General features: G+C 41.4%; 1 protein-coding gene across 3 annotated transcripts; it reads left to right on the forward strand.

Annotated features, from left to right (window-relative positions):
* The first annotated feature begins 3562 nt into the window (after nucleotides 1-3562).
* GIMAP8 (GTPase, IMAP family member 8) lies at nucleotides 3563-34358 on the forward strand. 3 transcript variants are annotated; one of them, XM_030931902.1, is made up of 6 exons: nucleotides 3564-4104; nucleotides 5008-5083; nucleotides 16122-16785; nucleotides 26207-26252; nucleotides 29390-30016; nucleotides 32062-34358. In XM_030931902.1, the coding sequence occupies exons 3-6, from the start codon at nucleotides 16150-16152 to the stop codon at nucleotides 32748-32750; spliced, it is 1998 nt and encodes a 665-aa protein (XP_030787762.1). In that variant the 5' UTR covers nucleotides 3564-4104; nucleotides 5008-5083; nucleotides 16122-16149; the 3' UTR covers nucleotides 32751-34358. The 3 variants fall into 3 exon arrangements, with proteins under 3 accessions (XP_030787761.1, XP_030787762.1, XP_010378030.1); XM_030931901.1 differs by lacking the exon at nucleotides 5008-5083 and having other exon boundaries at nucleotides 3563-4104; XM_010379728.2 differs by lacking the exon at nucleotides 3564-4104 and having other exon boundaries at nucleotides 4141-5083.
* Nucleotides 34359-71822: the final 37464 nt, after the last annotated feature.

Below are 71822 nucleotides of genomic sequence, written 5' to 3' on the forward strand. Positions count from 1 at the left end.
CCATGCCTGGCTAATGTTTGTATTTTATTAGAGACGGAGTTTCCCTATGTTGGCCAGGCTGGTCTCAAACTCCTGATCTCAAGTGATCCACCTGATTCGACCTCCCAAAGTGCTGGGATTACAGGAGAAGTTAAAAGTTTTAAAATAGGGCCGGGCACGGTGGCTCAAGCCTGTAATCCCAGCACTTTGGGATACCGAGATGGGCGGATCACGAGGTCAGGAGATCGAGACCATCCTGGCTAACACTGTGAAACCTCGTCTCTACTAAAAATACAAAAACTAGCCGGACGAGGTGGCGGGCGCCTGTAGTCCCAGCTACTCGGGAGGCTGAGGCAGGAGAATGGCGTAAATCCAGGAGGTGGAGCTTGCAGTGAGCTGAGATCCGGCTCCGCCTCAAAAAAAAAAAAAAAAAGTTTTAAAATAAGTATAATATTTCTTAATTACTATAACAGACATGGACTCCATTTGAACAAGATACTTAATTCCATCAAAACATTGTCAAAACATACAAATTTAGTCACAAGACACTTTACTACCATCTGCCAAAGCTGTAGGAAACACACACATTTTCCATCTTTGAAATGAAACAACATATAATAATGTTTTCCAAAACAACAAAGATGTCTGTGCAGTGAATAGCACTCCCTTTGATGTGGCAACTGGTCCAATCGTGTTAACAACTGTGAATTCATCTTTTTTTTAAAAATTCTTTTACTGTTTCTCTTCTTTTCTCTCCTCTTTTCTGTTCTTTTCTTTTCTTTTCTTTTCTTTTCTTTTTTCTTGTTCCGAGACAGTCTCACTCGTGTTGCCTGGGCTGGAGTGCAGTGGCGCGATCTTGCCTCACTGCAGCCTCCCAGGTTCAAGCAATTCTCATGCCTTAGCCTCCCAAGTAGCTAGGATTACAGGCACGGGCCACCACACCCAGCTAATTTTTTGTATTTTTAGTAGAGACGGGGTTTAACCATGTTGGTCAGGGTGGTCTCGAATTCCTGACCTCAGTTGATCTGCCGACCTTGGCCTCCCAACGTGCTGGGATTACAGGCATGAGCCACCAGGCCCGGCCTTACTGTTTCTATTTTCTAAATTTGTAATAAATCTGTTCCCCTTGCTGCTGTCTCTGTGTTAGTTCTCCTCATTTCTAGCTTGGGCGCTGCAGCAGCCTCCGGCTGGTCCTTCCAGGTCCTTCCCTCCAGCCTGACTGCCTTTTCCCGCACCTGCCGGGCTGTCTTAGGGCCCCGATGGCGGTGGCGTTTGCCATTCTCCTTCTGCCTCAGGCGTCCTCTCTCCGTCATCTGACAGGCAAATGTTTACAGCTCTTCAAGACTTAGGCATTACCTTTCCCGCGCGGCCTTCCCTCCACTGTGCCTTGCAGTCTTCTCCATGGCAGTACCTGCCACAGGAAATGGCGGGTTTACTGATTTGTTTGTAAGTTTATTTCCCCAGTTGGTTGTTTTTCCATCTTGTGGGGTTTACATCGTCTCCTCTTCACTTGCATGGCAGCCTGGACGCATCTCTGTCACAGCATATTACCTCGTTTCGTGACCACAGCGTAGTCTTTTCCCCATCCTCAGACTGAGTTAGGGCCCCTCGAGTCAGGAATTTGCCTTGCTAATCTTTATGCCCTCTGTGTCTAATACGGTGCGTGGTCCTGGTAGATTTCTCCTTGCTTGCGTAACATGTGTCTTCCTGGCTTATTCGATTTCCGGAAGTCCAGTCCTTCTCCCCACTGTTTCACCTGCCTGCTGAGTCGGGGCTCTCAGCCCTCTGGGGAGCGTTTAGCTGCACTTGTCAGTAACCACAAAGCCACTAGAGGGCAGGGAGCCCTCATCCTTCCTCAGATCGGCGCCAAACCAGAACCCGGCAACCTTCTTTCTGCACGGAAATCAATTCTCTTAAGAGCTGATTTGTTGAAAGATCATGTTGCAAAATGGTCAACTCAGCAAATAATCGACTTCCTGAATCTTTGAGGAGTTATTTGCAGCTTCAGTCTTACTCAGAGCAATCCCTGGATGCTTAATATTTCATTTAAGAATGAGTGAGCCTTTTCTTCTCTATTTTAGGGAAACAGTTTCTTGCTGAGCCTGTTAGTACCGCAGCGGGCATGAACTGCAGTACCTGGCTTAGGGTTTTTGTCTTACCATTTTAATGAGTTGGTTTTATGTGCATTGACCTACTGCAAAGGAAGGGTGGGGGTTCTTTTAATGAGCAGGCAGGTGGAGTGGGACATGGGAGGAGGGGCTTTGTTAGTTTTCCCCATCAAGATGTGTCCTGTGTGTCCCCAAACCTCTTCTTGGGCCATCCCGGCATAACCAGGGTTTCCTTCAGGTTCATAACAAGGTAGAGCAGCCCTCAAGGCTGGCGCATGAAGACCAGTCCACAGAGAGGGTGGACCCCTCGTGATGTGATAGGCTGACAGCAGCACCCCAAAGCCTGTGGTTTTGACTACTGTAGAGACTTCATATTTGAAGCATGCCCCTCTACTTCAGCCACCCCCACTGCTCCTCCTTCTGTGGGGTCCCTTTGGAAAGCTCAGCACCACCTCAGACATTTGGAAAACTGCAGTGAGCTCCAGTCCCTCGAGACCCCAGCCTCTGCATTCCGTGAAGACAGCCCTGCTGTGCAGAGTGCAGAGGTTTCCGCACTCACTTGGACGAACCTCGAGGGCATTCTGCTCAGTCTCAGAAGGACAGACATTGTGGGACTCCACTCACATGAGTATCTGATGTTGCCAAAAATCATAGAAACAGGCCGGGCTGTTACAGGTGGTGGCTCACACCTGTAATCCCAGCACTTTGGGAGGCCGAGGCAGGTGGATCACTTGAGGTTAGGAGTTCAAGACCAGCCTGGCCAACATGGCAAAACCCCATTTCTACTAAAAATATAAATATTAGCCGTGTATGGTGGCGGATGCCTAATCCCAGCTACTCGGGAGGCTGAGGCAGGAGAATAGCTTGAACTTGGGAGGTGGAGGTTGTAGTGAGCCGAGATCTCACCATTGCTCTCCAGCGTGGGGAACAGAGCAAGACTCTGTCTCAAAAAAAAAAAAAAAAAAAAAAAATCATAGAAATGGAAAGTAGAATGGTGGTTACCTGGGCTGGGGTTTGGGGAGGGGAGTTGGGGTGTAATGGGGAGAGTCTGGGTGCTGCAGGATGAAAAGTCCTGCAGATCTGGCACACAACAATGTGAATGTACTTTCTACCATGGTTAAGATGGTTAAGATGGTACATTTAATGTTACATCATTTTTACCCCAGTAAAGGTTTTTAAAGAAGTCTTCCTCCGTGTTTGACTTCCTTATGAAGTAGAGACCAGGGATTTGGGACACTATGTTCTCTCACAAAAGGGGTTTCATTTTGTGAAATATTTGAAAGCAACGAAGCATAGCATTTCACATGTTTTGCAAGCTGGGGAAAAGCAGTCATTCCCTGAGAAGCAGCACTGGTCTGTCAGGCTCGGAGTTCCCTGGGTTGTGGGTTTTAGGGAAGGCAAGGGAAGCGAGGAAGGACTTGTTAGAGGAAGTCCTAAAGGCCACTTCAGAGCACACAGAGGCCAGGAGCTGGCTTTGCTCTCGGAGCCTGTAGCGGAGCCACAATCTCTGTCCTCTCAGGAACAGGAACCGGCTTGACATCCTTCTCCTGCCCTATCCAAGCCCCTGTTCTTGCAGCCCTTCTGAAGCTCAGCCTGGCACCCATCCTGGTGCCCCAGCCCCTGGCCAAGTCTCTGCTGTCATTTCTCCTCCCTCCTCTCAGTCTACAGCTGCGGGAGAGGCCGGGCTCCTCAGTTTCTGCTGTGTTGTGACTCCACAAGGCACTCAGCACCCAGGGAAGGTGCGTGTGTCCCCGATGCTGGCTCCTCCCTGAGACCCGATGGCTCTTGACATGCTGAGCCTGTGGCCTGCACACGGAACTTCCTCTCCAACTGCATTTATGCTTCTGTGATTGTGAAGGCTGTTTCTAGAAATCTCTTCCTTTGCAGAAACACCTGAAACCCTCCTGCCAGGAGGACCAGGGCCTGGGAAGAGGGTCGCTCTCCGGTGTTCTCCCCTCACCCTCCTCGCCCTCCTCACATCCTGTGCCCTGGGGGACCAGCAGCTGCTTCCACCCAGGTGAGAGATGGAGGGATGGAGCCATGTGGATTGCAGAGCCTGGAGACTGGGACACCATGGGACAGGACTGCAGTGCATGTGTGACGTGTGCACACGTGTGTAGATGTGTGTGCGCTGGTGCAGTGGGGGAGGATGGGCTTGGCACCGGGAAGGTCGCCTGTTCAGCCATGGGAGAAGAGGCTGCTTGTGGGGCTGGATCGCAGGGACCCTGGAAAGCTTTCCTCCTGGTCCAAAGCGTGTCTCCCTAGCCTGGTGGGGAACAGATTCGGCAGGATGGGGACAGAGGCACATTCCCAGACAACTGTGAGAGTGGCTGTCCTGAGAGAAGTCGTGTTGGGGAGTGGGTGTGAGCCCTGAAGAGGAGGAGGGCTGAGGCTGGCAGAAGGGAGGAAGAAGCAGGCGGAAGGAGCCTGTCAGAAGCCCCATGAAGCTAGATGGTGCTGCAGAGCAGCCCCCAGGAGGAAGCCAGCAGAGCTCCTAAAGCAGGGGGTGGGGGGTTGCTGATTTTTCCATGTCTACTTTTCTGGTATTTCCTGCCCCTTGCAGTTAGGATTCTGTGACCTGGGCATTGGAGGGGTCAATACCTTACCAAAAACAGTATTTCTGATTTCATCTACATTTCAGCCAACCTGGCCCTCAGCAGTTAACCCCTTCCCTTCCTCTTGATGGTTGCCCTGCTGAGCTGGGCCTAAGGTCTCCCCCAGGCTGGGCTCTGGAGGCATCTCCGACCACCCTGCTCTGTAAGTGGGAACTGCGACTAGATGTGGGATGAATCCTCGCATGGCCGGATGCTGTGCTCAGATGCCTGAGTCCACGTTTGCCTTGGGCTGTTTCCTGAGGAGGCGGAGGCTGCCTTTACAGTCTTCAGTGAATTACAGGAAGAACGCTCTCTTTTTCTCTCAGTTGCTCAGCTGGGGCCTCCAGAGTGGCCTGGGAGATTGAGCAGAGGGAAACGTGGGCTGGCAGAGCGCGAGGGAGGGTGAGTTTGGGTTTCTTTTTGTCCTTAAGTGCACTTTCTACATGCTGGGGTGAAGTGCTACCGACTGGGAAGCTGTATGTGTGGTAGGAGTGTGCATGTGTGCGTGCATGTGTGTGTGTGTGTGGGTGGGTGTGTAGGTCCTGACATCATGTGGAGCTGCAGGCAGGAGTCCAGCAAAGACTCATCGGTTTGGTCATACTCTGCTGGGGAACCATGCAAGGCTGTGTCGTCTAATTGGGAAAGAAATTTCTTTCTTCTTCAGGCCTGTGGGAGGCCTCTGCTTCCTTCAGCTTGCTGTTTACTCACTAGTGTGTTTTTTTCTTAAATTAATTTGCAGAGACATCTCACTTCACTTGCATATATATATATATACACACACACACAATTTAAGTCACTTCCCTTTTACTATTCAAAGTAACATCTTTTTCATCTGCTTCTCAGTTCTTTTTTTTTGCATCGAGACGGAGTCTCGCTCTGTCGCTCAGGGTGGAGTGCAGTGGTGTGATCTCGGCTCACTGCAACCTCCACCTTCCAGAATTCAAGCAATTCTCCTGCTTCAGCCTCCTGAGTAGCTGGAACTACAGGCACCCACCACCATGCCTGACTAATTTTTGTACTTTTAATAAAGATGGCGTTTCATCATGTTGACTAGGCTGGTCTCAAATTCCTGATCTCAAGGGATCTGCCCGCCTTGGCCTCCAAAAGTGTTGGGATTACAGGAGTGAGACACTGTGCTCGGCCTCCCTCTCAGTTCTAAAAACCGTTTTTCTTCTTTTCTTCACATTTCTGTCTCTCCTGTGATCATTCATTCATTTAACACCACGTATTGAGCATATGCTACATGCCAGGCACAATGTTAGGGCCTGGGGACACAGAACAAAACAGGCGTGTTTGGAGTTTTGGCATATGCCGTTATGGAACTTTGTACCAAGGGTAGTACAGAGAAAATTTAGAAATTTAAAAATAAAATTAACAAATAATTATAAAATAATAAATAATATCAGATAGAATCAGTGTTATTTAGAAAATTGAGGAGAGACAGGAGATAGGGCATTAGCGTGAAAGCTTCTCTCCATAGGGTGTATCTGGGTGAAAGATGATCTTAGAAGACCCCTGGTGCTGATTAAGTTTGAACCCACCAGAAATATTTTCCCTGGTGGACGGTTCTGCGGTTCTGAGGTGTTTGAGGCTGTGGTGGGCTCTGCCTTGTGCCGTGCAGCCATCCAGATGATTCCAGAGAGAGGCCTCTGTCAAGGCCCTCATGGGCTTTGCCTTGCCCTTTTCGAAAGTGAGCTGTGCCACTGCCTTCACTACCTCCCTGGGCCATTCCCTGCAGTGCCGCCTCTCCCCTGAGTGCCACAGACCCCATTTTTTGAAAACGTATGAACCACCAAATCGCTGCACAGAAAAAAGCTAAAGGGCTTTCCCATTCTTCACTGTCTTTGGCGTATCTGCTGCATTTTGCTTGTTTTTCAAGTCAATAACCATCAACTCGGAAACAAGTATTTATCAGATACTTTCTCTATGTTGTAGATATGGTGGTGAGAAAAACAGAGCAAGTTCTTATTCTCACGGAACTCACCTCTAGTGGTGGGAGACTAAAAAGCATTAAGCAAGTAAATGCAGATGTGAAGGGTGGCAGTAGTGGGTGCTGGGTATGGGGCAGGGGTGCAGCTGAGGCACAGAGGAGTCGCAACTCTTATGGTGGCAGTAGTGGGTGCTGGGTATGGGGAGGGTACCAGTGGGGCACAGAGGGGTGGACGGCTCTTAGGGTGGCAGTGGTGGGTGATGGGTATGGGGCGGGGGTGTCAGTGGGGCACAGAGGCACAGACAGCTCTTAGGGTGGCAGTGGTGGGTGCTGGGTATGTGGAGGAGGTACCAGTGGGGCACAGTGGTGGGAGAGGAATGAAGACACAGACACAGAAATAGAGTGCAGAGTGGGATCAGGGGGCTGGCAGCCTTCACTGCTGAGAGCCTCAAACAGTGAGGCTCACCCACCTATTTACTGACAGTAAGCCCGTTGTTTCTGCAGTTTATAGATTAGCTAAAAGTATTCTTTATGGAGAACAAAGGGACAGGCTCTGGCTTGTTATCTGCAGCAGGAACATGTCCTTAAGGCACAGATCGCTCATGCCATTGTTTGTGGTTTAGGAATGCCTTGATTTTCTGCCCTGGGTGGGCCAGGTGTTCCTTGCCCTCATTCTGGTAAACAAGCAACCTCTAGCATGTGCGTCATAGTCATCATGAGCATCTCACAGTGCTGCATAGATCTTGTTTGTGGCCAGTTTCTCATGGCCTATTTATGGCTAGGCTTGGGGCCTGTTCCCAGCAACAATGCTTAAATTATGAAACAAAGGCTTGATAAGAGTAGATTAAAATTTAGTGCTTTTGTGTGTATGACAAAAGACATATTTAGAAACCTAAAAATAGGCCACAGACTGTGAAAAGATCTATGAAATGTGTAGAATCAACAAAGGTTTAGTAACTAGAACATATACATCATTTCTACAAATCGATAAATTACATATAAAAGACGGAACGCTAGCTGCTTCTTTAGCTACCTTATCAGCATAAGCATTGCCCTGAGTGATGGGATCTGATGCCTTTTGATGGCCCTTGCAGTGAGTGACTACAGCTTCCTTTGGAAGTAAAGTGGACTTGAGAAGAGTTTTTATTAAAGAGGCATTAATGATGGAGGACCCTTGTGTAGTGAGGAAACCTCTTTCTGCCCATATAACAGCATGGTAGTGCAGGATATGGAAGGCATATTTACAGTCAGTATAAATATTGATGCGTAGTCCTTTTGCAAGAGTGAGGGCTTGAGTTAAGGCAATGAGTTTGGCTTGCTGAGAGGTAGTGGGTGGGGGGCAGAGCAGTAGCCTCAATGATAGGTGTGCAAGATACTATAGCATAGCCTGCCTTTGCTGGTGAATGGCAATTAGGCCTGGTGGAACTGCCATCAATAAAACCAAGTATGATCAGGGTGAGGAACAGGAAAGAAGGAAATATGGTGAAATCAAGTGAATGCCAGGTGGATTAGAGAGATACAGTCAGGGGGGTGGAGGCCAGCCTAAAGCAGTAAGGTCAAGTTGTTTGGACAGAAAGGCTATAGGGTGTGGTCCTGACTCTTGTGTAAGAATTTTGACCACAGAGCCCTGCACTTTGGCTGTGTGTAATGAAAAAGTTGGGATGAGTTAGGGAGAGTTCGTGTGGGAGCAGCTTTTAGGGCTGTTTTTTAAGGAATGGAAAGGGGAGTGGGGAAAGGATTTAGGATTTATGGGGTCAGCTAGGTTTGCTTTTGTGAGTTTACATAATGGTTTAGTCAGGATGGTAAAACTAGGTATCCAAAGGCGGAAGTACCTAACCATGCCTAGGAAGGAAAGGAGTCATTATTTTGTAGAAGGGTTTGGGGTTTGGGAGATTAGCTGGACATGATCAGCAGGGAGAGCATATGTGTTTTCATGAAGAATTATGCTGAGATAGGTAACAGAAGGGGAAGAAATTTGGGCTTGACTGAAGTAATGGGTGCTATCCACAAAGCCTTGCTGCAGTGCAGCCTAGGTAAGTTGCTGAGCCTGATGGGTGTCAGGGTCAGTCCAAGTGAAAGAGAAGAGAGGCTGGGATGAAGGATGCAAAGGAATAGTAAAGAAAGTATGTTTGAGATCCAGAACAGAATAATGGGTTGTGGAGGGGTTGTGGAGGGAGGTATTGAGGATAGGAAAGTATATGGGTTTGGCACTTTGGGGTGGATAGGCAAGACAATTTGGTTGATAAGGTGCAGATCCTGAACTAACTTGTAAGATTTGTCTGGTTTTTGTACAGGTAAAATGGGGGAATTGTAAGAGTTTATAGGCTTTAAAAGACCGTGCTGTAACAGGTGAGTGATAACAGGCTTTAATCCTTTTAAAGCCTGCTGTGGGATGGGATATTGGCATTGAGTCAGGTAAGGGTGATTAGGTTTTACTGAGATAGTAATGGGCATGTGATCAGTTGCCAGGGAGGGAGTAGAGGTGTCCTATACTTGTGGGTTAAGATGTGGGAATAGGAGAGGAAGATGCGAAGGAGGCTTTGAACTGGGGAAAAGGGTGGCAATGAGATGTGGCTGTAGCCTAGGAATAGTCAGGGAAGCAGATAATTTAGTTAAAATGCCTCAACCTAATAAGGGAACTGGGCAGGTGAGGATAACTAAAAATGAGTGCTTAAAAGAGTATTGTCCAAGTTGGCACCAGAGTTGGGAGTTTTAAGAGGTTTAGAAGCCTGGCCATCAACACCCACAACAGTTATGGAGGCAAGGGAAACAGGCCTTTGAAAAGAGGTAATGTGGAGTGGGCAGCCCCCGTATTGATTAAGAAGGGGATGAACTTACCCTCCGCTGTAAGAGTTACCTGAAGCTTGGCGTCTGTGATGGTCCAGGGGGCTTCCAAGGTGATCAGGCAGAGTCAGTCTTCAGCTGCTAAGCTGAGGAGATTTGGGAAGGAGTCAGCCAAGGAACATTGGGTTTGGGCTCCAGGGGTTTAGGAGCAGTGGCGATGTGAGTTGGACAGTCAGACCTCCAGTGGGGGCCTGCACAGACAAGGCAAGGCTTAGGAGGAATCCCAGGCTGTGGGTATTCTGAGGCCCAGTGACCAGGCTTTTGGCATGTGAAGCAAGGTCCATGAGAATGTTTTGAAGGAGCCCCTGGGAGCTGTGGCTTGGATGTTTTCAAGTTTTTGTATGCTAGAGACGTGGTTGTGGGTTGTCTTACAGTGGAGGCAAGTAGCTGTAACTCAGAAATACATTGCTACTTGGCTGCCTCTACTCCATTATTATACACCTTGAAGGCAAGGTTAATTAGGTCCTGTTGTGGGGTTTGAGGGCCGGAATCTAATTTTTGGAACTTTTTCTAATGTAAGGAGTGGATTGGGTAATAAATGCATATTGAGAATAAGACAGCCTTCCTCTGGGGTGTAGGACAGTAAAATATCTAAGGGTTGTTGCCAAATGGGCAATGAACTGGGCTGGGTTTTTATATTTGATGAAAAAGAGCCTATTTGCTAACTGATTTGGGAGAGGTTGGATAAAGAAAAAAGGAGCATTAACTTTGACTATGCCTTTAGCTCCAGCCACCTCTTTAAGAGTAAATTGTTGGGCAGGTGGGGGAGGGCTAGTTGCGGAACGAAACTGTAAGCCAGACTGGGTGTGAGGAGGGGAGGAGATAGAAGGATTATAGGGTGGGGGAGCAGAGGCTGAGGAAGAATTGGGACTTGGCTCAGCCTGGCAAGGAGCAGCCTGGGGAGAAGGGGAGAGGTCAGATGAGTCCATAGAAAAGAAGGATTCAAAGGACTCAGAACTTGGAGTGGAGACTGAAGGAACAGACAGGAGAGAAAGACGAAAGACTTGGGACGAGTCACATTGGGAGCAGAGACTAGGGAGGGACTAATGTGTAAAAGAATGCCTGGATGTCAGGCACCTCAGACCATTTGCCCATTTTTTGACAAAAATTATCTAGGTCTTACAGGATGGAGAAATCAAAAGTGCCATTTTTTGGCCATTTAGAACCATTGTCAAGTTTGTATTGGAGTCAAGCAGTGTTGCAGAAGAAAATGAGATGCTTAGATTTTAGGTCAGGTGAGACTTGAAGAGATTTTAAATTCTTGAGAACACAGGCTAAGGGAGAAGAAGGGGGAATGGAGGGCGGAAGGTTGTCCATAGTGAAGGAGGTAAGTTTAAAGAGAAAAGTAGCGACAAGGAGAAGGGGGTGGGGAGCAGCCCTGGGCTGCAATGTGGGTGAGGAGCCAAAGCAGGCATCCCCGCAATTGACTTGCCACCAAGGGAATGTGGGTGAATGACCAAAGCAGGTGTCCCCTTGGTGATCAGACACCCATGGAGTGTGGGTGAATAATCAGGCAGGTGTACCCGCAGTGATTAAACACCAAAGGAAGACTGTCTTCCCGAGTCCATGACTGGTGCCAGAGTTTTGGGTCCATGGATAGAATGTGTCTCCTTTGTCTCTACTAGAGAGGAAAAGGAACTGGAATTGGAAGGACAGGGAGATTGAAGGGTAGCGAGAGGATCTGGAGAAGAGAGTGAAAAGATCACATACCCGATTTGAAATTGGTGAGATGTTCCTTGGGTGGTTGGTCTGAGGACCTGAGGTTGTAGGTGGATCTCTTCACGGAGTGAGGATGAGGACAGGGGACTGGTCTCCTGAAGGAGTCCCTCTGACCCAGGTCTTCAGCACCAAATGTCTCACGCGTCCATGTGAAGAGAGTCCACCAACAGGCTTTGTGTGAGCAACAAAGCTGTTTATTTCACCTGAGTGCAGGCAGACTGAGTCCGAAAAAGGAGTCAGCAAAGGGTGGTGGGATTATCATTAGTTCTTATAGGTTTTGGGATAGGCAGTGGAGTTAGGAGCAATGTTTTGCAGGCGGGGGTGGATCTCACAATGTACATTCTCAAGGGTGGGGAGAATTACAAAGAACCTTCTTAAGGGTGGGGGAGACTATAAGGAACCTTCTTAAGGGTGGGGGAGATTACAAAGTACATTGATCAGTTATAATGGAGCAGAAACAAATCACAATGGTGGAATGTCATCAGTTAAGGCTATTTTCACTTCTTTTGTGGATTTTCAGTTACTCCAGGCCATCTGGATGTATATGTGCAGGTCACAGGGGATATGATGGCTTAGCTTGGGCTCAGAGGCCTGACACATTGTTCCTTTATTTTACTCTTATTGTTTATCCTTGAAATTTGGTGGTTTTCTATAGTAATAACATTTGATTCCTTTCTTGTTCTCATTTGTATATCTGCTCTACCAATGAGTTTTATACTTTGTGCATTTTCATGGTGGTAGATACTGTCCTTTCACTTTCAGAAGTAGGACTCCATTAAGCATTTCTTATAGGGTTGGTCCAGTGGTAATAGATTACCTTAGTTTTGGCTTGTATGGGAAAGGCTTTATTTCTCTCTTATTTCTGAAGGATAGTGTTGCTGGGTATAGTATTCTTGGCCAAAAAAATTTTTTTTTCCAGCACTTTGAATGTGTCATCCCATTCTCTCCTGACCTGCAAGGTTTCTGCTAATAAAACATGGTGTTAGTCTGATGGAGATTCCCTTAAATGTGACTTGACACTTTTCTCTTGCTGTTTTTAGAATTCTCTCTTTGTCTTTGACTTTTGACAATTTGACTACAATATGCTTCAGAGAAGATGTTGTTGGATTGAATCTATTTGAGAATCTTGAGTTTCCTGTATCTGAATGTCTATATCTCTCACAGTACTTTGGAAGTTTCCAGCTATTATTTATTACATAGATTTTCTATGACTTTTCCCAACTTGTCTCTTTCTGGAACTCTCAAAATTCAAGTATTTGTTTACTTTATGGTGTCCCATGTGTCACATAGGCTTTCTTTATTCTTAAGAGAGTTTTTTTTTCAGACTGAATTATTTTAAAAGACCTGCCTTAAAGTTCAGAAATTCTTTCTTCTGCTTTATCTAGTCTCTTTTTGAAGCTCTTGGTTATATATTTTGTTCATTGAATTATTCAGGTCCAGGATTTCCATTTGGTTCTTCTCTTTTTTTTTTTTTTTCAAAATAGTATCTATCTCTTTATTGAATTTCTCATTCAGATCATGAATTTTTTTTTTCTGATTGCTTTGTATTGTCAATCTGTGTTCTCTTTTATATTGTTGATATTCCTTAAGATCATTATTTTGAATACCTCTTTAAGCATGCCAAGATTTTCTTTTTTTTGGGACTTGTTACTAGAGAATTACTGCGTTCCTTTGGAGATATTATGTTCCCTTGCTTTTTAATGTTTCTTGAGTTTTTGCAGTCTGTGTATCTGGTGTAACAGTTGCTTCTTTCAATTTTATGCATTGGCTTTCATAGGGAAAGACTTTTTTCTGTACATGTATCTCTAGTGTTGATTGGGTAGGTTGCTTTGGCTTTGATTTTGGGTAGGTGCAGGAGTGTGGTCTTCATATGATTTCTCTGACTGTAATCAATGTCAGTGATGTCTGCAAGTTCCTCAGTGGTTTAGCCTGTGGTTGTTAGTGAAGGCCATGGTAAAGTTTTCCTGGGGACAGAGATACCAAGTGGGCTCATCCTTGGACCGTGGATGATGCACATGGGTACCAGTATTGGTGGCTATGGGCTATGTGGGTCAGTACTCAGTCCTCTGGGTGGCATATACAAACACTGATAGTGGCAGGTGGAGGACCCACGTAGGCCAGTATTGGGGCTCTCAGGTGGTGTGTGTTGGCCACAGCAGCAGATTTGGTGGGTCAGTCCTTGGGCCCCTGGATGATGTATGTGGCATTGGCAGTGCCAGTAGCAGTGGTGGGCCAGCCCTTAGACCCCTAAGTGGCATGCATGGGCCCTGGTGGTGACAGTAGTGGGCTGGGCTGACTGGAACCTGGGCCCCTGGGCAGTGTGTATGGGTGTCGGTGGCAGCAGTGATAGGCAGGGTAAAGTAGATTATTTTACTACTACTTGTTATTTTCAATATTTAGAGAATTTCTAGGGTAAACTTTCCTCATACAGAGTTTACATTAGCTTCAGATGAACACATATATATAAGTATGATACAATGGAAAAAAACCTAAAATGCTCATTTACATGTAATAAAAACACTACAAATTGATATGATTCTTTGCAGATGGCAGATCACTTTTCAATCATCATTTTGTTTATTTTCCAACTTATTTTAAGGAATATGTTATTCTTATTTAATGAAAATATATTTTACAAGAGAAGTTATTGCTAGATGATGCAAATATATGTGTGTATGAGGAAATTATGGGCTGAACATGGTGGCTCATGTCTGTAATCCCAACACTTTGTGAGGCCAAAGCTGGAGGATTGCTTGAGGTCAGGAGTTTGAGACCCACCTGGGCAACATAGGGAGACCCCATCTCTACAAAATATTTTTAAAAAGTAGTTAGGCATGGTGGTATGTGCCTGTAGTTCTAGATAATCTGGAGGTTGAGGCAGGAGATGACATGAACCCAGAAGGTTGAGGATACAGTGAGCTGTGATCCCACCACTGCACAACAGCCTGGGCAACAGAGAGAGACCTTGTCTCTAAAACAGAAAAAAAAAAGAAAAGAAATTATATGCATATTTTAACAAACGCTACTTATGTATAATGGAGCCATAGATGGAGCCAGATTTTTTTCTTTAAAATTTTCAGAATATACCAAATTTTTTAGAATAAACACCAAACCTCATAATCAGAAAAATACAAAGAATGAAGAAGTTATGGTGCAGAGCACTCAGATAATGAGTATAAGCACATCGTGAATTGGCCGCTAAGGGATCTTTGCCCTCTGCTGGAGCAGTTTTTATGGAGTGGTACCAATCTGTCCCCAGTGACTGACTCCTCCCTGGGTTCCCACAACATTGTCCTCATGTATGTCACATTTTTCTTATCTGCTTGCTGCATCTCTGTGTTTTCTTTGTTGTTGTTCAGTCTTTTCATACAAGTGAAGAAAGGATGCTGGAGCAGGCTTGGTGGGAAGAGGAAGGAACCCATCAAGGGGCAGAGACACTGCCCAAGGGTGTGAAATAACATGAAGAACTTTCTGACTTCACCATGGACCCTGCAGGGGTGGCCATCCAGGAGGGTGCTGTACGAAGGTTTCATAGGGAGAGTCACTCTCTTGCAGATCTGCATAGGTAAACCCCCACAAGGGAGGGCATCATGGCCAGGTTTGCAGTCTTGGAAACTAAGTTTTTAAGGAGAGGAACACAGGATCCCAGGTGTAACCCTGTGTGGGAATCACAGCTAATTGCTGATGTGCCCTAAAGGGAAAACCTGTGATTATGGTAGAGGGGAGTTGTTTCCTCGCAGCAGCAGTTTTGCCATGCATTTCCAGGCCTCACTTGATTTCAGGTCAGTGGCTCTTGGGCAATCCAGAAGAAATTGTGCAAGGCAGGATGATTGAACAGTTACAGCAAATCAGCTCAAAACATATGTCAAACAAGGTGGGGCCTGAATACATAAATACAGATGAATAGTTCACTTGACTGGAGCATACAGTGCGTTGAGGAGAGTGGCTACAAGTAGAGCTGAATCTGTGGGCTGGAAACAGACGGAAAGAGCTTGGCACATTAGCTCAAAGGTTTTGGACTTGACTTGCCTGGCAGGTGGAAGCCTTTGCAGGGAGAAAATTAAATCTAAGCAGCACTATCTATATACTGAAATAGTACCACTTTGCATTTAGGTAATATGTAGAAACTTGCAAGGTACTTTCTCATGTGTCATCTCATTTGAGTTTTATAAAAATATCCTTGAAGTAGGTGATACCACTTCTATCTTATGGATTAGGACACTGAGTCTCAGAATGGTTAAGTGGCCTCTACAGATCAGCTAATGGGTGCAGAGCAGAAGGTGAACCAGGTCAGAGTTCAAGACCATGGTCATACCCACCACATCATGCTTCTCTGTTAACTTCACCAGGCACTGGGTGCATCATGAGTCCCACAAACGAAGTTTTCTAGTTTGTCTTCTGTGATATTACTTTCAAAGTACCATGTATACCATACATTATATTTGCTTGTATGCTCCAGACATTTCTACTTCGTTGCATTTTATAGGGCAATGCTTCCCAAACTTGGCTACTCATTAGAATTACTGTGACATTTGATGAATACAGATTTCTAAGCTCCATCCTTTGAGATTCTGATTTAATAGGTCTAGGTTGGGTCCCAGAGATCTGTATTTTTTAAACATCTGACCATTACTATTAATTATGAGATTTCCTTCAACTTTGAAACATGCTTATTTACTATGGTTTCTAACATATCTGACTCCTTGTGGTTCCCAATGGTAAAAAAAAATTCAAGGAACTAAAAGACGTCTCTAGGTTTGTCTCAGAGATGGAACAGGAAGATCCTGGGAAAGCATTCCTTGTTCTAATCTAGTCTGGGTCTAGCACTTCAGTAGCTCAAATTCATTGGCGGCAATTTGAGTCAAAAAGAGAATGTCTTTTCTTGCTGTTCTCCTGTCCACTCTGTGTGGGAGTTGAACATTAATGTGTTGCTTTCTGTCCCAACAGAACCAGTGGGAGCCTGTGTCAGGAAAGCATGTCAGAGCAGAGCTGCCAGATGTCCGAATTGCGGCTCCTCCTCCTGGGGAAATGCCGCTCGGGAAAAAGTGCCACAGGAAATGCCATTCTGGGCAAGGATGTGTTCAAGTCCAAGTTCAGTGATCAGATAGTGACCAAAATGTGCCAGAGAGAGAGTCAGGTCCTGAGAGAAAGGAAGGTTGTGGTCATTGACACCCCTGACCTTTTCTCCTCAGTAGCTTGCGCTGAAGACAAGCAACGCAACATCCAACGCTGCTTGGAGCTCTCTGCCCCCAGCCTCCATGCTCTGCTCTTGGTAATTGCCATCGGCCATTTCACAAGGGAGGATGAGGAAACAGTCACGGGCATCCAACAAGTGTTTGGAGCTGAAGCCAGGAGGCACATCATTATTGTCTTCACCCGGAAGGATGATTTGGGGGATGACTTGCTGCAAGATTTCATTGAAAACAACAAATCTCTCAAGCAGTTGGTTCAAGACTATGAGGGCCGATACTGCATTTTCAACAACAAGGCTGATAGTAAGGATGAGCGGATCACCCAGGTGTCGGAACTCTTTTGTAAGGTTGAGTGTTTGGTGAATATGAACGGAGGACCCTATCATGTGAACTTCAAAACTGAAGGCAGCAGGTTTCAAGTAAGAATTTTGTTAATATCTTGAAAGATTCCTATGTTGCTGAAGCTAGTGGGATGAATATGGCTACAAATAAATGAAATATTGTATTGTGTGATGGAACATGGGTTTTGTTGAATAAGGTGTTTATACATAATTTGCAGGATTAAGAGGTATCAGATTGTAGGGTACTTTAAGTATCAGCCTGAGGACTTTAGGCTTTATTAGCAAATTAATGGACAAATTTAAGCCTTTATCTTACTTGTTCCCTCATATTATTCAACACAATGATTTGTTAGACTCTCCCTTCCCCTGACTTCAATATAATTGCCCTCTCCTTGTTTGTTTGTTTGTTTTTCCCTCTTTTTCTGGCTATTCCAAAGATCGCTGAGTCCTTCTCTTATCTCTGACTTCTAAAAATGGACATCCTCAGGGCTTGGTTCTGGCCTTCCTCAATTCTTTTTACTCTCTTCTCAGATGATCCCACACTTTTATGGCATTGAGATTCATCTACTACTAACAGTTTTCAAATGAGTAGTAACTGTAGTCCAAATCTGTCTCTAAGTTCTTCCTCCTTTACACAATTGCTGCTGGGGATCTCCACTTGTCTTATACTTTCTCACACTTAACATGTCCACATTTTTGATTTTCTCTCTTAAATCTATAAGATTTCTCCTTCATACTTCGGAAAAGGGCTGTAATGTTCACCATGCGCTTTGGTAGCTCTCCTTGGAGAGCCAAGAAATCATCAGGTCTTGCGGGATCAATATACCCAGAATCCACCTGCTTCTCTCCATCCCACTCCCACCACCTGGTCCAAGCCTACATCATTTCTTGCCTATACTATTTTAACGTAATGATTTTCTCCTCTTGTATTCTTGGGCTTTATCCCGCAATCCATCTCACACATTACAACCAGGGTGAGATTTTATTTAAGCTTTTGATGTGAAAGGAAAATGTATTTGTAACTAAGGAAGATACAAAAATGCAGTCTTTTGCCTTAGAGGTGCTTACACTTCAACTGGAGTGGCTGATGCATAAGAAACAAAGCGCTCCCGGCTGAGTGTGAGGGGAATGCTAGCACAGAGGATTCGGCAAGGGGAAGACCCAGAGGGTGTACAGCAGGCACATGCTGAGCCTGGGGGACGTTCAGGTCAGAGAGAGACTGTTCAGAGGGAAGAGTAATAAGCCCAAGCAGCATAGAAATAAGAGGGAAATCATTTACTGAATGCCCATTAAATTCTAGACACAGACATGAATTAATGAAGCCCTCGTGACAACCCTATGGACAGATGCTCTACACATGAGGAAACTGAGGCTCAAGAGAGCTGACGACACTTGCTTTCTTGTCTCCTAGCCTGAGTGCTCCCTCCTCTGTGACAATCTGTCTCTTCTTTGAGGGCTGCATGGAACAGGGATGTCAGTAGAGAGAAGAATGTGCATGTAGTAAGTTTCCTACAATGAAACCCTCTTGTTTAACATGCTCCAGTGACTTCCTGCTGATCGTAAGGTAAAGTTCAGAACCCTCAATTGGCTTGACTCCTTGCCCTGTGCTCTGCTGTCTATGCCTTGGCCCTGCTGGCCTTCCTGTTTTCCCCTGAGTTACACTCACATCCACTCCTGAGGCTCAAGCCTGCGATTCTCTCTGCACTGACTCTTCCTCTCCCCACTCCCACCCTGTACCAGGTTTGCTTTTATTTCTCCATCTGCATGAGCTAAAAGTCACTTCCTCAGGGAGTCCTCCCTGACCATCCTGGCTCTCAGGACTTGGAATGAGCCCCACAGTTTCCTTTCCTCATGGCAATGTCATTACCATATCAAGTGATTTCACTGGTTGTCTCCCTACAAACTCCATGAGGGCAGAAGAAATCATAACTGTTTTGTTGACTACAGCATCTTAATTTTGTCTTCTGTAAAGCAGAGATAATAATCACATGTATGTCAGGAATTGCTCTGAGAATTAAGTGAAATGCTTACAAAGTTGTTAACAAATGCTTGAAACTTGGTAGATGTTCAGTAATTATGCTGTTATTATTATGATTACGAAAATGCTTGAGGATTAAATAAATTAAGGAATCATTAAGAACTTTAACAACCCAGAGACTGAGTCAGAGCTATAGTTTGAGGACTCTATGCCCTGGAAATAAAAAAAAAATTAGTATACATAAAGATAGATGTACAAGAATAGTTAGCACAGCATCATTTGAAACAGTAAAACCAGAAATAACCTGAAGATTGATCAATCAAAAGATGGTTGAATCAGTTATGCATGTCCGTACTATGGAATAAATTCTATCTACTTAAAGAATGATGTAGCTCTATTTATATTGACTTTTACAGATGTACAGAATGCATTGTTAAGCAGATTGTAGAAGGAATAACTTAATAAGTCTTCGTATGTTCATGTATGCTTGTATGTATTTGTATGAACATAGAAAAAGATAGAAGGATATATACCAGTTAACAACTGTTACTTTTCTGGTGGAGTGGGAATGCAAAGATCATTAATTTTTATATTATGGACATTTACCTTGTAATGATCTTTTGCATTTAGAGAACATTAAAGAATTTGAACTGCACTATGTAAGGTTAAAGAAATCTGATAATGACAGCTAAATGGAGAGGATGCAGGGAGAGGGATGGTTGAGGGTATCAGTGATATTGGGCAAGGCCAGGCAAGAAAGCAGAGGAAAGGTTTCCTTGGCTGGCATGAAGATTTAACAAAGATAAGGTTAAAACGAAGTCTAGGAAGCTTCTAAGACTAGCAGGTTCATCAAGATTGCATACTGTTTTTTCACTTCCTTTCTTGACTCCACAACAATAAATATTTTGGAACTAAGTATAAGGATTCCCCAGGCAGGAGAAGGGGATGTCAGTTATGTGTTTGGTTCTCTATCCTGTTGTCTCCATTTGCCAGACTTGGGGGTGTGGGGGACAGGATTCCAAATTATACTGGACAATTAACCTCAGGTTAGAAGAAGCTTCCTTTCCATACTGGGAGTAGTGAGGGAAGGAGACATTGGAAACATCACCTTCTTCGAGAACCAGTCATAGCAGCCTCAGGGGATCTAAGGATCCAATGCCATTGTGGACAGGTCCACAAAGAGCAACAAAGACCATGACCAGGGCCTTGATTTGACCACATCTGACTCAGCAGATCACTCTGAATTAATACTTCAATTTCCCTTTTTTTTTTTTGTTTGTGGAAGATGAAGTTTTAGATCTGTGTGCACTATTTTGTTCTTTTATTTTCTTTTTCTTTTTTTTATTATTATTATACTTTAAGTTCTAGGGTACATGTGCATAACGTGCAGGTTTGTTACATATGTATACTTGTGCCATGTTGGTGTGCTGCACCCATCAACTCATCAGCACTCATCAACTCGTCATTTACATCAGGTATAACTCCCAATGCAATCCCTCCCCCCTCCCCCCTCCCCATGATAGGCCCCGGTGTGTGATGTTCCCCTTCCCGAGTCCAAGTGATCTCATTGTTCAGTTCCCACCTATGAGTGATAACATGTGGTGTTTGGTTTTCTGTTCTTGTGATAGTTTGCTGAGAATGATGGTTTCCAGCTGCATCCATGTCCCTACAAAGGACACAAACTCATCCTTTTTTATGGCTGCATAGTATTCCATGGTGTATATGTGCCACATTTTCTTAATCCAGTCTGTCACTGATGGACATCTGGGTTGATTCCAAGTCTTTGCTGTTGTGAATAGTGCCACAATAAACATACGTGTGCATGTGTCTTTATAGCAGCATGATTTATGATCCTTTGGGTATATACCCAGTAATGGGATGGCTGGGTCATATGGTACATCTAGTTCTAGATCCTTGAGGAATCGCCATACTGTTTTCCATAATGGTTGAACTAGTTCACAATCCCACCAACAGTGTAAAAGTGTTCCTATTTCTCCACATCCTCTCCAGCACCTGTTGTTTCCTGACTTTTTAATGATTGCCATTCTAACTGGTGTGAGATGGTATCTCATTGTAGTTTTGATTTGCATTTCTCTGATGGCCAGTGATGATGAGCATTTTTTCATGTGTCTGTTGGCTGTATGAATGTCTTCTTTTGAGAAATGTCTGTTCATATCCTTTGCCCACTTTTTGATGGGGTTGTTTGTTTTTTCTTGTAAATTTTTTGAGTTCTTTGTAGGTTCTGGATATTAGCCCTTTGTCAGATGAGTAGATTGCAAAAATTTTCTCCCATTCTGTAGGTTGCCTGTTGACTCTGATGGTAGTTTCTTTTGCTGTGCAGAAGCTCTTTAGTTTAATTAAATCCCATTTGTCAATTTTTGCTTTTGCTGCCGTTGCTTTTGGTGTTTTAGACATGAAGTCCTTGCCCATGCCTATGTCCTGAATGGTACTACCTAGGTTTTCTTCTAGGGTTTTTATGGTATTAGGTCTAACATTTAAGTTTCTAATCCATCTTGAATTAATTTTCATATAAGGAGTAAGGAAAGGATCCAGTTTCAGCTTTCTACTCATGGCTAGCCAATTTTCCCAGCACCATTTATTAACTAGGGAATCCTTTCCCCATTTCTTGTTTTTGTCAGGTTTGTCAAAGATCAGATGGCTGTAGATGTGTGGTATTATTTCTGAGGACTCTGTTCTGTTCCATTGGTCTATATCTCTGTTTTGGTACCAGTACCATGCTGTTTTGGTTACTGTAGCCTTGCAGTATAGTTTGAAGTCAGGTAGCATGATGCCTCTAGCTTTGTCCTTTTGACTTAGGATTGTCTTGGCACTGTGGGCTCTTCTTTGGTTCCATATGAACTTTAAAGCAGTTTTTTCCAATTCTGTGAAGAAACTCATTGGTAGCTTGATGGGGATGGCATTGAATCTATAAATAACCTTGGGCAGTATGGCCATTTTCACATTGATTCTTCCTATTCGTGAGCATGGTATGTTCTTCCATTTGTTTGTGTCCTCTTTGATTTCACTGAGCAGTGGTTTGTAGTTCTCCTTGAAGAGGTCCTTTACATCCCTTGTAAGTTGGATTCCTAGGTATTTTATTCTCTTTGAAGCAATTGTGAATGGAAGTTCATTCCTGATTTGGCTCTCTGTTTGTCTGTTACTGGTGTATAAGAATACTTGTGATTTTTGCACATTAATTTTGTATCCTGAGACTTTGCTGAAGTTTCTTATCAGCTTAAGGAGATTTTGGGCTGAGACAATGGGGTTTTCTAAATCTACAATCATGTCATCTGCAAACAGGGACAATTTGACTTCTTCTTTTCCTAACTGAATACCCTTGATTTCTTTCTCTTGCCTGATTGCCCTAGCCAGAACTTCCAACACTATGTTGAATAGGAGTGGTGAGAGAGGGCATCCCTGTCTTGTGCCAGTTTTCAAAGGGAATTTTTCCAGTTTTTGCCCATTCAGTATGATATTGGCTGTGGGTTTGTCATAAATAGCTCTTATTATTTTGAGGTACGTTCCATCAATACCGAATTTATTGAGCATTTTTAGCATGAAGGGCTGTTGAATTTTGTCAAAGGCCTTTTCTGCATCTATTGAGATAATCATGTGGTTCTTGTCTTTGGTTCTGTTTATATGCTGAATTACGTTTATTGATTTGCGAATGTTGAACCAGCCTTGCATCCCAGGGATGAAGCCCACTTGATCATGGTGGATAAGCTTTTTGATGTGCTGCTGGATCCGGTTTGCCTGTATTTTATTGAGGATTTTTGCATCGATGTTCATTAGGGATATTGGTCTAAAATTCTCTTTTTTTGTTGTGTCTCTGCCAGGCTTTGGTATCAGGATGATGTTGGCCTCATAAAATGAGTTAGGGAGGATTCCCTCTTTTTCTATTGATTGGAATAGTTTCAGAAGGAATGGTACCAGCTCCTCCTTGTACCTCTGGTAGAATTCAGCTGTGAATCCATCTGGTCCTGGACTTTTTTTGGTTGGTAGGCTATTAATTATTGCCTCAATTTCAGAGCCTGCTATTGGTCTATTCAGGGATTCAACTTCTTCCTGGTTTAGTCTTGGAAGAGTGTAAGTGTCCAGGAACTTATCCATTTCTTCTAGATGTTCTAGTTTATTTGCGTAGAGGTGTTTATAGTATTCTCCGATGGTAGTTTGTATTTCTGTGGGGTCAGTGGTGATATCCCCTTTATCATTTTTTATTGTGTCTATTTGATTCTTCTCTCTTTTCTTCTTTATTAGTCTTGCTAGTGGTCTGTCAATTTTGTTGATCTTTTCAAAAAGCCAACTCCTGGATTCATTGATTTTTTGGAGGTTTTTTTTGTGTCTCTATCTCCTTCAGTTCTGCTCTGATCTTAGTTATTTCTTGCCTTCTGCTAGCTTTTAAATGTGTTTGCTCTTGCTTCTCTAGTTCTTTTAATTGTGATGTTAGAGTGTCAATTTTAGATCTTTCCAGCTTTCTCTTGTGGGCATTTAGTGCTATACATTTCCCTCTACACACTGTTTTAAATGTGTCCCAGAGATGCTGGTATGTTGTATCTTTGTTCTCATTGGTTTCAAAGAACATCTTTATTTCTGCCTTCATTTCGTTATGTACCCAGTAGTCATTCAGGAGCAGGTTGTTCAGTTTCCATGTAGTTGAGGGGTTTTGATTGAGTTTCTTAGTCCTGAGTTCTAGTTTGATTGCACTGTGGTCTGAGAGACAGTTTGTTATAATTTCTGTTTTTGTACATTTGCTGAGGAGTGCTTTACTTCCAATTATGTGGTCAATTTTGGAATAAGTGTGATGTGGTGCTGAGAAGAATGTATATTCTGTTGATTTGGGGTGGAGAGTTCTATAGATGTCTATTAGGTCCACTTGCTGCAGAGATGAGTTCAATTCCTGGATATCCTTGTTAACTTTCTGTCTCGTTGATCTGTCTAATGTTGACAGTGGGGTGTTGAAGTCTCCCATTATTATTGTATGGGAGTCTAAGTCTCTTTGTAAGTCTCTGAGGACTTGCTTTATGAATCTGGGTGCTCCTGTATTGGGTGCATATATATTCAGGATAGTTAGCTCTTCCTATTGAATTGATCCCTTTACCATTATGTAATGGCCTTCTTTTTCTCTTTTGATCTTTGATGGTTTAAAGTCTGTTTTATCAGAGACTAGGATTGCAACTCCTGCTTTTTTTTGTTCTCCATTTGCTTGGTAGATCTTCCTCCATCCCTTTATTTTGAGCCTATGTATGTCTCTGCATGTGAGATGGGTCTCCTGAATACAGCAGACTGATGGGTCTTGAGTCTTTATCCAGTTTGCCAGTCTGTGTCTTTTAATTGGAGCATTTAGTCCATTTACATTTAAGGTTAATATTGTTATGTGTGAATTTGATCCTGCCATTATGATATTAACTGGTTATTTTGCTCTTTAGTTGATGCAGTTTCTTCCTAGCCTCAATGGTCTTTACATTTTGGCATGTTTTTGCAATGGCTGGTACTGGTTGTTCCTTTCCATGTTTAGGGCTTCCTTCAGGGTCTCTTGTAAGGCAGGCCTGGTGGTTACAAAATCTCTAAGCATTTGCTTATCTGTAAAGGATTTTATTTCTCCTTCACTTATGAAACTTAGTTTGGCTGGATATGAAATTCTGGGTTTGAAATTCTTTTCTTTAAGAATGTTGAATATTGGCCCCCATTCTCTTCTGGCTTGTAGAGTTTCTGCCAAGAGATCTGCTGTCAGTCTGATGGGCTTCCCTTTGTGGGTAACCTGACCTTTCTCTCTGGCTGACCTTAAGATTTTTTCCTTCATTTCAACTTTGGTGAATCTGGCAATTATGTGTCTTGGAGTTGCTCTTCTCGAGGAGTATCTTTGTGGCATTCTCTGTATTTCCTGAATTTGAATGTTGGCCTGCCCTACTAGGTTGGGGAAGTTCTCCTGGATGATATCCTGAAGAGTGTTTTCCAACTTGGTTCCATTTTCCCCCTCACTTTAAGGCACCCCAATCAGATGTAGATTTGGTCTTTTTACATAATCCCATACTTCTTGCAGGCTTTGTTCATTTCTTTTTCTTCTTTTTTCTTTTGGTTTCTCTTCTCGCTTCGTTTCATTCATTTGATCCTCAATCGCTGATACTCTTCCTTCCAGTTGATCAAATCGGTTACTGAAGCTTGTGCATTTGTCACATATTTCTCATGTCATGGTTTTCATCTCTGTCATTTCGTTTATGACCTTCTCTGCATTAATTATTCTAGCTATCAATTCTTCCACTCTTTTTTCAAGATTTTTAGTTTCTTTGCGCTGGGTACGGAATTCCTCCTGTAGCTCTGAGAAGTTTGATGGACTGAATCCTTCTTCTCTCATCTCGTCAAAGTCATTCTCCGTCCAGCTTTGATCCGTTGCTGGCGATGAGCTGTGCTCCTTTCAGGGGGAGATGTGCTCTTATTTTTTGAATTTCCAGGTTTTCTGCCCTGCTTCTTCCCCATCTTTGTGGTTTTATCTGCCTCTGGTCTTTGATGATGGTGACGTACTGATGGGGTTTTGGTGTAGGTGTCCTTCCTGTTTGATAGTTTTCCTTCTAATAGTTAGGACCCTCAGCTGTAGTTCTGTTGGAGATTGCTTGAGGTCCGCTCCAGACCCTGTTTGCCTGGGTATCAGCAGCAGAGGTTGCAGAAGATAGAATATTGCTGAACAGCGAGTGTACCTGTCTGATTCTTGCTTTGGAAGCTTCCTCTCAGGGGTGTACTCCACCGTGTGAGGTGTGGGGTGTCAGTCTGCCCCTAGTGGGGGATGTCTCCCATTTAGGCTACTCAGGGAGTAGCCTGCACAGGCAGTCTGTCCCTTCTCAGATCTCAACTTCCGTGTTGGAAGATCCACTGCTGTCTTCAAAGCTGTCAGACAGAGTCGTTTGCATCTGCAGAGGTTTCTGCTGCTTTTGTTGTTGTTGCTGTTGTTTAGCTGTGCCCTGTCCCCAGATGTGGAGTCTACAGAGACAGGCAGGCTTCCTTGAGCTTCTGTGAGCTCCACCCAGTTCGAGCTTCCTAGCGGCTTTGTTTGCCTACTTAAGCCTCAGCAATGGCAGGCGCCCCTCCCCCAGCCTCACTGCTGCCTTGCAGTTAGATCGCAGACTGCTGTGCTTGCAATGAGGGAGGCTCCATGGGCGTGGGACCCTCCCGGCCAGGTGTGAGATATAATCTCCTGGTGTGCCCGTTTGCTTGAAGCACAGTATTGGGGTGGGAGTTACCCAATTTTCCAGGTGTTGTGTGTCTCAGTTCCCCTGGCTAGGAAAAGGGATTCCCTTCCCCCTTGCGATTCCCAGGTGAGGTGATGCCTCGCCCTGCTTCAGCTCTCGCTGGTCAGGCTGCAGCAGCTGACCAGCACTGATTGTCCGGCACTCCCTAGTGAGATGACCCCAGTACCTCAGTTGAAAATGCAGAAATCACCGGTCTTCTGTGTCGCTCGCGCTGGGAGTTGGAGACTGGAGCTGTTCCTATTCGGCCATCTTGCTCCGCCCCTGTTCCTTTATTTTCTAGGATTGTGTAAATGAAGCTGCATCTCAAGAGGGAGACAAGCCACATGGTAAGTTGATCTTTAAGAAACATTAAGCTGACGCTTGTATTCTTTTGAATGCATTCTGCAGCCAAAGTGAAGCGGAAACATTATCCATATAAACCAGAACAAAAATTCACCCTTGGGACCTAGCTGAGGTTGGTTCCCGCAACCTGTCCCCCAGGTAACTCCTACCACTTGTGAGTAGGTATAGCACCAGCAAAGTTCCTGGACCCAGCTAGGGTGTCCTTGGACTTTTCTGAAGGGTTACAGAGCTGGACTTGCCTCTTGTGTCTTCTTTCCTAACTCAGACTCTTCTTTTTGCCTTGGATCCGGCCCTGCCCAAGTTTTGACTCCTCTTAGGAAAGCAGAAATCACTCCTTCATGGACAACACCAACTTGGAGAATTCTCTGATGGGGTGCAGTATTCATGTGACGATTGCCAGTAATGATAAATCCTGCACATCTGCATAAGTCGATATGTGTAGATCCACCTCTTTCTGTTTAGTAGATGCAGTTTGTTTCACAATGTGGACACACACAACCAATGCAACCATGCCTTTACTGATGGATTTGTGGGTTATTTCTGGGTCAGCCCTGTGAGAGCTCTGAGTATCCAGTCGTGAATAAGATAGATAAGATCCTTTTCCTTGTGGAAATTTCCCAAATAATAAAATCATAATTTTAATAGTATTGATAATAATTGCAGCTGAGGCTGGGTGCATTGGCTCATGGCTGTAATCCCAGCACTTTGGGAGGCCGAGTGGGTGGAACACTTGATGCCAGGAGTTCAAGACCAGCTTGGCCAACATGGCAAAACTCTGTCTCTACTAAAAATACAAAAATTAGCCAGGCATGGTGGTGCATGCCTGTCGTCTCAGCTACTCGGGAGGCTGAGACATGAGAATCACTTGAATCTGGGAGTGCAAGGTTGCAGTAAGCTGAGATCACGCCACTGCACTCCAGTCTGGGCAAACAGAGCAAGACCCTGTCTCAAAAAAAAATTGCAGCTGACATTATGTCCTGGGAAATAACTTTTATATACATGTAATTCAATCTTCATAGCATATTCATATATAATCCTCTTAAAATACACAGTTCATTTCTCATAACAATCTTGTAAAGAAGATGTTGTGAGCCTCATTCCTCATTTCACAGCTGAGTGCACTCAGCCAGAAATACATGTACTCAGGCAGAAGGATTTCAAAATTCTGGCAATGACCTTTGGCCAAGACCCCCAGGAACACACATGTGACTGAACAAAAGTGCATTTATTGACCTGTGGCTGTGAGGGCCCAGCACACCATGGGGAGTTACAGGGATGTCAGAAAGAGGGGGCTGGGAAGGACTTTTTATAGGATGTGGGCTCGTGTTAGATGATTTTGAGGAAGGTTCCAGGAAGTGGGACTTTGCTCCGGGATGGATGCTCTTAGGAAGTGGGGGGTAGTTCCACAATGAAGTGTTTGAATAATTCTTCTGTCCAAAGTGACAAGGGTGGAGCAAGGCTAAAGCTATAAGGATGAAGCTGTCATCTATTTAGCCAAGGCAGGGGACGTTCAGGCAATGCTGTTGTTTTTGTGTGCTCAGACATGATTGTAGAGTGGTTGTGGAAGACATGAGTCTTCCACAGACTTGTGTCTGATTTTCTGCAATACTGTGGATGAGAGACAGGAGGGTGCCATGGCCTTGCTGTGGAGGCCAGACCAGCTCCTGGCTCTCAAGGGTTACTTATCCCTTCTCACTCCTACTTTTAACCACTGCACTGTATGGTCTCTCCAAATTGAAGAGAGTCCATATTTGAAATAAATATAAAATTATTATTTTGGTAAGAATAGAGGAATTACACATGGCAGCTAATTCGTATGGTTTTGTAAGGAGTAATTTAGGTGAAGGTCTCTTGAATAAGTTATATTTGCACAGGAACCCAATTAGCCAGCAGGAGTTAGGACGGGAGGCAAAGAAAGTACTATCATATGGGCAAAAGTCCTGAAGGCTATAAAGGAAGGGGGTGGGGAGTGTGAGGGAGGGAGGGCTGCTTCCAGACCTGACTCAAATTCCTCCTTACGTGTGAAGCCTTCCATGCACAATTCTGTAACAGTCAGGTCCTAAGGGTTTTACAGGTGCTGTTTCCTTTAGTCTTTTGAACCTCAGCATGGGCATTAGATTCCCATTCTACCAACAGATTTGCAAAGCAGTAAGTTTTCCAAGGTAACACAGCAAGGGCCTTTGATGCTGTGTCCATCCCACCTTCCCAACTTGCTGCTCAGACCCTTCCCATGAAGGCTGTTGATGACTCAGCCTCAGAGAAAGCTCCCTGCAGTTGCTGACTCTCCCTTTTGCTCAGTACATAGGTCTGCTGTTGATGCTGCCTCAGCCAGGGGATGTGTGGAGAGATAGTTGTAGGGTGCAGGTTTGCAGGTTTTTACAGCAATTTATTGAGGTACGATTTACATAGAGTAAAATACACAAGTCTTAAGTAAACAGCTTGATACCTTTTTCTGTATCTATACGTATGGGGTCCCCATCTAGATAAAGCTATAGAGCATTTCCGTCATCTTAGAGATTCTTACTGCCCCTCACCAAAGAGAAACACTGTCCAGACTTCTATCAACATAGATTAATTTGGTCTGTTCTTCAACTTCAGATAGTAGAATCACATAGTATGCAGTTTTTGTGTCTTGCTTCTTTTACTTAGCGTGTTTTTTGAGATCCATCTATATTGCATATCACTAGTTCACTTTTTTAAAAAAATTGCTGAGTGTATTTGATTTTATAACACCAAGGGGCATTTGAAAATCAGATTCTCCCTGCTCCTGCCTTAGCCCCTGGACTTACCTTTGGTAAGTACTTACCTTTGGTAGGCCCCAGTACTTACATTTGATAACAAAATGAGGGGAACCCTGAGGACCAAGACCAATGAAGGCCAAAGTTGGCATGTTCGTGTTCCTGGGGAATCTTAAGCTCCATGACTATCTCTTAGTTCACTCCTGCCCCTGTTTGTGGCTTTTACCTCAATGGAGAGCCTCTGGCCAAGAGTAGAGTTCTACTGGTTTACAGTGTTGTTGCCATTCTCTATATAAGTTGGCAGGGATGAGAAATCATAAAACCTGCCCACATCCATATTCAACTGCAGGAAGAGACTCTGAACCTGTCCATTTGTCCCACAGGCCCAAGGGAGAGGCAGCTGCAGTCCATAGGACCCAAGCAGAATCTGGGGACATCAGAACTGACAGTCCTCCTCGTGGGGAAACGCGGTGCTGGAAAAAGTGCAGCAGGAAACAGCATTCTGGGGAGGCGGGCCTTTCAGACCGGATTTAGTGAGCAGTCAGTAACCCAGGGCTTCTCGTCTGAGAGCAGAAGCTGGAGAAAAAAGAAAGTTTCGATCATTGATACTCCGGACATCTCAACTTTAAAGAACATTGACTCAGAAGTTAGAAAACACATCTGTACAGGCCCCCATGCCTTCCTGCTGGTGACACCACTGGGCTTTTACACTAAGAATGATGAGGCAGTGCTGAACACCATCCAAAACAGTTTTGGAGAAAAATTCTTTGAGTACATGATCATACTCTTTACCAGGAAAGAAGATTTAGGGGATCAGGATCTAGATACAGTCTTAAGAAGGAGCAGTGAAACTCCCCATAGTCTCATCCAGAAATGTAAAAACAGATACATTGCCTTCAACTACCGGGCAACAGGAGAAGAAGAGCAAAGGCAGGTGGACGAGCTCCTGGAAAAAATTGAGAGCATGGTGCATCAGAATGGGAACAAGCATTGTGTTTTCAGAGAAAAAGGTAAAACTGTGAATAGAATATATATTTTTATATATATCATTAAAAAAGGTATAAAATATACAATAACTTTTTATTTTCTAAAAGGCATAGAGAAGATAAGAAGGACAGGTCTTCTGTTTCTGTGTTAATTTGCTTAGGATGACAGCCTCCAGCTCTATGTATGTTACTGCAAAGGACAGGATTTCATTCTTTTTTTATGGTTGCCTATTATTCTATGGTGCATATGTACCTGTACCTAAAATAAAAGTTGAATTACAAAAGAAAAGAAATTGAAACTGGCAGAAAAATAAAGGAAGGACAGGTCTGTTCTATTCACTAACTCTTTTCTCTGTCTTTGCTTCTCAAATTGTACCGAAGTTAGAGCCTTTCCATGCGCATTCTCTTGAACTGATCTTTAATTTTTTCATGATCCCTACTATCTCTTCAACTGGATGATGTGGGTCTTGAGGAACGGAGCTGATGCTTTCCAACCCTTTGTTTCCCCACAGTATACTGTTGCCCAGAGCTTGGCACACTGCTCTTTTTACTACTTAAGAAGGACTCCTCACCCACTTAGTGCTACACGTTCAGTTTACCTATGCTGAGGTCCTTCCCATTCTTACTTATCCCATTTTTTTTTCTGCTTCAAACACCCTCATCCAGGAAGAGCATAAAACCCAAAGGAGCATATCTTCTTATTGAACCCTCCTTTAGAAGTACAGATACGTGGGAAATTCAGGAGAGGCTGTGTGTAGAGAACCCAGTTTGAAACAGGTTTTAGAGAATGGGTAGGCATTAAATGGATGAGCAGAAAGCTGGAAGATATTCCAGAGAGTACACCAGCAATTTGAAGCAAAGATGTCAGGCTAAGCATGACACTTGTTAGGGGACAAAAAAGAATAATCTTGGTGGAGATGGGGGTTCACATCTCTAAAGGAAATCTTCCAAGAACTTTGAAGATTAAGACATTGAACATTAAGAATATTGAATTAGAGAATATGGGATGGGGAGTGAGGTCGGATTTCAGAGGTATATGAGAATCATACCCTCTGTAGGTACAGAAGTAGGGACTGAAATATATGACAAATATGGGAGTGTTGGAAGATTAAGCTATTGTTCATCTGCTGAGCATAACTATGAAGTTGAAGGTTCAGGATAAACAGGTTAATAATTTCCCCTTGAAGAAAGAGCATGAGATGTGCTTTCTTCCTCCTTTGCTTTGAGGTAGATATTAGCTATTTGATATGAAATTCATAATGGAAGAGAACTATGAAGAGACTTGAATGAGCACTGGACTGTCACAGTGCAAGTGCAAAAGCATAAGGACAATCTGCAAAGAACATATATTGTAAGGTCTCTATGCGTCTGTAAATTGCATTTATAGGGAAATTCATTCTCTTTCTCCATCATGGACACCACACACCCAACAGTGTTAGCGGATATTCATTATTATAACCATGCAGTTTCTTTGACTCATCAGTGAAAGGCAATTAAGTTCAATGTGGTTTCAATGAGAAATGAATTTTTACATAACTAAGGAAACTGATAATCTATCAGTGGTATGTAGAGTTCCTTTTTCATGAAAGTCAATTTTACAGAATAATTCTTTAAATACTGTAAGGAGATGTTGCTATAGTTAGCAGTAGTTGGGAGTGAGAAGATATAGTTGTAACAGGAACAGAAGACAAAGGGATAAGATGTGTAGACGGGACCTGGCTGAGGGAAGTAGAGAGTAAGAAGGCCAGGGGGCACTTACAGGTGCCAGCGAGTCTGGAAGGTGCTGCAAAAAGGGAGCAGAGCCAATTCAGTGATAGGAACAGTGCCACATTGGTGGATAAACCCTGGACGGAGACTAGTCCAAGTCCTGCCATGAGTCCACAGACTAAGCGAACTGGTCCAAGTCATTCCCGTGTTTGGAGATCCCCTTGCTTGGGTGAGAAGGAGGCCTTGATGCTGTTTGAACATCCTGTTTGTTTTAGTGATATAATGTTGCTTCATGGGATAACTTTAAAATCCAATTTCAGATCAGCCCATGGTCACGAATCTTTCCAACTTTCCTTTGACAGAAACCCTGAGCATTGTCCTCGTGGGGAGAAGTGGGACTGGGAAGAGTGCGACCGGGAACTCTATCCTCGGGAGCCTTGTCTTTACCTCTCAGCTCCGGGCCCAGCCGGTCACCAAGACCAGCCAGAGTGGCAGGAGGACCTGGGACGGACAGGAGGTGGTGGTTGTGGACACTCCTTCCTTCAACCAGATGCTGAAAGTCGAAAAGGACCCATCCCAGTTAGAAGAGGAGGTCAAGCGCTGTTTGTCCTGCTGTGAAAAAGGGGACACATTTTTTGTCCTGGTGTTCCAGCTGGGACGATTCACTGAAGAGGACAAAACAGCGGTGGCACAACTGGAGGCCATCTTTGGAGCAGACTTTATGAAATACACGATTGTGCTGTTCACCCGGAAGGAAGACCTAGGGACAGGGAAGTTGGAAGACTTCATCGGGAACTCAGATAACAAAGCCCTTAAGAACATTATTAAAAAGTGTGAGCGGCGTTATTGTGCTTTTAACAACAAAGAAACTGGCCAGGCCCAGGAAACCCAGGTGAAAGCTCTTTTAACAATGGTCAATAACCTGAGAAAGAAAAGTGGGTGGTCCGGGTATCCCCATACACAGGAGAACGTCAGCAAACTAACCAAAAATGTCCAGGAAATGTCCCAAGCCAAAAAACTCCTTAAAAATTTAAAAGATAAGTTACCATAGGTAGCCGAAGTGCCTGGGGTCTCTTCAGTTAGAGATACCCTCAGGTTGGGGGGAGGGGCGGGGCATGGTATGACTTGTGGGAAGGGAAGAGGGTTCATGGTTTTAAGGGCCTGAGAGGCAAATGCATCCCACCTTGTGATGTATCAGTTATTTGTAGATAAATAAATGGCAGGTGGGGGTGAACAGTAGGGGATTATAACAGAGAGAGAAGATACAAGGTGGGGAAATCTGGAAAAAGGTTTCAGACATTAGGCTGATAATAAGAGGTAGAATCAAGTCACAAGAATCACCTCACCTGTGTAGGTAGGTTGGAATCAGGATAGACACTGTGATCAAGGCTGAGGCCACCTGGGATCAGAATATAGATAGTTGTGCAGCAACCCAGGGGATCCAGATACATGAGACCAGGGCAGCGTTCAGCACACTCCTGGGCATGGCAGCAGTGGGAAGTAGACTCCAGAGGGCCTCTCTGTTGTCCAGGGCTGTTGGCTCCCTGAGCTCTCCTGTCTCCTTTGGGATGCAACTCAGAGCTAGAGTGTTCCTTTCTTCACATGGTAGCTATTCCTTACTGCTCTTCATATTCCACGCCTAGGTGTGAAATGGGACATAGTCTCCTCTTGCTGGCTGTCCCTGAGGAAACAGACATGAGTCATGGAGGTTCTGAATGATTTTATTGCTAATTATCACAGTGACATAGACTAGAACAGAAATTAGAAGCACAGTAAGATTGCCAAAATCAGAGAATCTTGCAAAGTTCTATAATTCTAAGTGTTGTTCTAGATTTCCTCTAGAGAAGGTTAATTGGAATCTCCATTGCGTTTCTCTTTCTCCCTCTCTTTCTGCTGAGGTTAGGAAACAGGTTAAAACTCAGAGAACTCCAATAATAATGGTTTAAAAACAGCAGGGGCTTCCTGTATCTCATGTCGGGAAGCCAAGGAGTAGGCAGTCTGGGTCTGTGGGTGTCAACATCCCAGTTTTGTTCTATCTTTCTGTCGCACCTGCACTGGGATGTGGCTTCTACACTCAAGCTTGCTTCTTGGTTTCAAGACAGTGGTGTTCTGTCCATGGCTGAGCAGATTATTTTGAGAGATGGGCGATATGTGAAGAGAAATCTGGAACCTTCTTCTGGGTAGATATAGGGTAAGATGTTTTAAATGTTGAGCACTTTGTACATGGTTTGAGGGCATAATCTTTGTCATCCATTTTCTTCCCCTAGACAATATCAGGTTACTGTCAACATTAATCCATTTAAAAGAGCATGGGCTGTTGCCATTAATACTTTTGGATTCCATATAACCCTTAACATGATAACTTCTAGAAAATGTGTGTGCCATGAACACAAAGAAGAGAACAGTAGACACCAGGGTTTACTTGAGGGTGGAGGGTGAGAGGAGAGTGAAGATTGAAAAGCTGCCTATTTGGTGTTTTGCTGGTTTCCTGGGTGACAAAATTACCTGTACACCACACCTCTGTGACATACAACTTACCCATGTAACAAACCTGTGCATGTACCCCTTGAACCTGAAATAAAAGTTGGAAAGTAAAAAAAAAGTGTGTAAATATATTTAGTTGAATGAAATAATAAAGATGAATCAGATTATGAATTCATATTCTCTTTCTGATTTCTAGTTTTCTGATTTAGGGAAGGAGCATATTTTCATGAAGAAACAATTGAGATGTTTAGATGCCTTGACTCAGGCGAGGTTTTTGTATCTTTGGTACCTGAGGACATTTATTTAGACTGGGTGACAGCCATTTGGGTGGCAGGTCCCAGAAAGCTCAGTTATCTTTCACTCTGGACATCTTACTCTAGCAAGGACAAATAAATGTAACCAGTATCAGAACCAGAAACATGGGAGGAATAAAGTCTGAAAGGCATTTTGTGCTTCTTCCCTGAGTTTCCCTTCTGCTTGAAGACAGAAACCAATCCCAGTGTGCTACCTATGGCTGAGCAGGTGACACTGGGAGCTGCACAAGGCGGGTGACATGTAGGCTAAGCAATGTGGCATCCTCTCACAGGTTGGCTCTAACGTACCTTGCTGTTTTTCTTTAGGTCCGAGTCTGAGCGGGGCGACAATACTGCTGTGTCAGTTTCTCTGAGAAGTACACGCTGAGAAAGAGTTAGGAACACAAGAGGTTTATTTGCGGGGAATGCCCATGGAAGACAAAAGAGGGAAGAAGCAGAATTGGTCAGGGAAAGCCTTCAGACTGTCATTTAGACTGGACACTTGCAAGAGGAAAGTGGGGAGGAGCTGAGTTGGGCAGGGAGAGCCTGGCAAAGCCCAGGCCAGCTCAGTAAGGAATTCTGGGGCAAAGACAGATCAGTAGCCAAGTCCTGCATTGGACAGACACTAGGAGCTCTGCTGTGCTCAGCTTTAGGCTAGGGACTGGCTGGAGAAAGCATGGCTTCAGCTCAGAAGCTGAGGTGGGGCCTGACAGCGTTGCAGCTGGAGGCTGCCAGCTAGCTGCATTCCTTGGAGCTGAACGGCAAGTTTCTTTCTGAAGTGAAAGCCTTCAAGAGTGGCATCCCTTCCTCACTGGCGTAACTGGCTGACATCCTCCATGCCTCACTGAAGACGCTCCTTGAGCTGAAAGTCCAGAATTGATATTCTGCTCTCTCAAACATATGTGCCTTACCAAGGCCGCTATCATGCTGGGCACCTATTGCTTGTCCTGCCTCTTAAATGTGACGTCATTGAGGTAATGTGCTAGTTCTCAACTGGAAACAATTTTGCCCTGTAGAAGACATTTGGCAATTCCTGGAGAATTTTTTGTTTTGTTTTGTTTTTGAGACGGAGTCTTGCTCTGTCGCCCAGGCTGGAGCGCAGTGGTGCGATCTCGGCTCACTGCAAGCTCCGTCTCCCGGGTTCAGGCTATTCTCCTGCCTTGGCCTGCCGAGTAGCTGGGACTATAGGCGCCCGCCACCTCGCCCGGCTAGTTTTTAATTTTTTTTATTTTTAGTAGAGATGGGGTTTCACCGTGTTAGCCAGGATGATCTTGATCATCTGACCTCGTGATCTGCCCACCTTGGCCTCCCAAAGTGCTGGGATTACAGGCGTGAGCCGCCGCGCCCGCCCTCCTGGAGAAATTTTTAGTTGCCACAACAGGGAGTGGGTGCTACTGGCATGTGGTAAATAGAGTCCGGAGATGCTACTGAACATCCTAAGATGCACGGGACAGTCCCCTACAACAAAGAGTTATCTGGACCAAAATGTCAATAGTCCCGAGGCTGAGAGACCCTGATACAGTGGAACAATGTGATAGATTGCAGGACATACAGATGGTCCAAACCTCTTTTCACTAGACAGTGGGAGAGGTAACTTCTAAGGAAGTGGTTTTGGCCTATTTACAGTGTCTCTGTTTTGCTAATGCACTAAGAACATGCTTATTTTTTCACAATGTCTTCCGGCACCCCCAGCCTCCTCTCCTTCCTCATAGCAATGCTTTTCACTTCATTTCTCTCTTTTCCTGCACTGAGAAAGCTGTACTGAAGGACAAGGCTTTTGTGATGAACTTAGCATAAAGAGCAAAAAAAAAAAAAAAAAAAAAAAGGTTCATGATACCATAAAGACAGAAAATCCCATAAAATTTGGCTACGTTTCTGCAAGGGAGTCAGCTAAGTTGCTGACATGATCTGTGAAGCCTGCCAGCAAGTTCACTTCCCTAGAAGAATCCCCAGGCCACTTAGCTATGAGCCTCTTCTCCTCCTACCTCAAATGAAGCATCCACCTTTTCAGTAAAAGCCCTCTCCTTCCTAGCCCATCATTACATTAGTTTGTTCCATGGGCCCATTGGTCCAGCCTCTACCACTAGCGCACTATCATCCTCTCTAGCAGATGAAGGCATTAGCAGGCCTCACCTCTCATTCTCCCATGAGAGGCAGCTTGATGTTCGTTACAAACCTCCGTGGCCTTCACTCTTGCACCTCTGTATTTCTGTGAATACACACAGGATGTGCTCAACAGGCTGGTGTAAAATCTAGTTGTGAACAGCTTGATCAGCATGATGTATTTTCCTCTTCAGCTACAAACAGCTCCTGTTTATTGCTCTTCACTTCACATCGTCCTCATGTATGTTGGTGGGTGGTGGTGTGGCGGGCTTGCATTTCCTGACCCACAGATTATAGGGCAGTGTGTAGGCTGATTAAAAGGGGCCAAGCCAGGGCCAAGGTGTCGTGCCTAAAAGACCCTCTGGGAATATATTTGTAACTTGTCCTTCGAAAATCATCAGTAACCTGAAGTTTAAAATGACATCGTGTCGACGATAATTATGAATGTTTTCCTAGCTTGCAACCCACCTGCTCTTGCGGCACTATGGGCTGCCAGCAATTTCCTGTTTCCTCTCAATTTATTTCTGAGGTTTCCCAATGGATGAGTTACATTAGCACCGAAAACTTCTGTCACTTGTCATGTGGCATTTATCTTTTACTTTTGTCCTGATCCAAATCCTTCTCCACTGGGTGCTGCTTACTAGGCACTGTTAACTACAAAGCATGCCTTTCAATCCTGCTGGCCACCGTAGCTTCAAGTCAACACTGCAAGGTCTACTGGGTATTGGAGCATGCGCTAAACACCTTTGGTCTTTCCTCTACTTGTGTTTTCACTGGGTAATGAGGTTCTCATGGGCACCACTTTTGGCTCCACTGGCTGTTCATCCCTTCCTTCCTGGGTTTCCTGTTTTGCAAACGGTGCCATAATCTGTCAAGTTGTCCAAGCCAGAAGCCTTGACTGTTTCTTCCAATAAATAACAAAGAGTTGTGTATTGTAAAAGCTTCATATCTCGCTGGAGCATCCACATTTTTTTTTCCTTATCTCTACTTGAGTTATGGTCACCATCATTTCTGGATTGGATTGTTGCAACTGTTTCTTTGGATTGGACCTGTTTTGAGGCTTGCTTCTCTCAAATTACCTTTCACACTGCAACCATAATGCTGTATATTTAGAAGACAAATATAATTGTGAGATGATGTCAGTGGGAATAGCAGAATAATGTCCTCCAAAAATCTCCACAAAAATAGAGAACACTGTCAAAAATAGTAAGAATCAACTTTTTTTTTTTTTTTTCCAGAACTCTGGGTATCAATCCAAGGCTTGAAGCAATATTGAGAGTGTTCATTCAAGAAAAATAGTAAGAATAGTGAGTTCTGTCATGTTTCAACTTGCCCCTTTCTAATTACCCCCAACTCTGTGGTAACCTCGAAAACCAAAAAACTGAAATCACTGTGAAAACTAGCAGCCTGGAAGCCACTGAAGGGGGCTGAATGGAGTTAGACCTCCTTAAAAGTCCCATTTCTAGAAAAACGTCATTATTTGACCTGTCTAGTGGTGCCCTGGGAGATCCCACTTGCAACTCAGGAATGGAAAACCAAATAGTGTATTTTCTCACTTCTTAGTGGGAGCTGAGCTATGAGGATGCAAAGGCATGAGAATGATATAATGGACTGAGGAATTGGGAGGGGGGAAATTGGGAGGGGGATGAGGAATAAAAGACTACACATTGGATACAGTGTACTCTGCTTGGGTTACGGGTGCACTAAAATCTCAGAAATCACCACTAGACTTATCCATGTAACCAAAAAAAAAAAAAAAAAAAAAAAAAAAAAACAAACAAACACCTGTACCCCAAAAACTATTGAAATAAAAATAAAAATTAAAAAAGGAGCAAGGTAATGAAAAAGAATAAATATAATACTAATTTAAAAGAAAGAAAAATCCTGAAATCCTCTCCACTTTCTAAAAGTCCTCTTTTTCCTCAGCCTTTCCTCTACATCCTCAGTCCTATGGAATTATGCACTGTTTCTTTGTTGGTGCAAGACTCCGAAAGCCTAAAATGTGGTGTTTTTACTGTTACTTAAAAAACAAACAAACAAACAAAAAAACCTGGTATTCACACTCACAATTATTCCTATTCGACTTTTTCTTTTTCCTGTTGTGTTAGTTTCAGGAAATTTTACTGGAGATTCTGCAGAGAACATGCGGAGTCAGCACGCAGTCTTCCTTCCTGATTTTGATCACTCTTCCTTTTGCTCCTTTCTCTTTTAAAAAAGTGTAAGATGCTTTTATTTGTGTCTTTGAGAGACTGTTCTTTAGTGGATAATAATATCTCTCTTTTAGTCTGTCAAGCTTTGGTTAAGAAAACTCATTCCTACCCCCTTCCACATTATACTGAAAGGTAGGAAAAGTCAATTTAATAAACGTTTAAAAACCCCACGTATTCAGAATATTGGATACGTTATAAATGATTAACAAGTATGGGCATAAGAATGTTTAGAGTACCCCATCAGGTTTAACAAGAAGATATATTTATACTGATTTCTGGCATTCAATTTATGTTCCTTAAATATCTAAAAGACTCATTTCTAAATCTTCCAGCTCCTGGAGAAGGGCTGTTTCTTTTTGAATTTTCTCCAGCTGCTTTTTTTCCTAGCTGTTTGCTGGTTGCTGCTTGTTATTTCAGTTGTTTGATTGTTTTCAGTTTCTTAGGTTCTCATGTTTTCCCCACTATCTTAAAATCTCTTAATGTTGGCTGAGAGAAGATATTTTGGGGTGTGTTTCCTGTTTTGCAGCGATTGGCCTCATACTTCCTTTGTTCTTAGGGGATGTTTTGGGAAATGGCTTATTGTTTGCCCTTGTAGTTTCATATTCTCTGTGGCCCCTCCTCATGCAGCTTAAGATCAATGACTTGTTCATTTCTTCTAACTGGAGTTCTAAAAGTCATTGCAATATTGGCTCCTCACAGGGTACTTAGAACTGCTTGATAAGTTACTGATTTTATTGGAAATACTACGTCCAGAATTTTTTGCTAAGGATTTCTGCACTTGATGGCATGCTATTCTTGTGCAGGATAGAGCTAGTATAATGCAAAATCTCGCACCTATTATTAACACATAACCTGGGGGCACATGTAGTAATTGTTGCAAGACAGGTTCAGTATGCAAGTATCAGTCATGTATTACGCCATATTAATAGAATGAAGGACAAAAATTGCATAATCATCTCATTGGATGCAGAATAAACATTGTACTGCCTTTTATCTCGGTACCAAGCAAAGTATGTAAAATTTGAAGCTACAGGTTTGGAAAAAAGTTTGTGGTTTTTAACACCCCACAATTTGTCCCCTTGATTTCCAAACCCCTACAGTAGTAATATGTATGAATACAGTGGCAATATGTATGAAGGCTGTAGTAGACTGTATTACAAGAGCCAGTTCCAAAGTCAAGTTTACAATCACACAGCAAGTTTAGAATTGCTGCTTTGACAAGAGTTTGCCTAGAAGGCCCAACTCATTAAAAATGGGATCACTCTTCAGTATTTACATTATAGCATTTTATTTGTTGCAATATAGAAACATGTTTGTTATTGACAGTAGGAAACTACTGGTTTTGTCGACATCTGCACTATTACCAACTCACCAGGTAGCTTTTAGATCGTATTTTAGTTCTCACTACTAATGTTAGTTTGCCTCAAACCAGGAAACAGGTTCCTGGTTTGGAACCTGTTTTGGAAAGTATTGTTTTGTTCCTGGTTTGGAAATTATTTTTTTTGTCGACAGCTATACTACCTAGTAGCAGCTCACCGGTAACTTTTAGATTGTATTTTAGATCTCACTACTAATGTTACTTTGCCTCAAACCAGGATGCCATGTTCCTTCTCTTGGATTCCTAGATTTCCCTGCACCCATGTGTGTAGTTAGCCTGCCTGGGGCTTCCTGCTTCCATGTTATAAGCTGACTGGAGTAGGTCTATTTCGGGCAGATTCAGGCTAACCTTTCCTCTTCAGGTTTACTTTTCTCAGTCTCATGTGGTATGGATGTTAGCTGAGTTGTACTGTGGGCTCATGCTACTCCATTTAGAAAGAAGATTTGGGAAGCCTCATTTTGAACTTTGATTCTTGCTGTGTTCTTCACTCCAACATCTTAGGGGGTTCTGTGTTTTGGATGAAAAGGTTATCATTTGCCCAACTGACTTCATTCTTTATGCATATATGCTATTATTCAGAGCTATCGAGGAAAGAAGGGGCTCATCGGCACTCTGAATCTAAACAGTAACACCCAGAATGTGAATAGTGGTTCGAAAAGTATTAACATGCTTACTTTTTGGTATTTCTAAGCACATGAACATCCTAAAATTCTACCAAAATATTTTAATCACATTTATCTTCCCCAAAAGTACTCTGATATTAGCTTAACATTACAAACTATTTCCCCTTTTAATTAATGAATGAATCACCTCTAGCTACTACTAACTCTTTTTTTTTTTTTTTTTTTTTTTTTTTTTTTTTTTGAGACGGAGTCTCGCTCTGTCGCCCAGGCTGGAGTGCAGTGGCCGGATCTCAGCTCACTGCAAGTTCCGCCTCCCGGGTTTACGCCATTCTCCTGCCTCAGCCTCCAGAGTAGCTGGGACTACAGGCGCCCGCCACCTCGCCCGGCTAGTTTTTTGTATCTTTTAGTAGAGACGGGGTTTCACCGTGTTAGCCAGGATGGTTTCGATCTCCTGACCTTGTGATCCGCCCGTCTCGGCCTCCCAAAGTGCTGGGATTACAGGCTTGAGCCACCGCGCCCGGCCCGCTACTACTAACTCTTAGTACACAATTTTTTAAGACAATCTCTGGGGCTTCTGATATTTGTTTTACGTTTTATTCATTAATGGATGACTGTTTCTGAAAATCCACTTCTCCCCTTACACGTGTGAGGAAAATAAAACAGACTGTAAACGTCAGACAAGGTTCAGCTAGAGAATTATATTCTGTACAAATAAGGGTACAACAGCAATCTTTGGTTGTTGGGGCAGCTGCAACACAGCACAGATGTTACATTCAACTTCCTTTGGAAAAAATAAATTTAAGTGTAAAGAATATATTATGACTTTGTGATAAGGAAGACTGGGGACTCTTTTCACATCTAATTTTTGAATAAATAATATATTTACCTGATTCAAACAACAAAAGAATATGAAAAGGCAAATATTAAGATATATTGATTCCACCTTGTCTACCTGGTTCTCCCACGGTTTTTTAAAAATAATCATTGTTTCTTGGGTATACTTACATTGTTTCTTTCTGAAAATATAAACAAATCACAGCACACGTTCTTAATTTCTTGCTTTCTTTTTTCAGATACAGAGACCCTTTTGTCACCCAGGCTGGAGTGCTGTGGCATGTTCATAGCTCACTGCAGCCTTGAACTCCTGAGCTCATGGTCCTCTTGCCTCAGCCTCCAAGTAGCTAAGACTACCAGCAAGTGTCATCATGCCCAGCTAGTTACATTTTTTTTTTTTTTTGCAGAGACTAGGGCAGGGAGGGTCTCACTATACTGCCCAAGCTGGTCTTGAGCTCCTGGCTTCAAGCAATCCTGCTACCTCAGTCTCCCAAAGTGTTGGGATTATAGGTGAGCCCATGTGCCTGGCCATAGATTCTTAATTTCTTCTCTCTCCTTTTTTTTTTTTTTTTTTTTTTTTAAATCATAAAAGGTAGTATACTGTTTATATGGCTCTATGTCTTGTTCTTTTCACTTAACAACATATCATGAGGATTGCTCCATCTCAATATCTACAGAGTCTCCTTATTTGTTTTATACAACTGCACAGTAGTCCTTTGTGTATCAATACCTGCATTTGTGTTAAACTGTTTCATTTGGGATATTTCTAAAACTTTGCAGTTTCAAACAGTACTGGATTGTTTGCTACATTTCCCTCCACATAGGTTGTGCCACTCTGTATTTTCACTAATGAAGTGTGAAGGTGCGTGTTTGTTCTCATATCATGGGTTTTGCAAATCTGATGAATTTGCATTTCTCTCCAGTGTGAGTGAGATTAAGCATCTTTTCTATATGTTTAATATCAGTTTGTTTTTCTGTTAAAATTTGTTCACATATTTTGTCCATTTTTACAATGAATTGTTGGATTTTGCATCTTTACAATCAGCAAACTTAATTTTTTAGAGCAGTTTTAGATTCACAGCAAAATTGAGTGGAAAGCACAGAGTTTCCATACACTCCCTATCCTCACACATGCCCAGCATCCCCAGCTATTGACATCCAGCACCACAGTGATACATTTGTAATAAGCAGTAAACACAGCCTGACACTCTACACAAGAAGAGCTTAGTCACTTGTCTATTCTATGAGTTACAAATATTATTTTTCAGGTTGTCATATTTTACTTTGTTTTTGTTCTGTAGAAGTGTATCACTAGTATGTAGGCAAATTAATCAAATTATGTGTATTTCTGGTTTTTGAGTCATGCCTTCCACATGTATAGATTTTAATGGAATTGTTTTGTTTCTTTCTAGGACTTAAGAAATTTTTTTCTAGTATTTAAATGTTTTATTCATTTGTTATTCATCCTGATGTTTATCAAGCACTTCTTCTCCCTTGCCTGCATAAACTGTTCTGCTAGCTACTAAACAATTGAAGAGGAAGAGAATATCTTAATAAAAAATATTCTAGCTACTTAACAGAAAGGACATGTTAGAATATGATATTACCATTTTGCAATATCCAGTAAGGTAACGGATCTATACAACACTCGTGAAGAACTGCTAACATGAAAAGAGAAAAAGCAAAGCATCAAGTGCCCCGGATGGAAACACACAACACCATCTACGAGTAATATTGTCAGAAAATTGAACTTGACTGTGACCTCTTTGATCAAATCAACCACAACTAAATTCCAATTTATAAAAATGTATGAGACTGAGGAACATGGCAAGTGATATTAAACAGAAAAATTCAGAATGGAGAAAAATCAATAGTACAAATTATATGGTATTTTTAAATGAATACATTGCAAGAAAAGAAATGGGGGAAGAATCTTTTGTTTTGGGCCATGATAGAGTAATGGGAATTGTTACTTACCCTCCTTCCATAAACAACCAGAAAAACGGTAAAATATATAAAGGAATTGTTTCCAGACATTGAACAACAGGCTGCTCAGGACTGATCCATGAGATAGGTCAAGTGGGTGCAAAATGAAAATAGATGTCAACTGAGATTTCCACAAAAGAATAAGAGATCAAAAATAGTAAATACTTGGATAAATATAAAATATTATTTTATCATTTAAAATTTCTTTAGAAGATAGCTGATAGACTCTTGAAAGCATTTTCATTGTATTTACCTTTTATGTAAATGTAAAATGTTTGATAACAATAATGCGGAAGATGGAAAGAAGGGAGTGAAAGTATAATATTATAAAGGTCTTACAGATGAAGTGACATAATATTTACTGATGGTAGAATGTGGTGTTACAGAGAATAAAATAAGGTGCAGCTAATAAAGCAATAGTGGGAATAAAAAGAAATTTTAAAAAGTTGCCATAAAAGGCTGGGTGCAGTGGCTCACACCTGTAATCCCAGCACTTTGGGAGGCTAAGGCAGGCTGATTACCTGTGGTCAGGAGTTTGAGACCAGTTTGGTCAACAAGGTGAAACCCTATCTCTACTACAGAAAACAAAAACAAACAAACAAACAAACAAACAAGAAAACAAAAATTAACCTAGTGTGGTGACATGCTCCTGTAGTCTTAGCTACTTGGGAGGCTGAGGCAGGAGAATCGCTTGAATCCAGGAGGCGAAGGTTGCAGTGAGCCGAGATCGCGCCACTGCACTTCAGCATGGGTGACAGAGCAAGACTCCATTTTAAAATAAACAAAAAAGTTGGCATCAAAAAGAATAGTTGGAACAAATAAAAACAAATAGCAAAATGATGGATTTAAACACAACCATATTGATAATCAGATGTACATTTCTAAATGCTCCAATTATAAGACACATTGTCAGATTGGATAAAAAAGCAAGACTTCACTGTATGCTATCTAAAGGAAAGTCACTTTAAATATAAAAGCACAAATGGGTTAAATGTAGATGAACTGAAAAAGATATATATCATGCATACATTAGACATACAAAAACGGCAATGGCTATATTAGTTATCAAAGTGGGCTTTAGAACAGCGCTATCTCTTCACCAGGGATAAAGAATACTTCATAATAATAAGTAGTATAATAATAATAAATTAATTCATCAACAAGACAATAATACTGGCTGTGCATCCACCTAACTAATAACTAACAGCTTCAAAAAATAACGGAACTTCAAAATTCAAGAAGTGAAAATTGACAGAAATGGAGAAACAGACAAATTCACAATTATAGTTGGAGATTTCACCATAACTTTCTTAATAATGTATACTATTTCCAAACATCTATAAGGGCTTTTTTTCCCCTAAGATTGAGCACAGATGACCAAAGAGAAACTGTATTTCATAATTCAGATTCCTGCACACCAATCTTTGACTTGAGGTATCATTTCCTGATTTCCCATAATCTTATTACTAAGTAGGTAGGTTGAGATCTGAAGAGATGCATGAAGGGACAGAAGGAGAATGAACCGTTTTAGATTAGGGTTCCAGATCTCGCACAGTGGGTGGCTTTGTTTATGTATCTAAGCTTTCTGGGCCTCAGTTTTCTCCTCTGTTAGAAAATAATAGTAGTCTCTCTGCTATCTCTGAAAAGAAAGCTGGAGTCCCTCCAGTTACTCTGAGTGGATAAAGAACATTGCTGTTCTTTTTATTTTTTTATTTTTATTTTTTATTTTTTAAATTTTATTTTATTATTACTATACTTTAAGTTCTAGGGTACATGTGCATAACGTGCAGGTTTGTTACATATGTATACTTGTGCCATGTTGGTGTGCTGCACCCATCAACTCGTCAGCACCCATCAACTCGTCATTTACATCAGGTATAACTCCCAATGCAATCCCTCCCCCGCTCCCCCCTCCCCATGATAGGTCCCGGTGTGTGATGTTCCCCTTCCCGAGTCCAAGTGATCTCATTGTTCAGTTCCCACCTATGAGTGAGAACATGCGGTGTTTGGTTTTCTGTTCTTGTGATAGTTTGCTGAGAAGGATGGTTTCCAGCTGCATCCATGTCCCTACAAAGGACCTGAACTCATCCTTTTTTATGGCTGCATAGTATTCCATGGTGTATATGTGCCACATTTTCTTAATCCAGTCTGCCACATGATGGACATTTGGGTTGATTCCAAGTCTTTGATATTGTGAATAGTGCCGCAATAAACATACATGTGCATGTGTCTTTATAGCAGCATGATTTATAATCCTTTGGGTATATACCCAGTAATGGGATGGCTGGGTCATATGGTACTTCTAGTTCTATATCCTTGAGGAATTGCCATACTGTTTTCCATAATGGTTGAACTAGTTTACAATCCCACCGACAGTGTAAAAGTGTTCCTATTTCTCCACATCCTCTCCAGCACCTGTTGTTTCCTGACTTTTGAATGATTGCCATTCTAACTGGTGTGAGACGGTATCTCATTGTGGTTTTGATTTGCATTTCTCTGATGGCCAGTGATGATGAGCATTTTTTCATGTGTCTGTTGGCTGTATGAATGTCTTCTTTTGGGAAATGTCTGTTCATATCCTTTGCCCACTTTTTGATGGGGTTGTTTGTTTTTTTCTTGTAAATTTTTTGAGTTCTTTGTAGGTTCTGGATATTAGCCCTTTGTCAGATGAGTAGATTGCAAAAATTTTCTCCCATTCTGTGGGTTGCCTGTTGACTCTGATGGTAGTTTCTTTTGCTGTGCAGAAGCTCTTTAGTTTAATTAGATCCCATTTGTCAATTTTTGCTTTTGTTGCCGTTGCTTTTGGTGTTTTAGACATGAAGTCCTTGCCCATGCCTATGTCCTGAACGGTATTACCTAGGTTTTCTTCTAGGGTTTTTATGGTATTAGGTCTAACATTTAAGTCTCTAATCCATCTTGAATTAATTTTTCTATGAGGAGTAAGGAAAGGATCCAGTTTCAGCTTTCTACTTTTGGCTAGCCAATTTTCCCAGCACCATTTATTAAATAGGGAATCCTTTCCCCATTTCTTGTTCCTCTCAGGTTTGTCAAAGATCAGATGGCTGTAGATGTGTGGTATTATTTCTGAGGACTCTGTTCTGTTCCATTGGTCTATATCTCTGTTTTGGTACCAGTACCATGCTGTTTTGGTTACTGTAGCCTTGTAGTATAGTTTGAAGTCAGGTAGCGTGATGCCTCCAGCTTTGTCCTTTTGACTTAGGATTGTCTTGGCAATGCGGGCTCTTTTTTGGTTCCATATGAACTTTAAAGCAGTTTTTTCCAATTCTGTGAAGAAACTCATTGGTAGCTTGATGGGGATGGCATTGAATCTATAAATAACCTTGGGCAGTATGGCCATTTTCACGATATTGATTCTTCCTATCCATGAGCATGGAATGTTCTTCCATTTGTTTGTGTCCTCTTTTATTTTGTTGAGCAGTGGTTTGTAGTTGTCCTTGAAGAGGTCCTTCACATCCCTTGTAAGTTGGATTCCTAGGTATTTTATTCTCTTTGAAGCAATTGTGAATGGGAGTTCACTCATGATTTGGCTCTCTGTTTGTCTGTTATTAGTGTATAACAATGCTATTAGGTCTGCTTGCTGCAGAGATGAGTTCAATTCCTGGATATCCTTGTTAACTTTCTGTCTCATTGATCTGTCTAATGTTGACAGTGGAGTGTTGAAGTCTCCCATTATTATTGTATAGGAGTCTAAGTCTCTTTGTAAGTCTCTAAGGACTTGCTTTATGAATCTGGGTGCTCCTGTATTGGGTGCATATATATTTAGGAGAGTTAGCTCTTCCTGTTGAATTGATCCCTTTACCATTATGTAATGGCCTTCTTTGTCTCTTTTGATCTTTGATGGTTCAAAGTCTGTTTTATCAGAGACTAGGATTGCAACCCCTGCTTTTTTTTTGTTCTCCATTTGCTTGGTAGATCTTCCTCCATCCCTTTATTTTGAGCCTATGTATGTCTCTGCATGTGAGATGGGTCTCCTGAATACAGCAGACTGATGGGTCTTGACTCTTTATCCAGTTTGCCAGTCTGTGTCTTTTAATTGGAGCATTTAGTCCATTTACATTTAAGGTTAATATTGTAATGTGTGAACTTGATCCTGCCATTATGATATTAACTCATTATTTTGCTCGTTAGATGATGCAGTTTCTTCCTAGCCTCGATGGTCTTTACATTTTGGCATGTTTTTGCAATGGCTGGTACTGGTTGTTCCTTTCCATGTTTAGTGCTTCCTTCAGGGTCTCTTGTAAGGCAGGCCTGGTGGTTACAAAATCTCTAAGCATTTGCTTATCTGTAAAGGATTTTATTTCTCCTTCACTTATGAAACTTAATTTGGCTGGATATGAAATTCTGGGTTTAAAATTCTTTTCTTTAAGAATGTTGAATATTGGCCCCCACTCTCTTCTGGCTTGTAGAGTTTCTGCCGAGAGATCTGCTGTTAGTCTGATGGACTTCCCTTTGTGGGTAACCTGACCTTTCTCTCTGGCTGCCCTTAAGATTTTTTCCTTCATTTCAACTTTGGTGAATCTGGCAATTATGTGTCTTGGAGTTGCTCTTCTCGAGGAGTATCTTTGTGGTGTTCTCTGTATGTCCTGAATTTGAATGTTGGCCTGCCCTACTAGGTTGGGGAAGTTCTCCTGGATGATATCTTGGAGTGTTTTCCAACTTGGTTCCATTTTCCCCCTCACTTTCAGGCACCCCAATCAGATGTAGATTTGGTCTTTTTATATAATCCCATACTTCTTGCAGGCTTTGTTCATTTCTTTTTCTTGTTTTTTCTTTAGATTTCTCTTCTCGCTTCATTTCATTCATTTGATCCTCAATCGCTGATACTCTTTCTTCCAGTTGATCAAGTCGGTTACTGAAGTTTGTGCATTTGTCATGTATTTCTCATGTCATGGGTTTCATCTCTGTCAGTTCGTTTATGGCCTTCTCTGCATTAATTATTCTAGTTATCAATTCTTCCACTCTTTTTTCAAGAATTTTAGTTTCTTTGCCCTGGGTACGTAATTCCTCCTTTAGCTCTGAGAATTTTGAGGGACTGAAGCCTTCTCTCATCTCGTCAAAGTCATTCTCTGTCCAGCTTTGATCCGTTGCTGGTGATGAGCTGCGTTCCTTTGCAGGGGGAGATGCGCTCTTATTTTTTGAATTTCCAGCTTTTCTGCCGTGCTTTTTCCCCATCTTTGTGGTTTTATCTGCCTCTGGTCTTTGATGATGGTGATGTACTGATGGGGTTTTGGTGTGGTTGTCCTTCCTATTTGTTAGTTTTCCCTCTAACAGTCAGGACCCTCAGCTGTAGGTCTGTTAGAGATTGCTTGAGGTCCACTCCAGACCCTGTTTGACTGGGTATCAGCAGCAGGGGCTGCAGAAGTTAGAATATTGCTGAACAGCGAGTGTACCTGTCTGATTCTTGCTTTGGAAGCTTCCTCTCAGGGGTGTACTCCACTGTGTGAGGTGTAGGGTGTTGGTCTGCCCCTAGTGGGGCATGTCTCCCAGTTAGGCTACTCAGGGGTCAGGGACCCACTTGCGCAGGCAGTCTGTCCATTCTGAGATCTCAGCCTCCGTGTTGGGATATCCACTGCTCTCTTCAAAGCTGCCAGACAGAGTCGTTTGCATCTGCAGAGGTTTCTGCTGCTTTTTTTTTTTTGTTGTTGTTGTTGTTTAGCTGTGCGCTGTCCCCAGAGGTGGAGTCTACAGAGACAGGCAGACCTCCTTGAGCTGCTGTGAGCTCCACCCAGTTTGAGCTTCCCAGGGGCTTTGTTTACCTACTTAAGCCTCAGCAATGGCGGGCGCCCCTCCCCCAGCCTGGCTGCTGCTTTGCCGTTAGATTGCAGACTGCTGTGCTGGCAATGAGGGAGGCTCCCTGTGCAAGGGACACTCCCGGCCAGGTGTGGGATATAATCTCCTGGTGTGCCCGTTTCCTAAGACCCTTGGTAAAGTGCAGTATTGGGGTGGGAGTTACCCGATTTTCCAGGTGTTGTGTGTCTCAGTTCCCCTGGCTAGGAAAAGGGATTCCCTTCCCCCTTGCACTTCCCAGGTGAGGCGATGCCTTGCCCTGCTTCAGCTCTTGCTGGTCGGGCTGCAGCAGCTGACCAGCACCGATTGTCCAGCACTCCCTAGTGAGATGGACCCAGTACCTCAGTTGAAAATGCAGAAAGCACCTGTCTTCTGTGTCGCTCGCGCTGGGAGGTGGAGACTGGAGCTGTTCCTAATCGGCCATCTTCTCATCTAATCTTTTTTTAAGGTTTTTAGCTTCTTTGCGACTGGGTTCCAACATCCTCCTTTAGCTCGGAGAAGTTTGTTATTATGGGTCGTAATAACAATCCATCTTCTCGCCATCTTCTCGCAATTTGTCAAAGTAATTCTCCATCCAGCTTTATTCTGTTGCTGGCGAGGTGCTGCGTTCTTTTGAAAAGAAAAGGCACTCTGATTTTTAGAATTTTCAGCTTTTCTGCTCTGGTTTCTCCCCTTCTTTGCAGTTTTATCTACCTTTGGTCTTTGATGATGGTGATGTACAGATGGAACTTTGGTGTGGATGTCCTTTCTGTTTGTTAGTTTTCCTTTTAACAGTCAGGACCCTCAGCTGCAGGTCTGTTAGTTTGCTGAAGGTCCACTCCAGACCCTGTTTGCCTGGGTATCACCAGTGGAGGCTGCAGAACAGCAAATATTGCAGAATGGCAAATGTTGCAGTCTGATTGTTCTTCTGGAAGGTTAGTCTCAGAGGCGCACCCGACTGTACGAGGTGTCAGTTGGCCCCTGATGGAAGGTGCCTCCCCATTAGGTTACTCGGGGGTCAGGGACCCAGTTGAGGAAGCAGTCTGTCCATTCTCAGATCTCAAACTCCATGCTGGGAGAACCACTACTCTTTTCAAAGCTGTCAGACAGGGACGTTTAACTCTGCAGAAGTTTCTGCTGTTTTTTGTTCAGCTATGCCTTGTCCCCAGAGGTGGAGTCTACAGAGGCAGGCAGGCCTCCTTGAGCTGTGGTGGGCTCCACCCAGTTCGAGCTTTCTGGCTGCTTTGTTTACCTACTCAGCAGTGGTGAGTGCCCCTACCCCAATCTCGCTGCCGCCTTGCATGTTTGATCTTAGACTGCTGTGCTAGCAATGAGGGAGGCTCCATGGGCATGGGACCCTCTGAGCTAGGCACGGGATATAATCTCCTGGTGTGCCATTTGCTGAGACTGTTTGAAAAGTGCAGTATTAGGGTGGGAGTGACCCAATTTTCCAGGTGCCATCTGTCATGGCTTCCCTTGGCTAGGAAAGGGAATTCCCCAACCCCTTGCACTTCCCTGGAGAGTTGATGCCTTGCACTGCTTCGGCTAGTGCTCCATGGGCTCCACCCACTGTCCTGCACCCACTGTCTGACAAGCCCCAGTGAGATGAACCTGGTACCTCAGTTGGAAATGCAGAAATCACCCATCTTGTGCGTCACTGATGCTAGGAGCTGTAGACTGGAGCTGTTCCTATTCGGCCATCTTGGAACCTCTCCAGATGCATCTTGTTGAGGTTTAAGCACCAAAGGAGCAGTCATATAACAGAGAGATTGTGAAAAACAAAGTAAGTCTGCAATAATTGGATTTATTATATGTTAGAAACAGCAGTTACATACTAAATGTTTTACAAAGCGTTTTTCATTTTTTGTTTATCTTTTCAAAGAACTAAACTCATTTCATTAAACCTTTGATTAATGAAATTAACCTTTTTCTGGTCTCAGTCTCATTTAGTTCTGCTTTGATCTTTGTTATTTCTTTTCTTCTGCTAGTTTTGGGTTTGGTTTACTCTTGTTTTTCCAGTTTCTTGAGGTGCAACCTTAGTTTGTTAATTTGAGATCTTTCTGTCTTTTAGATTCAGGCATTTAATGCTATGAAATTTCTTCTCAGCACTGCTTTTGCTGTATCCCAGAGGTTTTACTATGTTGTGTCTCTATTTTCATTTGATTCAGATAATATTTTTGATCTCTGCTTTAACTTCATTTTTTACCCAAAAGTTGTTTAGGAGCAAGTTGTTTAGTTTATGTGTATTTGTGTAGTTTTAAGAATTCCTTTTGGCATTGAGACTAATTTTATTCCACTGTGGTCTGAGAAGATACTAGATATGATTTTGATTTTTGAATTTATTGAGACTTGTATTTTCTAATGGCTAACGATATTGAACATTTTTTCATGCACTTTTAAAAATCATCTATACATCCTCTTCAGTGAAATGTCTGTTCGTGTGTTTTGTCTATTTTCTAATTGGATTGTTGTTTTACTGTTGAGTTTTGACAGTTCTTTATTTAGTCTAGATACCATTTCTTTGTCAGATATGTGCTTTCAAATATTTTCTCCCAGTTTGTAGCTTATTTTTTCATTCTCTCTAAGAGGTCTTTTGCAGATCATATTTTTTTCAGTTTTGATGAAGTCCAGTGTATCATATTTTTCTTTTATGGATCGTGCTTTTGATATATCATCTAAGAACGTTTCTCCTAGTCCTAGATCCAGAAGATTTTCTTCTTTCTTTAAAAAAAAGTTTTACAGCTTTACATTTTACATTCAGGTTGGTGATACATTTTGAGTTAATCTTTGTATAAAGTGTGAGATGTACTTCAAGGTTCGTTTTTTGCCTACTGGTATTTATTTTTTTCCAGCACCATTTGTTGAAAAGGCTACTTTTCCTTCTATAAATTGCTTCTGTATCTTTGCCAAAAATCAGTCTGGAATATTTGTGAGAACCTATTTCTGATTCTGTGTTCTGTTTCATTGATCTATGTATCTGTCTCTTTGTTTATACCACACAGTTTTGATTACTATAGTTATATAATACATCTTGAAATTCGGTAGACTGATTCCTCCCATTTATTCTTCTTTTCTCAAAACCATTTCATTTATTCTACTTCATTCTCCTTTGCATATAAATTGTAGAAGAATCTTATCTATATCTACAAAAATATTGCTGTATCTTAGGGAGAATTGGTCTCTTTACTATGTTGGGTCTTCCAATCCATGCAAATGGTATGTTTCTCCATTTACCTAATTTTCTTTGATTTCTTTCATTAGTTTTGTGTAGTATTCAGTGTACAAAAAGTTTCTACAGGTTTTGTTATATTCATACCTAAGTATTTTATATTCTTCTAAGCAATTAGAAATGGTACTGTATTTTATATTTCAGTTTCTACATGTTCATTGTTAGTGTATAGAAATTCAATTTATTTTTGCATTTTTATCTCATTTCCTGTGACTTTGCTGAACTCACTTATTAGTGTTAGATTTTCTTAATAGGTCCCTTGACCTTTTCTACATAGGCAATGGTGTCATTTGAAAATAGATGCAGTTTTATTTCTTCCTTGTCTGTCTGTTTTCCCTTTATTTCCTTTTCTTATTTTATTGCACTGACTGAAACTTCCAGCACTAAGAGTGGCAAAAGCAGATACCTTGTCTGGTTTTCAATCTTGGGAGAACGGATTCATTCTTTTACTATTAAGTATAATATTAACTGTAAGGGTTTTTTTTTTTTTTTTGGTAGATACTCTATTTTTTGAGAGTTTTTATTATGTTTAAGTGTTGAATTTTATCAAATGCTTTTTCCGCATTGATTAATATGGTTATATAATTTTCTTTAGCTTGCTAATGTGGTAGATCATATTGATTGATGTTAAAATATTGAATAAGCCTTAAATCCCTAAAATAAACTCCACTCATTCATGATGTTTATATACCGCTGAATTTTATTTGCTGCTGAATTTTATTTGCTGATATTTTGTTAACTTTTTTTTACATCTGTATCTTTGAAGAATATTGGTCTGTAGTTTTCTTTCTTTGTACTAGTTTTACCCGGCTTCAATATCAGAATAATTAACACTAGTTTCACAAAATGAGGGAGAGAGGGTCTTCTCCTCTGTATTTTTTGGAGGAGATTGTAGAATTTGTGTGAATTATTTAAAAGTTTGGTAGAAATCTCCAGTGACGCCATCTGAACATGGTGGTGTCGTTTTTAGTACTTTGAAATCGTGAATTCAATTTTGTTAGTTGTTATAGAGCTATTTGAATTACTCATTTCAAGTGGAATGAGTTGCAGCACCTCTTTTTTTCTAGGAATTGGCTCATTTCATCTAAGTTGTCAAATTAGAGCTGTTCATACTATTCTCTTATTACCCTTTTGATGTCTGTAGGGTCTACAATGATAGCCCCTGTTTCATTACTTGTATTGGTAATTTGTATCTTCTTTTTTTGGTCACTCTTGCTAGAGAGTTTTCCATTTTATTGATCTTTTCAAGGAATTTGTTTGTTGTTTCATTGATTTTCTGTATTTTTTTTCTATTTCATAGATTTGTAATCTCACATTTATAATTTCCTTCCTTCTGCTTGCAAGAGGCTTATTTTGCTCTTCTTTTCCTAGGTTATTGAGATGGGAGTTTAGATGATTAATTTGGGAAGTTCCCTCTTTTAAAATGTGTGCATTTAGTGTTATAGATTTCCCTCTTAGCATTGCTTCAGATGTGTCCTACAAATTTTGATATATTTTATTTTCACATTACTGAGTTTGATGTAATTTTTTATTTTTTTGAGACTTTCTTTTTGGCTTACAGATTATTTAGAAGTGTGTTGTTAAGTTTCTAAGTGTTTGTATATTTCTCTTATTTTTGTTATCAATTCCATTGGGTCAGAGAACATACTTTGTATGATTTCAATTTTTCTAATTTTGTTGATTTTTTTTTTAAATCAGGATATGATCTATCTTGGTATATGCTCCATGGGCATTTGAAGATAATGTGTATTCTATTTTTGGGAGGGGTGTTCTACAAATACCAATTAGATCTTGTTGGTTGATGATGTTGTTGAATTCTTCTATATCCTTGCTCATTTTCTATGAAGTTGTTCTACAGATTGCTGAGAGAGGAGTATAAAGTCTCCCATTATAATTGTAGATTTGTCTATTTCTCCTTTTAGTTTTATTAGTTTTGCCTCATATCTTTTGCAGCTTGTTGTTTGGTAACACACATTTAGAATAGCTATGTCTTTTTGGTGGGTTGGCCTATAAAATGTCTCTCTCTGTATCTGGTAATCTTATTTGCTCTGAAGTCTCCTTTATCTAATATCTGATATTAATATAACCATTCATTTTTTCTTTTGAATAATATATATTATTCAAATATCATATATTAAATATATATATTTATCCTTTTATTTTCAATCTCTATCATTATATTAGAAACAATTTTTTTGTAAAATCATGGAATCAGGTCATATTTTTATATCTATGCTATCAATTTTTGTCTTTTAACTGGTGTATTTAGACACCTTATACTTAATATAATTATTGGTGTATTAGGGCATAAGTCTGGAATTTTAGTTTATTTTCTCTGATTTTCATTTCTTTATATATCTCCTACATTTTCTATGGGTTACTTGAACACATTTTAGAATTCTATTTTGATTAATATACAGTGTTTTAAATTTTATTTTGATTTATTTATTTATTGAGATAGGGTGTCATTCTGTCATCCAGGCTGGAGTGCAGTGGTGCAATTATGGCTTACTGCAGCCTCGACCTCCCAGGCTCAAGTGATCCTCCCACCTTAGCCTCCTAAGTAGCTGGGACCACACACATGCACCCCTAGGCCTGGCTAATTTATATTTTTTGTAGAGACAGGGTTTTACCATGTTGCCCAGGTTAGTCTCAGACTCCTGGTCTCAAATGATATACCTGCCTCAGCCTCCCAAAGTGCTGGGATTACAAACATGAGCCACCATACCCAGCCTTAAAATTTATTTTCAATTGACAAGTGGTAATTATGTATGCTTACCCCATATATCATGTTTTTTAAATGTATTTTTCTGTGTAACTTTTTAAGTGGTTGCTCTAGGTATTAAAATATATATACATAAGGTATCACAGTCCACTGATGCTATCATTTTACCAGTTTGTGTGAAACACATAAATGTTACTTTCCTTTACATCCCTTTAACTTCTCCTATTTTGATAATTTTATAAATTATCATAAATGTTTTCTCTACATAAACTTAGAACCACACCAGACAGTGTTGTAATATTTTATTCAACCATCAATCATAATTTAGAAAACTCAAAAGAATAACGTCTATTGCATTTCTTCATATTGTTGCTTACTGAGTTATTTCTTCCGTCCTAGTGTTCCAAGTTCCTTCTTGCATTGTTTCCTATTTGTGTACAGGACTTCTCTTAGTCTTGCAGACAGGTCTGCTGGTGACAAATTCACATAATTTCTTTTCATCTAATAATACCTTGACTCCTCTTTTATTCATGAAAAATGATTTCTCTGGCTATAGGATTTGGGGTTGACAATCCTTTTCTCTCAACACTTGAAAAATGTTGTGTCACTTACTTCTGGCCACCATGATTTCTGGTGAGAAATCTGGATATAATCCTACACTATGATAGAAGCAGAGCTTGATATACCTCTCAAAGGTGTGCCACCTCTGTTCTCTCTCTGCAGATTTTAGGCACCTTCTCCCCATCCCGATATATTTATGTGTCGGGAGTATAAGTGTCATAGGACTTTTAAGTTTTTCCTTGTGTATTTGCTTCTCCAGGATCACTTTGTGCTTGAATGTCCCTTAGTTCTATAGTGGGCCTTGCCTTGCTTTGGTTTTGGTCAGCACCTGGTCCTTCAGGATCAACGTTCTCCCTTGGTCACTGCTGCTACCATCGTGCTTTTCTCAGAGGAGGGTGGTTGGAGGCAGCCTGTACTCCCCTCACTGCCCTGCCTACCCACACTTATATACTACCTTCCCTTTCATCCCCTGAATGACTTCAGGGGTTAGGACTTCAATATATCTTCAGGAGTTAGGACTTCAATATATCTTTTCTGTGGGGAACATAATTCAACCATAAGAGTAGAGAAAAAACTTAAAAAGTGAAGCAGAATATAAATGTCAACAGAATGCAAGCAATATAAATGTCAACATATAATTATTAGTGTTGACCAGGATTAACTAGAGAATCTCAACATGGAGGATATACTGGTTTCCTAGGGCTGCCATAACAGAGTATCACAAACTTGGTGACTTTAACAACAAAAATTGATTCTCTCACCATTCAAGAGGTCCAGAGTCTGAAATCAAGGTGTTGTTAAGGCCGTGCTCCCTCTGAAGCCGCTGAAGGAAAATCCTTGCTTGTCTCTTTCAGTTTCTGGTAGACCCAGGTGTTTCTTGGCTGGGGGTAGTAAAACTCTAAATCTCTGCCTCGACTTCACATGGCTGTCTTTTCTCTGCATGTGTCTCTGTCCAAATCTTCCTCTTGTTATAAAGATACCTATTAAATTGAATTAAGTCTAACTCTTATGACTTTAATTTTAACTCAACTAAATATGAACTTGATTAAATTGATTAAATTTGCAAAGACTTTGTTTCCAAAAAGGTCACATTCACAGGCATGGGAGTTAGGACTTCAATATATCTTTTCTGTGGGGAACATAATTCAACCATAAGAGTAGAGAAAAAATTTAAAAAGTGAAGCAGAATATAAATGTCAACAGAATGCAAGAAACTAAAGTTAAAATCCTCTGAAGAACACTCTTATGCGTCCACCCCGGTTCTGGAGGTTTTATGTAAATGGAATAATGTATTTATACGATCTTTGGTGTCAGTCTTCTTTTTCCTAGAATAATACTTTCAAGGTTCATTCAGGTTGTAGCATGTACTTATATTTCATTGCTTTTTATGGGTAGATAACATTCCATTGTATGAATACGCCATATTTGTTTGTCCACTCATCAGTTGTTTCCACTTTGGCGTTATTATGAGTAGTGCTGCTGTGAATATCCATGTAGAAGTTTCTGTATAAGCATATGCCCTCACTTCTCTCGGCCACATACCAAGAATGGAATTACTGAGTCATATGGTAAGTCTACGTCCTAACTTTTTGAAGAAATGCCAAATTGTTTTCCACAGCAGTGGTACCATTTACATAGCCACTAGAAATGTATAAGGGTTTAATTTCCCCCACATCCTCATCAATATTTGTTAATTTTTTCATTAAAAATATTATAACCATCCCAGTGGATCTGATGTGGCATCTTATTTTGCTTGTTGATTGGCATTGCTTAATGACCAATAATAATGAGCATCTTTTCATATGCTTATTGGTCCTTTTTTGTATCTTCCTTGGAGAAATGTCTATTCAAATCTTTTGCCCATTTTTAAATTGAAGTATTTGTCATTTTTAGAGTTGTAAGAATTCTTTATATATTCTGATACTTGCTCTTTATCAGATATATTCTTTTCAAATATTTTGCTTTATTCTAGGAGCTGTCTTTTCATATCTTGGCAGTATTGAGTCTTCCTATTATGAACCTGGAATACCTTCCCATTTATTTAGTTCTTTCACTTTATTCATCAGAGTTTAGTAGTTTTTTTCATATATATCTTATAATATCATGTTAGATTTATACCAAATATTTCATTTTGGGGGTGGCTTAAGTAAATGATATTATGTTTTTAATTTCAAATTCTACTAGTTCACTGCTAGTATATAGAAAAGTGATGGACTTTTGTATACTGACCTTGTGTTCTACAATCTTGTTCAAATCACTTTTTAGTACCAGAAGCTTTTTTTTGTTGATTCTTTCAGATTTTCTACATGGACAATCATGACATCATGACATCATAAGACAAATACAGTTTTATTTCTGCCTTCCCAATCTGTATACCTTTTTTTCCCTTTATTTTTCTTATTGCATTAGCTGGAACTTCTAGCACAGTGTTGAAAAGGAGTGATAAGAAGAGTCATCCCTGACTTGTTCCCGATCTTAGTGGGAAAAGTTCTAGTTTATCACCATTAAGTATGATGGTACCTATTTTTCTAGATATTTTTCTAGATATTCTTTTTCAAGTTGAGGAAGTTCCCCGCTACATCTAGTTTACTGAGAGTTTTTGTCATGAATAGATGTTAGATTTTGTGAAATGTGTTTTCTGTGTCTTGATCTGATCATGTGATTGTTCTTCTTTAGTCTGTTGATGTGATGAATTATATTAATTGAATTTTTCAATCAATTACCTGCAATCAATCTGCATACTTAGCACAAATTCCACTTGGTCATGATATATAATTTGTTTTACACATTGTTGGATTAGTATTTTGCTGAGGAGTTTTGCCTCTTTGTTCATGAGAGATTTTAATCTTAGCTTTTTTTCTTCTGGTAATGTTTTTTGTCTGTTTTTGATAATTTGGTGAGTCTGGCCTCATAGAATGAGTTAAATAGTATTCATTCTGCTTCCACTGCAGAGAATTTAAGACATTGCAGAGAAATCTCGGCTCACTGCAAGCTCCACCTCCTGGGTTCATGCCATTCTCCTGCCTCAGCCTCCCGAGTAGCTGGGACTACAGGTGCCTGCCACCACGTCTGGCTAATTTTTTGTATTTTTAGTAGAGACGGGGTTTCACCGTAGTTAGCCAGGGTGGTCTTGATCTCCTGACCTTGTGATCTGCCCGCCTCGACCTCCCAATGGTTTAATTTTTTTAATCATATAAACTTATCCAGATTGTCTATTTCTTCTTGTCTAAATCTTGATATACAAAATCTTTCAAGGAATTGGTCCATTTCATCTAGGTTACCAAATTTGTGGGCATAGAGTTGTTCATAATATTTCTTCATTATCATTTTAATGTCAATGGGATCTGCGTGATGTCACCTCCTTCATTTCTGATGTTAGTAATTTGTGTCCTCTCTTTTTTTTTCTTATCCTGGCTGGAGGCTTATCAATTTTATTGATCTTTTCAAAGAAGTAGCTTTTGCTTAGTTTCTCTGTTGATTTTCTGTTTTTAATTTCATTGATTTCAGCTCTGATTTTTATTATTTCTTTTTCTGAACAGGCATTTTGTAAAAGAAGACATACAGATGGTCAACAAGCGTATGAAATAATGTTCAACATCACTAATCATCAGAGAAATGCAAATTAAAACTACAATGAGATATATTACACCAGTAGAATGGCTATTATTGTCATTTTAACTTTATTTTGGATTCAGGGGTCCATGTGCAGGTTTGTCATGTACGTAAATCATGTGTAATGGGGGTTTGGTGTACAGATAATTTTGTCACCCAGATAGTAAGCCTAGTACCTGATAGGTATTTTTTCTGGTTTTCTCCCTCCTCCCACCCTCCACTCTCAAGTAAGCCCCAGTGTCTGTTACTCCTCTCCTAGGATCCATGTGTTCTTGTTGTTAACTCCCACTTATAAGTGAGAACATATGGTATTTGCTTTTCTATCCTGCTCAAGATAATGGCCTCCAACTCTATCCATGTTGCTGCAGAGGACTTGATCTTGTTCTTTTTTATGGCTGCATAGTATTTCATGGTGTATATGTACCACATTTTCTTTATCCAACTACTATTGATGGGCATTAAGTTGATTCCATGTCTCTGCTATTGTGAATTGTGCTACAGTGAACATATGCACGCATGTGTCTTTATGGTAGAACAATTTATATTCTTTTGAGTACATACCCAGTAATGTGTTTGCTGGGTTGAATAGTAATTATGTTTTAAGTTCTTTGAGGGACTGCCACACTGCTCTTTGCACAATGGCTGAACTAATTTACATTTCCACCAGCAGTGTATAAGTGTTCCCTTTTCTCTACAGCCTTGCCAACATCTGTTTGTTTGTTTTTTTTCACTTTTTTTTTTTTTATTATACTTTAAGTTCTAGGGTACATGTGCATAACGTACAGGTTTGTTACATATGTATACTTATGCCATGTTGGTGTGCTGCACCCATCAACTCGTCAGCACCCATCAATTCATCATTTATATCATGTATAACTCCCCAGTGCAATCCCTCCCTCCTCCCCCCTCCCCATGATAGGCCCCAGTGTGTGATGTTCCCCTTCCCGAGTCCAAGTGATCTCATTGTTCAGTTCCCACCTATGAGTGAGAACATGCGGTGTTTGGTTTTCTCTTCTTGTGATAGTTTGCTAAGAATGATGGTTTCCAGCTGCATCCATGTTCCTACAAAGGATGCAAACTCATCCTTTTTTATGGCTGCATAGTATTCCATGGTGTATATGTGCCACATTTTCTTAATCCAGTCTGTCACAGAAGGACATTTGGGTTGATTCCAAGTCTTTGCTATTGTGAATAGTGCCGCAATAAACATACGTGTGCATGTGTCTTTGTAGTAGACTAATTTATAATCCTTTGGGTATATACCCAGTAGTGGGATGGCTGGGTCATATGGTACATCTAGTTCTATATCCTTGAGGAATTGCCATACTGTTTTCCATAATGGTTGAACTAGTTTACAATCCCCCACCAACAGTGTAAAAGTGTTCCTATTTCTCCACATCCTCTCCAACAACTGTTGTTTCCTGACTTCTTAATGATTGCCATTCTAACTGGTGTGAGATGGTATCTCATTGTGGTTTTGATTTGCATTTCTCTGATGGCGAGTGATGATGAGCATTTTTTCATGTGTCTGTTGGCTGTATGAATGTCTTCTTTTGAGAAATGTCTGTTCATATCCTTTGCCCACTTTTTGATGGGGTTGTTTGTTTTTTTCTTGTATATTTGTTTGAGTTCTTTGTAGATTCTGGATATTAGCCCTTTGTCAGATGAGTAGGTTGCAAAAATTTTCTCCCATTCTGTAGGTTGCCTGTTCACTCTGATGGTAGTTTCTTTTGCTGTGCAAAAGCTCTTTAGTTTAATTAGATCCCATTTGTCAATTTTTGCTTTTGCTGCCGTTAGCTTTTGGTGTTTTAGACATGAAGTCCTTGCCCATGCCTATGTCCTGAATGGTACTACCTAGATTTTCTTCTAGGGTTTTTATGGTATTAGGTCTAACATTTAAGTCTCTAATCCATCTTGAATTAATCTTCGTATAAGGGGTAAGGAAAGGATCCAGTTTCAGCTTTCTACTTATGGCTAGCCAATTTTCCCAGCACCATTTATTAAATAGGGAATCCTTTCCCCATTTCTTGTTTCTCTCAGGTTTGTCAAAGATCAGATGGTTGTAGATGTGTGGTATTATTTCTGAGGACTCTGTTCTGTTCCATTGGTCTATATCTCTGTTTTGGTACCAGTACCATGCTGTTTTGGTTACTGTAGCCTTGTAGTATAGTTTGAAGTCAGGTAGCGTGACACCTCCAGCTTTGTCCTTTTGACTGAGGATTGTCTTGGCAATGCAGGCTCTTTTTTGGTTCCATATGAACTTTAAAGCAGTTTTTTCCAATTCTGTGAAGAAACTCATTAGTAGCTTGATGGGGATGGCATTGAATCTATAAATAACCTTGGGCAGTATGGCCATTTTCATGATATTGATTCTTCCTATCCATGAGCATGGTATGTTCTTCCATTTCTTTGTGTCCTCTTTGATTTCACTGAGCAGTGGTTTGTAGTTCTCCTTGAAGAGGTCCTTTACATCCCTTGTAAGTTGGATTCCTAGGTATTTGATTCTCTTTGAAGCAATTGTGAATGGAAGTTCATTCCTGATTTGGCTCTCTGCTTGTCTGTTACTGGTGTATAAGAATGCTTGTGATTTTTGCACATTAATTTTGTATCCTGAGACTTTGCTGAAGTTGCTTATCAGCTTAAGGAGATTTTGGGCTGAGACAATGGGGTTTTCTAAATCTACAATCATGTCATCTGCAAACAGGGACAATTTGACTTCTTCTTTTCCTAACTGGATACGCTTGATTTCTTTCTTTTGCCTGATTGCCCTGGCCAGAACTTCCAAGACTATGTTGAATAGGAGTGGTGAGAGAGGGCATCCCTGTCTTGTGCCAGTTTTCAAAGGGAATTTTTCCAGTTTTTGCCCATTCAGAATGATATTAGCTGTGGGTTTGTCATAAATAGCTCTTATTATTTTGAGGTACGTTCCATCAATACCGAATTTATTGAGTGTTTTTAGCATGAAGGGCTGTTGAATTTTGTCAAAAGCCTTTTCTGCATCTATTGAGATAATCATGTGGTTCTTGTCTTTGGTTCTGTTTATATGCTGAATTACGTTTATTGATTTGCGAATGTTGAACCAGCCTTGCATCCCAGGGATGAAGCCCACTTGATCATGGTGGATAAGCTTTTTGATGTGCTGCTGAATCCAGTTTGCCAGTATTTTATTGAGAATTTTTGCAGTCGATGTTCATCAGGGATATTGGTCTAAAATTCTCTTTTTTGTTGTGTCTCTGCCAGGCTTTGGTATCAGGATGATGTTGGCCTCATAAAATGAGTTAGGGAGGATTCCCTCTTTTTCTATTGATTGGAATAGTTTCAGAAGGAATGGTACCAGCTCCTCCTTGTACCTCTGGTAGAATTCAGCTGTGAATCCATCTGGTCCTGGACGTTTTTTGGTGGGTAGGCTATTAATTGTTGCCTCAATTTCATAGCCTGCTATTGGTCTATTCAGGGATTCCACTTCTTCCTGGTTTAGTCTTGGGGGAGTGTAAGTGTCCAGGAAATTATCCATTTCTTCTAGATTTTCTAGTTGATTTGCGTAAAGGCGTTTATAGTGTTCTCTGATGGTTGTTTGTATTTCTGTGGGGTCAGTGGTGATATACCCTTTATCATTTTTTATTGTGTCTATTTGATTCCTCTCTCTTTTCTTCTTTATTAGTCTTGCTAGCGGTCTGTCAATTTTGTTGATCTTTTCAAAAAACCAGCTCCTGGATTCATTGATTTTTTGGAGGGTTTTTTGTGTCTCTATCTCCTTCAGTTCTGCTCTGATCTTAGTTATTTCTTGCCTTCTGCTAGCTTTTGAATGTGTTTGCTCTTGCCTCTCTAGTTCTTTTAATTGTGATGTTAGAGTGTCAATTTTAGATCTTTCCTGCTTTCTCTTGTGGGCATTTAGTGCTATAAATTTCCCTCTACACACTGCTTTAAATGTGTCCCAGAGATTCTGGTATGTTGTATCTTTGTTCTCATTGGTTTCAAAGAACATCTTTATTTCTGCGTTCATTTCGTTATGTACCCAGTAGTCATTCAGGAGCAGGTTGTTCAGTTTCCATGTAGTTGAGCGGTTTTGATTGAGTTTCTTAGTCCTGAGTTCTAGTTTGATTGCACTGTGGTCTGAGAGACAGTTTGTTATAATTTCTGTTCTTGTACATTTGCTGAGGAGTGCTTTACTTCCAATTATGTGGTCAATTTTGGAATAAGTGCGATGTGGTGCTGAGAAGAATGTATATTCTTTTGATTTGGGGTGGAGAGTTCTATAGATGTCTATTAGGTCCACTTGGTGCAGAGATGTGTTCAATTCCTGGATATCCTTGTTAACTTTCTGTCTCGTTGATCTGTCTAATGTTGACAGTGGGGTGTTGAAGTCTCCCATTATTATTGTATGGGAGTCTAAGTCTCTTTGTAAGTCTCTAAGGACTTGCTTTATGAATCTGGGTGCTCCTGTATTGGGTGCATACATAGTTAGGAGAGTTAGCTCTTCCTGTTGAATTGATCCCTTTACCATTATGTAATGTCCTTCTTTGTCTCTTTTGATCTTTGATGGTTTAAAGTCTGTTTTATCAGAGACTAGGATTGCAACCCCTGCTTTTTTTTGTTCTCCATTTGCTTGGTAGATCTTCCTCCATCCCTTTATTTTGAGCCTATGTATGTCTCTGCATGTGAGATGGGTCTCCTGAATACAGCAGACTGATGGGTCTTGACTCTTTATCCAGTTTGCCAGTCTGTGTCTTTTAATTGGATCATTTAGTCCATTTACATTTAAGGTTAATATTGTTATGTGTGAACTTGATCCTGTCATTATGATATTAACTGGTTATTTTGCTCGTTAGTTGATGCAGTTTCTTCCTAGCCTCGATGGTCTTTACATTTTGGCATGTTTTTGCAATGGCTGGTACTGGTTGTTCCTTTCCATGTTTAGGGCTTCCTTCAGGGTCTCTTGTAAGGCAGGCCTGGTGGTGACAAAATCTCTAAGCATTTGCTTATCTGTAAAGGATTTTATTTCTCCTTCACTTATGAAACTTAGTTTGGCTGGATATGAAATTCTGGGTTTAAAATTCTTTTCTTTAAGAACGTTGAATATTGGCCCCCACTCTCTTCTGGCTTGTAGAGTTTGTGCCGAGAGATCTGCTGTTAGTCTGATGGGCTTCCCTTTGTGGGTAACCCGACCTTTCTCTCTGGCTGCCCTTAAGATTTTTTCCTTCATTTCAACTTTGGTGAATCTGGCAATTATGTGTCTTGGAGTTGCTCTTCTGGAGGAGTATCTTTGTGGTGTTCTCTGTATTTCCTGAATTTGAATGTTGCCCTGCCCTACTAGGTTAGGGAAGTTCTCCTGGATGATATCCTGAAGAGTGTTTTCCAACTTGGTTCCATTTTCCCCCTCACTTTCAGGCACCCCAATCAGACGTAGATTTGGTCTTTTTATATAATCCCATACTTCTTGCAGGCTTTGTTCATTTCTTTTTCTTCTTTTTTCTTTTGGTTTCTCTTCTCGCTTCATTTCATTCATTTGATCCTCAATCGCTGATACTCTTTCTTCCAGTTGATCGAGTCGGTTACTGAAGCTTGTGCATTTGTCACGTATTTCTCGTGTCATGGTTTTCATCTCTGTCATTTCGTTTATGATCTTCTCTGCATTAATTAGTCTAGCTGTCAATTCTTCCACTCTTTTTTCAAGATTTTTAGTTTCTTTGCACTGGGTACGTAACTCCTCCTTTAGCTCTGAGAAGTTTGATGGACTGAAGCCTTCTTGTCTCATCTCGTCAAAGTCATTCTCTGACCAGCTTTGATCCGTTGCTGGCGATGGGCTGCGCTCCTTTGCAGGGGGAGATGCGCTCTTATTTTTTGAATTTCCAGCTTTTCTGCCCTGCTTCTTCCCCATCTTTGTGGTTTTATCTGTCTCTGGTCTTTGATGATGGTGACGTACTGATGGGGTTTTGGTATAGGTGTCCTTCCTGTTTGACAGTTTTCCTTCTGACAGTCAGAAGGACTGTCTGTTGGTCTGTTGGAGATTGCTTGAGGTCCACTCCAGACCCTGTTTGCCTGGTTATCAGCAGCAGAGGTTGCCGAAGATAGAATATTGCTGAACAGCGAGTGTACCTGTCTGATTCTTCCTTTGGAAGTTTCCTCTCAGGGGTGTACTCCACCCTGTGAGGTGTGGGGTGTCAGACTGCCCCTAGTGGGGGATGTCTCCCAGCTAGGCTACTCAGGGATCAGGGACCCACCTGAGCAGGCAGTCTGTCCGTTCTCAGATCTCAACCTCCGCGTTGGGAGATCCACGGCTCTCCCCAAAGCTGTCAGACAGAGTCGTTCGCGTCTGCACCGGCCCCCGCTGCTTCCCCTGTTGGTCTTCAGCTGTCCGCTGTCCCCAGAGGTGGAGTCTATAGAGACAGGCAGGCTTCCTTGAGCTGCTGTGAGCTCCACCCAGTTCGAGCTTCCCAGCGGCTTTGTTTACCTACTTAAGCCTCAGCAAAGGCGGGCGCCCCTCCCCCAGCCTCGCTGCTGCCTTGTGGATAGATCGCCGCAGACTGCTGTGTTAGCAGTGAGGGAGGCTCCGTGGGCGTGGGACCCTCCCGGCCAGGTGTGGGATATATTCTCCTGGTGTACCCGTTTGCTTAAAGCGCAGTATTGGGGTGGGAGTTACCCGATTTTCCAGGTGTTGTGTGTCTCAGTTCCCCTGGCTAGGAAAACGGATTCCCTTCCCCCTTGGCTTCCAGGTGAGGCGATGCCTCGCCCTGCTTCAGCTCTCGCTGGTCAGGCTGCAGCAGCTGACCAGCACCGATTGTCCGGCACTCCCTAGTGAGATGGACCCAGCACCTCAGTTGAAAATGCAGAAATCACCGGTCTTCTGTTTCGCTCGCGCTGGGAGTTGGAGACTGGAGGTGTTCCTATTCGGCCATCTTGCTCCTTCACTTTTTAATAATAACCATTATGACTGGTGTGAGATGGAATCTCATTGTGGCTTTGATTTGCTGTGATAAACATTTTTTCATATGCTCTTTGTTCACATGCATGTCTTCTTTTGAAAAGTGTCTGTTCATATCCTTTGTTTTTTAATGGGGTTGTTTGTTTTTTGCTTGTTAATTTGAGTTCATTATAGATTCTAGATATCAGACCTTTGTCAGATGGATAGATTGCAGATATTTTCTCCCATTCTGTAGGTTGACTATTTACCCTGTTGTTAGTTTCTTTCTTTTTTTTTTTTTTCCTGTTCGGAAGCTTTAGTTTAATTAGATTCCATTTGTCAGTTTTTGCTTTTGTTGCAGTTGCTTCTGGTGTCTTTGTCATAAAATCTTTGTGAAGTCTTGTGTTCAGAATAGTATTGTCTAGGTTGTCTTCCAGAGATTTTATAGTTTTAGGTTTCACATTTAAGTCTTAATCCATCTGGAGTCGATTTTTGTATGTGGTGTAAAGTTAGGGTTCCAGTTTCAACCTCCTGCAAATAGCAAGCCAGTTATCCCAGCACCATTTACTGAATAGGGAGTTCCTTCCCTATTGCTTGCTTTTGTCAGCTTTGTGGAAGATCAGATGGTTGCAGGGGTGTGGTATTATTTCTGGGCTCTCTATTCTGTGCCATTGGTCTAGGTGTCTGTTTTTGTACCAGTACCATGCTGTTTTGGTTGTTATAGCATTGCAGTTTAATTTGAAGTCAGGTAACATGATGTCTCCAGTTTTTTTCTTTTTTGTTTAGAATTGTGGAATGGTTATTATTAAAAAGACAAAGAATAACAGATCCTGGGAAGGATGCAGAGAATAAAGAATGCTTATACTGCTGTTAGAATGTAAATTAATACAACCTCTATGAAAAACAGTATGGAGATTTCTCAAAGAACTAAAAGTGAAACTACCAGTTGATCCAGCAATCCTACTACTGGGTACATACTCAAAGGAAAAGAAATTATTATATAAAAGGCACGTGCACTCATGTTTATTGCAGTACTATTTACAATGTAAGCAATCAACCTAAGTATCCATCAATGAATGTTTGGATAAAGAAAATGTTATACATTTATATATAATATATAGTATATTTAATTAAATATTAAATATTTCATATTATAATATATCAAATTTTCTTTATATGTAAATATATTTAAATATGTAAATACAAACACATAAATTTATATTATGTATATTTGTGAATATATATTTAAATTATATATTTAAATATATTTACATATATAAACTGGATCCCTTCCTTACGCCTTATACAAACATTAACTCAAGATGAAGACTTAAGTGTAAGACCTAAAACCGTAAAAACCCTAGAAGAAAACCTAGGCAATACTATTCAGGACATAGGCATCAGCAAAGACTTCATGACTAACACACCAAAAACAATGGCAAAAAAAGCCAAAATAGACAAATGGGATCTAATTAAAGAGCTCCTGCACAGCTGTAGGGAGACCCCCTGAAACTATTGCTACAGAATAAAAGATGAAATGCTCCTGATTATTGTAAATACAAAATTGCATGCAGGATTGTGTAAAGACAATGCCAGGTTGGACTGCCAGAATGGGCCAACAGCGTGTGATGTGCTTCCCCCTGCAGAGAGCCTACGAATGGACGTGCAGTCAGGGAGGTTTCACATCACCAAGATTCCTATCCCAGAAAAGCAGATGTTCATAGCTCTGGGAATGGAATGTGACCCTCATGGAGAGCCTATAAACAGACGCATGGGGGTGGGGGCGCCTGTCCATATGGATAAGATAGGGCTATAAACGCCTCCATCTTGCTGCAGCTCTTCTAGGCCTCTTTAGGGTTAAGGCATACTCCCTTCTGAGAAATTCTGGTCTAACCGGTTGTCTAACTTCATGTCCTGTTTCTATGAATTGTTTGTAACCAGCTTTTTCTGTAACTGTTACTGCTGATTAATATCTTGCTAATCATAGGTTATGGAAAGGCTATGTTCTTGTTTTAAGGCTCTGTTAGAAATTACTGATGCACACACTATATTGTAAATTCATATCTGTATATACTGCTGCATACAGATGCTATGTTAAAGAATTACTTCATCCCCATGTGACCATCTCACCTCATAATCAGATGACCCTAAATACCTCACAAACCTACCCCTGCCCTCACTAAACTTAATAATAAATGCTAACTTATGCAGCACATCGTTGGCACTACGGGATCAGAAGGCAGTGACCCCCCTGCACCCAACTTTCAGTATCTTGTGTGTGTCTATTATTTCTCGACCTGCCAGTCCACCTGGGAACAAAGAGGGAGCCCCATTGCATTGCGGGCTGCTGGCCAGATCCCGTAATATCTGGTGCCCAACGTGGCCTTCTTTGTTCCTCAGCTCAGTGCATTCCGAGTGCAGGTTCATAATGGCTAGTCTTCAGTCTTGATGGTAAGGTCTCCAGGTGTGCTTTTTCTGACTCTCCCCTCTTTTTGGATTTGTCAACTGGTAATATTCCAGGGTTATTATGGGACAATCGCAGTCTAAACACCAGGCTTATCTGTCTTTTATTAAACTTCTTCTTAAACAGGGTGGAATCAAGGCTGATTCCAATAACCTTATTCTCTTATTTCAGACTATTGAAAAATATTGTCCTTGCTTCCCTGACAAAGATTCTATGGACCTGTTAGACTAGGATAGAGTTGCCACCACTCTCCACCAACTCATGAGAGATGGTGTTTCACTTCCTATTTCTGTTTGGACTGACTAGGCCCTTATTCATGTTGCTTCACTTCCTTTTCAGTCTGGTGATCCTCTTCAACTGCCAGAAGTTAACATGGATGGTGAACCGCTTCCTTTACCTCGGGTAGCTGACCCCCCTACTAGCCCTCCTGATGATGAGGAAGAATTCGATCTCTCCTTGTTTTTTCCCCAAGAGGAGAAACCTGGTGATAATCCCCTCCCTCTGCCTCCTATCTTGGAACCTGTGTATGTTAACTCTTCTTCTACTAAGCCGTTTCCCCCTCTGCCAGAGGAGGACGTGTGGCATTCATTTAAATGGTCTGGTTCTCGTTCCTCTCGTCCTTTTGGAACTCTCCTGTCTTCTAAGCCTACTGTTTCTTTTGGCACTCTGGGACCCCTTCTTTCAGAGGCTTGGAATCCTGCTTCCCCCTAGTCTGCATCCCAGCACCCTCAGTCTCCTTCTCTTCCTCTGCCCCTGCACAATGGATGTGTGAGTCACCTGTTTAGGTAGAGCAGTGGCCACTTTCCAAACACAAGTTGGAGGCTTTAATTGAAATTGTTAATGATTTACTGCAAGCAAACGCTATTGAGCTCTCCTTGTCTCCATGGAACTCACCTGTGTTTGTTGTACAAAAAAAGTCAGGAAAATGGAGAATGGTAACAGATTTAAGAACTGTTAATGCAGTTATTAAACCTATGGGGGCGTTACAACCTGGTGTGCCTTCCCCCTCCATGATTCCTAAGGAATGGCCTGTAATTATCATTGACCTTAAAAACTCCTTTTTTTCATATTCCTTTAGACAAGTCAGACTGTGAAAAATTTGCTTTCATTATACCATCCATTAACAATTCTGCTCCTGCAGCTAGATATCAATGGAAAGTTTTACCTCAAAGAATGATTAACAGTCCTACTATTTGTCAGTTGTTTGTTGGTACTGTGTTAAAACCTATCCGACAGATATTTAAAAATAATTACATTCTTCATTATATGGATGATATGCTGATTGCTGCCCCCACTAAACATGAATTAATTCAATGTTTTACCTCTTTAAAATTAGCTGTTGCCAATGCAGGACTCCACGTTGCTCCTGATAAAATTCAATAAGCCACTCCTTTTCTGTACTTAGGAATGCAGCTAGGAGCTTGCTCCATTAAGCCCCCAAAAGTCCAACTTCGTACTGACAATTTAAACACCTTAAATGATTTTTCAAAAATTACTAGATGACATCAATTATCTCAGACCAACCCTAGGCATTTGTACTTACGCATTATCTCATCTATTTGCCACTTTATCAGGAGATACAGATTTAACCAGTCCTCGCTCTCTGCCTGAACCAGCAAAACAAGAGTTGTCTTTCGTAGAACAATGAGTGAGAGAGGCACAAGTCTCTCGTATTGACCCAAATTTACCTTTACAATTTTTAGTTTTTCCTTCCATCCACCCTCCTATGGGACTTATAGTACAAAATGATTCTCTAGTTGAATGCGCATTTCTTCCTAATTCAGCCTCTAAAACTCTTTCAATATATCTTCATCAAATAGCCACTTTGCTTAGTCAACATATCACTAAAATTTCCGGCTTTGATCCAAACATTATTGTGGTCCCTTTGTCAAAAACTGAAGTTAAAAATGCCTTTTCTACATCTTTGTGCTGGCAGACTAATCTGGCTGACTTCATTGGCACTATTGATAATCATTTGCCTAAGTCAAAATTCTTTCAATCTCTGTGAAATAGTTCCTGGATTCTACCAAAACTTACTTGTTCATCACCACTAGAGACAGCCATTACCATTTTTACTGACAGATCAAGTAATGGAAAGGCAGGGTATGTAGGACCAAAAGATAAAGTCATTTCTACTCCATACACTTCTACTCAAAAAGCCGAGTTGTTTGCTGTTATCTCTGCATTACAGGATTTTGATTAGCCTCTTAATATTGTCTCTGACTCAGCTTATGTAGTCCATGCCACTAAGGCAATAGAAACAGCTACCATCAAAAATATTGCTGACACTAATCTGTTTTCCTTGTTCTCTTTGTTACAAAAAACTGTCAGAAACTGAAACCATCCTTTTTTCATCACTCACATTCGTTCTCATACCAACTTGCCAGGACCTTTATCCAGTGGTAATCATAAAGTTGATACTCTAGTTTCTCTAGCCATTACAAATGCAGAACAATTTCATCAACTCACTCATACTAATGCCTCAAGTCTTAAACATAAATATTCTCTCGGTTGGAAACAAGCTAAACAAATTGTACAATACTGTTCTCAATGTCAGGTTCTTGTCTTACCCACACAATCTCCTGGAGTTAATCCCCGAGGCCTTTCTCCTAATGTTATCTGGCAACTGGATGTTTCTCATGTTCCTTCTTTTGGAAAATTAGCTTATGTGCATGTCACAGTTGACACCATTTCCAATTTCATCTGGGTTACCTGTCAAACCAGAGAAGCCACTTCTCATGTTAAAAAACATGTTTTCATGTTTTGCAGTTATGGGAATTCCAAGTGAGCTCAAAACAGACAATGGTCCAGCCTATTGCAGTAAAGCTTTTAAAAATTTTCTTGATCAGTGGCATATTAAACATCTTACCTGGTATTCCTTATAACCCACAAGGCCAAGCTATTGTAGAAAAAAGTAACAGAACTTTAAAATT

The sequence above is a fragment of the Rhinopithecus roxellana genome, chromosome 6 (assembly GCF_007565055.1).
Source record: "Rhinopithecus roxellana isolate Shanxi Qingling chromosome 6, ASM756505v1, whole genome shotgun sequence".
Taxonomy (NCBI): Eukaryota; Metazoa; Chordata; class Mammalia; order Primates; family Cercopithecidae; genus Rhinopithecus; species Rhinopithecus roxellana.

Excerpts from the sequence above, each read along its gene's own strand:
- GIMAP8 (XM_030931901.1), top strand. The coding sequence starts at position 16,150 with ATGTCAGAGCAGAGCTGCCAGATGTCCGAATTGCGGCTCCTCCTCCTG. Across the intron at positions 26,253-29,389 it reads AGAGGGAGACAAGCCACATG|GCCCAAGGGAGAGGCAGCTG; the intron begins GTAAGTTGATCT and ends TTTGTCCCACAG. Across the intron at positions 30,017-32,061 it reads TTGTGTTTTCAGAGAAAAAG|AAACCCTGAGCATTGTCCTC; the intron begins GTAAAACTGTGA and ends TTCCTTTGACAG.